This window comes from Natator depressus, chromosome 13, assembly GCF_965152275.1.
Source record: "Natator depressus isolate rNatDep1 chromosome 13, rNatDep2.hap1, whole genome shotgun sequence".
NCBI classification, from domain to species: domain Eukaryota; kingdom Metazoa; phylum Chordata; order Testudines; family Cheloniidae; genus Natator; species Natator depressus.
The window spans coordinates 41286800-41358888 of NC_134246.1; the positions used below are offsets into that span (position 1 = coordinate 41286800).

General features: G+C 46.3%; 2 pseudogenes; one reads left to right on the plus strand and one right to left on the minus strand.

Moving 5' to 3' along the window:
* The first annotated feature begins 9062 nt into the window (after positions 1–9062).
* On the plus strand, positions 9063–10029 carry LOC141997570 (olfactory receptor 4E1-like; annotated as a pseudogene).
* A 5010-nt stretch (positions 10030–15039) lies between these two features.
* LOC141997571 (olfactory receptor 4E2-like) lies at positions 15040–16028 on the minus strand (annotated as a pseudogene).
* Positions 16029–72089: the final 56061 nt, after the last annotated feature.

Consider the following 72089-nt stretch of genomic DNA (forward strand, 5'->3'; position numbering starts at 1 on the left):
AAGGAATTGGTCCAGATTTTTTCCAGAGTAGGGATACCTAAAGAGATCCTGATGGACCAAGGGACCCCCTTTGTATCTAAGTTAATGAAGAACCTATGTACAGTGCTCCATATACAGACCCTCAGGACGTCAGTCTATCACCCCCAGACCAACGGTCTTGTCGAACGCTTCAATAGAACATTGAAGAACATGCTACATAAAGTGGTTAGTCACGACGGGAAAGACTGGGATGCCCTGCTGCCTTACTTGCTGTTTGCTGTACTGGAGGTTCCCCAAGCTTCCACTGGATTCTCCCCATTCAAGCTGTTATATGGTCGCCACCCCAGGGGCATATTGGACATGGCCAAAGAGGGCTGGGAAGAACAGCCGAACCCCGGGAGAAACATCTTTGAACATGTATTGCAAATGAAAGACAGGATAGCCCAAGTCAGCCCCCTTGTGCGCAAACACCTGGAGAAGGCCCAAGGGGCCCAACGGGCATACTACAATCGCCAAGCAACGACCCGGAAGTTCCAGGTGGGAGACCGGGTAATGGTGCTCATACCCACGGCAGAGAGCAAGCTCCTGGCCAGGTGGCAGGGGCCATATGAGATAACAGAAGCCATAGGAGAAGTCGACTATAAGATCCGACAGCCGAGTCACCGGAAGCTGGAGCAGATCTACCGTATAAACCTGCTGAAGCCATGGTAGGATAGAGAAGCACATGTGGTTGCGCTAGGGACACCATCCCCTAAAAGCGACCAGCCCGACCAAGTGGGAATATCCCCGGAGGTGACTCCGGAGCAACGATCTGAAGTGATCAGCCTGATTAAATGCAACCAGGATGTGTTCTCAGAAAAGCCAGGCAGGATGACTGAGGTTCACCATCACATCCTCACAAGGCCTGGAGTGAAGGTGAATGTCAAGCCATACCAGATCCCGGAGGCCAAAAGAGAGGAGATCAGGACAGAGGTCAGGAAAATGCCGGCCTTAGGAGTCATTGAAGAATCTCAGAGCCAATGGTCAAGCCCAGTGGTTTCAGTGCCTAAGCCGGATGGCAGCGTGAGGTTCTGCAACGACTTCCGAAAGCTGAATGAGGTGTCCCAGTTTGATGCATACCCTATACCCCGGATAGATGAGCTAATTGACAGATTAGGAAAAGCACGGTTTATGTCTACCCTTGACCTGACCAAGGGCTATTGGCAGATCCCCCTGGCCAAGGCCGACAAAGAGAAGACAGCCTTTGCAACTCCAGAGGGACTATATCAGTACACTGTCCTCCCCTTTGGGTTGCATGGGGCGCCCGCTACTTTCCAAAGGCTCATGGACAAACTGTTGCGACCACATGGCAAGTACACAGCAGCCAATCTCGACGACGTTATCATATATAGCCCCGACTGGGAGACACACTTGGAGAAGGTGGAGGCAGTGCTGGATACCCTGAGGAAGGTGGGGCTGACGGCAAACCCCTCCAAGTGTTCGCTCGGGCTAGCTGAAGCCAAATACCTCGGGTATATAGTGGGGAGGGGCATGGTGAGGCCCCAACTCAACAAGTTAGAAGCTATACAGAAGTGGCCCCGACTGCTCTGAAAAAAACAGATCAGGGCATTCCTGGGACTAGTGGGGTACTATAGACAGTTCATTCCCCACTTTGCCACCAGTGCATGCCCATTAACGGACCTAGTGAAAGCTCAGGGCCCCGATATAGTAAGATGGGCGACCGCAGCTGAAGAAGCTTTTTCAGATCTACGGACGGCCCTCTGCACTGAGCCCATACTCGTGGCCCCAGACTGGGGGAAGGAGTTTATCCTACAAACCGACACCTCTGATGTAGGGTTGGGGGTGGTACTTTCACAAATGGTTGGGGTCGACGAACACCCCGTCCTCTTCCTCAGTAGGAAGCTCCTGCCTAGGGAACGGAAATACGCCATTGTCGAAAAAGAATGCCTGGTGGTAAAAGGGGCCATAGAAAGCCTCCTCTACTATCTACTGGGGCGGAGGTTTACCCTTGTCACGGACCATGCCCCTCTGCAGTGGATGCATCAAAATAAAGACAAAAATGCCAGAGTGATGAGATGGTTCCTGTCGCTTCAACCCTTCCACTTCAGAGTACAACGTAGGTCTGGAATCCAACATGGCAATGCGGATGGCCTGTCGAGAGTGCACAGTTTGCCGACCCAAGTAGCCCAACCCCGTAGTGTTGAGCGGGGGGGGGGGGGAATATGTGGTAAACCCAGGACAAACAGCTACAAAAGGGGGGTAGTAATTAGTCCCAGGGGATTAAAAGGCCCCTCCCTATCCACTGAGGAGAGAGAGCCAGGGGGCAACAAGGTTCAGCTGGAAAAGGGGTTGCTAGGGAACCAATTAGGTTCAGCTGACTCCCACTACTTGGGACCTTTTTAAACCCTCCCCTGGGTGGTAGGAGGGGGAGAGTGAGGGAGGGAGAGGAGCAGGGAAGTTGCCAGTAGGCTGTTTGCAGCCGGACACCAGACCTTCCCAGTAGGGAGGCTGCGCTCGCTCCCCAGAAGGGAAGGAAAACAAGCCCAAGGGACTGACTGAGGAGAGGGGTAGCAGGACCCTGTGCCACCTCTAAGGATTCGCCTTGCCCCAGACCCGAGTCTCCAAGGCTAAAAAGGACCAAGCCTACGGAGGTGAACAAGGTATTTTGCCGCACTAGCTATTTGCAGTGTTGTTGTAGCCGTGTTGGTCCCACAACATTAGAGACACAAAGTGAGGGAGGTCATATCTTTTATTGGGCCAACTTCTGTTGGTGAAAAAGACAAGCTTTTGAGCCACACAGAGCTCTTCTTCAGGTCTGGGAAAGGCACCCTCTCTCTCTCTCTTTGTCCCTGTCTCTCTGTCTCTCCCCCTAGCCTTCCATTCCATGCATGGGTCTGTCTGTCTGCCTGTCTAATCGTTTCTCTCCCCAGAGGGAAGGTCCTGTCAGAACTCCGGGAGGGGATACTGTGGAATACAAAAGAGACAACCAACCTCTGCAGAGCAGCAGACCTTTCCCCTGGCTTTGGAAAGTAGCAGCCCTGGGTCCCCGTTTCCCTCCCCAGCCAGCCACGAGGGTGCAGGAGAGACTGACACACTGTGAGTTTGGGTGAGTGCTTGGAAGAACTTGGACATCTTCATGATGTCCTCTATGCTTCAGTTGCACAGCTGCAGATCCCCACAGCCCCCAGTGCAGGGTGAGCTGATGTCACAGCAGGTTGTGCTGAGGCTGACTGAAGAGGTTATATATTTGGAGAAGAACAACAGAGCTCAGCAGCTGTGGAAGGGCTGGACCGGGCAAGGCATTTACCTGGAGTTCCTCATGTTGCTGTCTCCCTGAAAGTCATTCTTTATTACTTAGGAGGGAGAGCATCACGGTGCATTCACTACCAAGTTACTCCTGTTTCACACCATATTAGATTTACGCCAGCTGAGGATCTGGCCCGATATCTTTGTTCTATTAACCTCAATACCAGATTGACAGCTGCATTACTCCAGTTTTACACCAGCATAATTGCACTGAAATCATTTCTCGTCTGCAAGGAGGACCCTTTGCAGGGCTTCAACAGGTTAAAAAGGTTTAAGTGTAATTTACAACTTATGTAAGGTCACTTGGGATACCAGATGTGTCTAAAGGGGCTCAGACGTAAATGAGAATGAGGCCCATTGATTGAAGTAGAATTACACCTGCATAAAAACTGGAGTAATGTAGCTGTGATGCAAACTATCTATTTCTGAGATTATCAGGACAAAGATCTTGGGAAAGAAACTGAGTTGAATTTGCCACCACAGAGCAGTGGCCTGTTTACACCAGTTGCGGGGCTGGTTGCATTGACTCCGATGGTACTATGGCCAATTTACACCAGCTGGGAATTTGCCCATTGACTCAGACTCAACTGGAACTTTGGACAATTGACACCAGTGGGGGCTCCGTCCCTTTAAAATTAGAGATTGATTAGAATAAAAAGAACTGTTGTCCTGAGATTCATGTTTTCTCTTTTTTGGAATTAGTGAACATATTGGGCCAGATTCTCAGCTGGTACAAATCAGGACTGCTCCCTGGACTCTGAAGGAGCAACACTGATTTACTCCAGCTGGCCCAAAGACTTTGAATGCAAAAACATTCTTCCAAAAATGAGATGAAGTGGGTAGATTAAACTCCCAGCTGACGTCTTTTACTATGTCGGCTTGGCAGAATTTGATTTTTATTTTTTTTATAATTTTGATGGACAATATTGATATTGATTTTTAAGGTTTTTTTCTATTTTTATCAATTTAAATTTTCATAGTTGCACAGAATTATGGGGTTTAAGATTTTTTTCAGTTTTTATCAATTTAAATATTCACAGTTACAGGAAATTATGGAGGGCTCAGACAACTGGGGGGTGAGACAACAATTATTTAATGACAGTAGACATTGAGATTCAAAAAATTAAAACTTCATAACTGTTAAAATGCTTTGTCAACATCACATGCCAAAATATACAAAGGAAATATCCTTAAATGAAACTCTAAGGAGTTCTCATGCAGCATTTTGCTTCCTTATGGAGGTCAAAAAGAAAGAGACCCTCTGGGCAGGGTATCCCAGCAGTGTCTAGTTGGGAGACAGAGCTGGACTGAGCTTGGACTGATGAATGCCTTGCATGTGACAAAGGTAAATATCTTCCCTTCACATCTAACACCCTAACCATCCCTCATACCAGGCAGCTTCCATGCTGGATAAAGAATCAGGCTGTTTAACTGCAGTTCAGTCCCTACCACTAAGAAATATGTTTCATGATAATGTTGCTCTTAAGAATCTTGGGCCAGATTTGTAAAGGTATTTAGGTGTCTAAAGAGGTAAATAGCTACTTAGTGTTTTTCACTAAGTGCCTAACTCCCATTGACACCAATAGGCGTTAGGCACCTATCTGCTTACTGAGGTGCCTAAATACCTTTGACATTCTGGCCCATATAGATGCAAATAGCCCTTTCCCAAATCAGCACCAGGGACAGAATCCGCCACTGCTTCACATTCCTATAGCTTCCACTAACATATCTACATGCTGGAGTCATGATATTCTATATTCTTTCAAAAGCAGAGGACATGGGACCAGGTTTACAAAGATATTCAGGCCCCTAAAGATGCAGATAGGCAACGACTGGGATTCAAACACATACCTAAGTGAGTTAGGTGCCTACCTCCCATTGAATTCCAACAGGATCTGTGTGCCCCTTTGTGCCTTTGAAAATCTCCCTCAAAGTGATCAGATATAGTGGGGACAGGCCCCAACACCAGAACTAGATAGATAGATAGATACTGTGGAGAGAAGTAGCAGGCAGGCAGGCAGACAGGTCTAGAATAAGAGCGACACCTGTTTACACCATTTGAGGATTTGGCCCTTTGTGGTTGAAGTGGTGGAGCAGGAGAAGCTAGCCCTGGGCTGTTAAGAGGAGAAGTGAAATGGGGAAGCAGCTGGTTCTATTGGCTGGGACTCAGAAAACCTGGGTTCTGTTCCTGATTCTGCCACTGATCTCGGGCAAGTCACGTCTCTTCTCTGTGCCTCAGTTTCACACCACCACCTCTTTTTGCTTATTTAGACTGTGAGCTCTTCAGGAAAAGTACTACCCGTGACTGTCTAGCTGTGCAGTGCCCAGCACCATGGGGTCTCCAGAGGCTACTGTAGCCTTAACCGCAGTGAAGGCCTCGCAAGACAACTCTTGCATCTTTGCTCTCGGTTAGTGAGGAGTGAATAACCGATCTGTCAGTTTGGTGGCCAAAAGGAAAAATCCAAAATACTTTCATTTTGGGTTGACCTAAAATGGATTTTTTCCAGTTTTTCCCACTGAAGCAAAAACCTGAAAAAATTCATATTTCTTAAAAATATGAACTATATTAGCAATTCTCCAGTCATAGGAGAATTCTCCAGTCATAGACACCCCTGAGTTTATGGGTTCATTAAAGATCCTTGCTATTGGCCTTGCAATGTCATGTGCCAGTTCCCTTAGTATCTTGGATGGAGATGATCCGGGCCCCCTGAGTTAGTCCCATTAAGCTGTCTGAGTTTGACTTCCACCTCGGATGTGGTAATTTCTACCTCCATATCCTCATTCCCATTAGCCACCCTGCGACTACCTCTAAGCTTTTCATTCGCCTTATTAAAAACTCGGGCAAAGTATTTGTTTAGGCGTTGGGCCACGCCTAGATTACCTTTACTCTCCACCCCATTCTCAATGTCAGTGCTGCACCTCCATTGTCTCTCTGCTAGTGCTCTGGTGATGTATGCCAATATAACTATGTTATGGGCCAAATTCTGCTCTCCGTTACACTGGTGTATATCCGCCACACAGTTAACTTGCAACACAATTAAAAAGGCAGAACTGGGCATGAGAAATGAGTTAAACAGATGCTCTCCGTCCTAAAGGCCATTTCACAAACACATTTCCAGTGTCCAGATCCTCAGCTGCCCCAGTAAATCAATGCTGCTTTATTGACCCCGTTGGAGCCAACTGTTATTCTTGGCGTCTAATTTGTTCTGACACAAATCTGATTTGTTCTGACACAAATCAGATGTCAAGAATTATAACATTCAAATACCAGTCGGAGAACACTTCAGCCTCACTGGTCACTCAATTACAGACCTAAAAGTCACAATTATTCAACAAAAAAACTTCAAAAACAGACTCCAATGAGAAACTGCAGAATTGGAATTAATTTGCAAACTGGACGCCATTAAATTAGGCTTCAATAAAGACTGGGAGTGGATGGGTCATTACACAAAGTAAAAACTATTTCCCCTTGCTAATTTTTCCCCTACTGTTACTCACACCTTCTTGTCAACAGTTGGAAATGGGCCATTCTGATTATCACTACAAACGTTTTTTTTCCTCCTGCTAATAGTCCACCTTAATTGACTAGTCTCATCATAGTTGGTATGGCAACACCCATTGTTTCATGTTCCCTGTGTATATATATCTTCCTACTGTATTTTCCAGTCCATGCATCCGATGAAGTGGGTTTTAGTCCACGAAAGCTTATGCTCAAATAAATTGGTTAGTCTCTAAGGTGCCACAAGTACTCCTCGTTCTTTTTGCTGATACAGACTAACACGGCTACCACTCTGAAATCTGTAATATCTGTCTGTCTGCTGCCTCTGCTGAAAGGAGTGCATGTCTGTGTGTGTGTTGGCTGCTATCTCCTGGCTTACGGCCCTGAATCCCCTTCTTCCATTTCCTCTCATTATAACCGTGTCTCTCTGCTCCCTCCACGCTCAGGACGTGTCTACGTCAGATAGATATACCTACATGTGAAAAAGTTTTCTGGCAGCAGACAGCTCTGAAATTGAGCAGCAAAGGCATGAGTTCCAATTGACCAAAACTGAAGCTACCAAAAAATCAGACTAGATACAAGGCACAAAGTCTGAACAGTGAATGGAACTAAACCATTGGAGCAATTTACACAGAGACGTGGCAGATTCTCCATCACTTCTCCATCAAGGCTAGAGGACTTTCCTACAGATTCCCTCTAGCTCAAACAGGGGTTATGGTCGTAATGCAGAAATTATTGGGTGACGTTCTCTGGGCCATGTGACGGAGAAGGTTAGGTTAGACTACCATAATGGTCCGTTCTGGCCTAAAAGTCTAGGAAAAAGGATTACGTGGAAAATTTCAAACACTTCTGATTTATTTTATCAAAAAATTCATGAAAAAAATGTCACTTTCAATGAAAAGTTATCAGTGTTTTCTCTTCTATCCTAATTTCCTCTGTTATATTATAATTTTCTCTGTTCTCTTCTGTTCTATGCAAGTTATATCTGGCTCTCGTTATCGTAACTGAACTTCTTCCAGATCTGCATTAACTGACACAACTAACATCTGTCACCTGTTACTGGCCTTTGACATTTTCCTACTAAAAAATGCAGGGAATGGGGGGGAAATAGGGGGGAAATATTTTTTGTAAAATTTAAAAAATCAGAAAATTAAAAAACAAAAACTGAACAAAGTTTTCTGAACAAAAGCTAATTGTTCATTTAAAACTCTTTGCACAGGGAAATGCTTGAACAGCCCTTATTATTTGCAGTAGGCTGGTGCCTTATATGCCCCCGCTGAGCCCCATATGCAGGGGATATGGGTCTGTGCCAGTGGCAGTGAGCGAAGCCTGGCTTGCTCAAGGTGCAGCATGCTTTTAACCATGAAGGCCCACAGGTCAATCCCTGGTTAGCTAGCCAAGACGGTGGCCATCACTTAGGCCCCTACAGGGCCCAACCAAGCAAGGATAGGGGCTAGAATGCTGCCGTGCACTTGTAGAAGGTTTCTGCCCCCTAGAGCATGTGTGAGGGAGCAGGGGAAGAACTGTGACTCTGCTCAAGCAGCCCAACAGGCCTGGAACAGAGCCTGATCTATTTACCAGTCTGCACAGCTCTCCAGCTGCACACATTTCACACAGTTTTCCTGCTTCGCACGTTTTGCACTGCTGTCCTGTTCCAAACGTTTTCCACATCTCTTCTCTTGCACGCATTTTCAAAAGTTCTCTTGTGGCATGGATTTTTGCATGGCTTTCCCATCGCATGTGCTCTGCAGGGCTCTCCTTTGCATGCGTTGTGCAGGGCTCTCTTGTTACATATATTTTTGTTCTTCTCTCCTCTTGAACAGATTTTAAAGCTGGAATCAGGGGCAGAGTCTTGAGTCTCCCAGAATCAGCGAGAGCCCAGGGAGACCACAGGAGTCAGGGCAGCATATGAAATCCCTGGGAGTCAGGGCAGCCAGATGCTCCATTTCATCTTTAAAAAAAGTAAAACGGAAACAGTTTGATTTTTCCGAAATGTAAAATTTCACAATTTCGTTTCTGCAGGAAATTTTGAATTTTCAAGTTTTTATTCCAAATCACAAGGAGAACATTTTTTTTTAAACCCTGGAATTTTCCTGTGGGACAGAAATTCCCAAGCTGTGAGCAGCTCGACAGGGGTTGCGGGTTCTCCTCTTGAGTGTGCATTTTGCACATTTTCCCCGGCTCTCCTCTTGCACAGGGCTCCAGAATGTTGGCACCAAATACCTGCCATCACTTCTTGCAACATGTACCCCTCAGCTACCCACCTGCCTCTCCCACCATGTCCATTCTTACAGGGGCAATACACCCAAGACGGAACATGGTGGCACAGAATGAGAGCAGAGTGAATCAGTTCGTCCTTTCTGGCCTAAGCACCAACCATGCCCTGGAGCTGGTCCTGTTCGGCTTCTTCGCAGTCATCTACATGTTGATCCTGCAGGAGAACATGCTCATCGTCTTCACCATCACCTACGACCAATGCCTGCCCACCCCCATGTACTTTTTCCTCAGCAACCTCTCTTTCATTGACGTCTGCCACTCCTCAGTGGTGATGCCCAAGATGCTGGCTGACTTCCTAGTGGAGAGGAAGACCATCTCCTTTGGTGAATGCATTGCCCAGATGTTCTTCCTCCACCTCTTCGCCTGCACTGAGATCCTCCTCCTCACCGCCATGGCCTACGACCGCTAGGCAGCCATCTGCAACCCCATGCACTAGGGCACCATCATGAGCCGCAGGTTCTGCCTGAAGCTGGCAGTGGCCATGTGGCTGGGTGGGCTGGTTCACTCCATGACCCTGACCCTTAACCTCCCATACTGTGGCCCCAATGCCATTGACAACTTCTTCTGCAACGTCCCGTTGGTCCTCCAGCTGGCCTGCACTGACACCTATGTCTTTGAGGTGCTCATCGTCTCCAACTCGGGGCTCCAACTCCGTGGTCTGCTTTGTGGTGCTGGTGGTATCCTACACAGTCATCCTCATCTCCCTGAGGAACCACTTCTCCGAGGGGCGTCACTAAGCACTCTCCACCTGCGTCACCCACCTGACGGTGGTGACGCTCTTCCTGGGCCACTGCATCTTCATCTACCTCAGGCCAGCCAAGAGCCTGGCCGTAGACAAGGTGGTCTCGGTGTTCTTCATGGCCGCCACCCCGCTGCTTAACTCCGTCATCAACACCCTGAAGAACGAGGACATGCAGCAGGCACTGCGCAAACTGCAGGCGAGGCAGGTCAATTCCAGAGACAAATGACCCTGAGTTCCAAGGAATCGTTTTTGGGGCAGTTCTCTGGCCTGTGTCACACAGGAGGCCAGAATAGATGATCACAGTGGTTTCTTCTGGCATTTGTATCTATGACTCTATGAATATTTATCGCTTCTCCACCACCCATCACTGTTTTATCTGGGTATCTGTCCATCTTTAGGGATTTCTTCACTGCCATGATCACTCATGGTGTAACTTGAGTATCGCCCCCTAACCCAGCTCCCATACACACGCACCAATTTCTAGCTCAAGTTAAGTGGTGGTTTATGGTCAAGCTAACTGGCCCATTGGGGGATGGGGAGATGGGGGTTAAGCTTGAGTGCTGCTTACCAGAGCTAATAGAATAAATTATTTTTTGGTTCTCTGGCAGTCCCAAAAAATTATGTAGGGGGGAAGGGGAGGGATAATTTTGGGTAGAATGAAATGTCTCCTTCAATCTGAAACTGAATTTTTGTTTCATTTTTTTAACTTTAAAAAAAAACTTAATAAAATCAAAGTAAACTTTGACACAAAAACTTATCTCACATCAAAAAATCAAAACATTTTATTTTTAAAATGTCAAAATGAAACATTTTTATATTTTCAGAATGTTTTTTCCCTATCAGAACAATTCAGCAAAATAAACACGAATGCATGGTGAATGTTCATGGTGGAGTTCACGGCAGATAGGTCCATCAAAGGCTATTAGCCAAGATGGCTAAGCCTGAGACTGCCAGATGCTGGGACTGGACAACAGAAGATGGATCACCTAATAATTACCCTGTTCTGTTCATTCCTCCTGAAGCACCTGGCCCTGGCCACTGTCTGAAGACAGGCTACTGGGCTAGATGGGCCTTTGGTCTGACCCAGTCTGGACGTTCTTATTGTTAGGATATAGATATTCAGGCCTGTCTGCAAAGGCCTGTACTTTAAGAATTTAGGTGTATTCTTATCACTTGGCTAGTTAGAGGTATAAAAGAAAGAATCAAAATCACTGTCTGCCAGTGTAAGGTCTTTCTCTTACTGTGACAGTCTGAGGCCCTGTTCTTAGGCTAAGGCCTTTGGCTAAGCGACAGAGGCAGCCATAAGCTGGGAAGCGACCGGTCACATCCTCACATTCCAAACTAGTCACATTGAAAGAAGGTGCTATTGGGCTGTTAGGAATACAATCCTGTCCTGATAGTGCCTATCACCTCCAGAGAAAGGGAAGTGCCTAGAAGATGTAAAAGGAAATTGAGGTTGATAGTTTTCTGTCTGGTAAGAACTCACTTATCAATAGACACAGCTGGGAAACTCTTATGTCTTTAGAGATGTAGTTGTGAAATCCCCACTTCTGTATTGTTTTGTCATTATAGTTCCCAATTTGCTGTTGTTTATTGGCATGGTCTCTGTCTGGTTCTGTGATTGTTTCTGTCTGCTGTATAATTAATTTTGCTGGGTGTAAACTAATTAAGGTGGTGGGATATAATTGGTTAGCTAATCATGTTACAATATGTTAGGATTGGTTAGTTAAATTTCAGTAGAATGATTGGTTAAGGTATAGCTAAGAATATTACTATATAAATTAGGGGCAAACAGGATGTAAGTTGGGATTCGAAAATAAGGAAAAAGGAACTTGTATTTAAGCTTGCTGGAAGTTCACCCCAATAAACATCGAATTGTTTGCACCTTCGGACTTCGGGTATTGTTGCTCTCTGTTCATGCGAGAAGGACCAGGGAAGTGGGAGAGTGAAGGAATAAGCTCTCTAACACTTATGTTTCTTATTCTTATGTGTGAAATGTTTCCGTCAATCCAAATCTGCATTTTTCAGCAAAAATATTCAGGTGCTAGCCTGTCTCCGCCTGTTATCACAAGAAATATTTAGCCACTGGAGCTCAATACCTCATGGTACCACTGAGCGTTCGCAATGCAGCAAGTAAAACATTCTCCACCTGAACATTTTCTGTCAAAAAGGGACATTTTGTTGAATTTGAAATTTTCTATGGGAATGTGTCTATTTTGATGGGCAGGAGTGGGGAGGAGAAAGCATTTTGAGAAAGTCAAAATATTTCATTCTGACCTTGTCGGAATGAAACCTTTCGATGTTTCATTTTATTTCAAAATTTACTTCATTGTACATTACAGTATCAATTACAATTTACAATATTTTTTAAAACTGAAATCAGAACAGAACATTTTTATTGACCTGAAAGTGGGAAAGCTTGAACTTTTGTTGTTGTTTTTCGTTCTGATTTCAGAACGAAAACAAATTTCAAAATGTCCAGTTTTCCCGTGGCATGGAAATCCTGAGTATTGCCCAGCTCCACTGAGCAGGGCTTCATACAGTGCCACGTTGATATCATTATCCCTTTTGACATAGCGGCTAGTCCAAGTTTGGGGAGCTGGGGGTGTTCTGGTTGGGAGTCAGGGCAGCATAAGAAATCCCTGGGAGTCAGGGCAGCCAGATGCCAGGGAAATCAACAAGGGAGTCTGGTATTTTCGCTGATGGACTCGTGTTTATTGACAAGGAATGTACATTCCTGCTTCTCCAGACAAGGAGAGAAGCAAAAAACAGGGATAGCTTCTTTGCTCCTGACACCAAACTCTTTCAGCCAGCTGGTTCAGGCTGCATAGTTGGCTCTCCTTCTCTCTTGCTGCTGTCCCTTTCTAGCCTTGTGTCCCTTTGCTTGTGTTGTACCACAGACCTACAACAACAAATCCCTTTGGTGCTCTCTGCTCTCTGCTGGGTGGGCTCAAATACCCCATTTGTCTTCAGTGGGTTGGTTTAGCTGTCTCTTAAGGCTCATCTAATCTGTTCCGACCTCCGCCTCTGGTTTAACACATCTCACTTAACAAGATAGCTAAGGAGAACATCCAGAGTTGCATTAGATAGTTTGGAAGGGTCATTAACTCTCCGGGTTCTGAGCATAAACCCAACACTAACAGACAGAGGATAGGGGAAACTTTCCTCTAGGCGGTTTCCATCGCTGGTACCGGGCACTGTCAAGACAGAAATCTGGGCTGGATGGGCCCCAGTCTGATCTGGCCTGGCCATTCCTAGGTTGACAGGTCTAAACCCTAGGTGCATGAATGAGTGGGTAACTTAGAGCAGCTGGGAATCTGTCCCATTGACTCTAATGGAGCTATGGGTGATTTACACTACCTGGGGACCTGGTCCCCATTGACTCCAGTGGAGTTATGGCCAATTTGCACCAGTGTGGAATCTGGCCCCACTGACTCCAGTGGAGTTATGCCTGACTTACACCCATTGGGGATCTGGCCCCTTATCTCTGGTCCATGCCATTGCAAAGTCTCCAGCACAAGTCTGCATCCTTCTAATCAATTCCTCTGGGTCCCATTACAAGTTTTCGAAGGAAGTCCAGCTGGGCTGATGCTGCCTCCGGAACGAGTTGTTCAGGATCTAATTAAAAGTAGCAGCAGGAGTGTGATGAGGCACATGGAAGAGACAGAAGCAGAATCAGCTCTCAGGAGAGACTGCACCAGCCTGCTGGCGTAAGAAGTGACACAACGGTCCCAGCACGTCGCATTTGGGCTGTTCCACTGTCCAACTCTCCCTGCATTCCCACCAGTCATCGATGGACTGGAGTGACCCCTAGGGAACTAGTAATGTCCCACCTGCCCATAAACTCATCACCTATTCGAGCTTCTCACCCCCACCCAGACAAAGCCCCCAAAACTTGGGGATGGGGGTGAAATCTAAGAGGTCAAGCAAGGGCTGGGAGCCAGGACTCCTGGGTTCTATCCTCAGCTCTGGGTGGGGAGTGGGGTCTAGTGGGTTAGAGCAGTGGTTCTCAACCAGGGGTACGGATACCCCATGGAAGACCTCTGCATTCCCCCAGGAGGGGTTAGAAGGGGGTACACAGAGATCTTCCAGGAGGTCCATCAACTCATCTAGATATTGGCCTAGTTTTACAACAGGCTACAGAAAAAGCACTAGCAAAACCAGTACAAACTAAAATTTCAAACAGACAATGGCTTGCTTATGCTGCTCTATACACACCATACAGTGAAATGTCAATACAATATTTCTATTCCAGTTGATTTATTTTATAATGATATGGTACAAATGAGAAAGTCAGCCATTGTTCAGTTTGAGTGTGTTGTGACATGTCTGTATTTTTAGGTCTGATTTTGTAAGCGAGTCGTTTTTAAGTGAGGTGAAACTTGGCAGTACGCAAGACAAATCAGACCCCTGAAAGGGGAACAGTCATCTGGAAAGGTTGAGAACCACTGGGATAGAGCAGCAGGGCTGGGCGATAGGACTCCCAGGTCCTATTGCAAAATATTCCACTGAGTGACCCTTGGTAAACTCAGACATCTATGGTCACATGTGACTAGTTCTGAGACCCCACTCACTCAGCTCTGCTGGTGCCCCTCTATCCCAACCCACAGCCTCCCTGCACTCCCCACACCCTCCAGCTCAGTTAGTGTCCCTCAATCCCAACCCATAGTCCCCTGCTAGGCCAGCCCTGGGCTCCCCACGTGCTCTATTGAGCAGCACCTGACCTAATGGTGTGACAGATTCCAAAGTAAAATCTCTTCTAACTCCTGGTGAAATATGGCGGGGAACAGAGAATGCGCGGAAGAGAATTCCACAGCTGGAGTTTCCTGGCGCTTCTGGCTCCACAGAACTTTAAAGAAGAAGTACAGAGAAAAAAGGACTCTTGCAAAGTAACTTTAATCATGCGAGCTTGGGCCTTTGGATCAGTTAAGCCCAGGGATAATATCAGCCGATAGCATGTGCTCAGTTCATCGGACTCTGTGTCCAGGACCCAGAAAAGCTTTCTTTCCCTTCCTGCTTTGTTGTTACGTTCCCTTGGACTTACATCCGCTCAGCTTTATTGTTGTTGGTAACCACAGTAAAGAAAAAATGTGTTAATATTTGTGTATTTGTGTGTGTGTGTGTGTTTTTGTGTGTCTTCCAATCCATCCCTCTGGACCCCATTTCCCCATGCACTGGTCCATTCCTACCTTGGACGGTTCTCCTCCATATGGACCCCATCTGTCTGGACATTACCCTATTTCCCCCTGGAGAAGACCTGTCTCTCCCTCAGCTTCCTCATGGCCCCCTTCACCTCCTGGTTCCTCAGGGTGTAGATCACCGGGCTGAGCACTGGTGTCACCACTGTGTAGAAAACTGACACGACCTTGTCCAGCGAGAAGCTGGTAGCAGGGCGGATGTAGATGAAGATGCAGGGCCCAAAGAACAACCCCACCACCGCCAAGTGGGAAGCGCAGGTGGAGAGCGCTTTGTGCCGTCCTTCAGCGCTCTAGCTCCACAGAGAGACCAGGATCACCAGGTCAGAGCCTAGCAGGGCCAGGAAGCAGGTGAGAGAGATCATGCTGCTGTTCGAGACGATCAGCACCCCCTCAGGTAGGTGTCAGTGCAGGCCAGTTTGATGACAGGCGGCACGTCGCAGAAGAAGCTATTGATGATGTTGGGGCCACAGTAGGGCAGCCGGACGGTGAGCACTGTCTGCACCACGGAGTGGACAGTGGCTCCAGACCACAGCCCCCCACCAGCCAGGTGCAGGCTCACATGCTCATGAGCGTGGGGTACTGCAGCGGGTGACAGATGGCCACGTAGCAGTCGTAGGCCATGACGGTCAGGAGGAAGATCTCGGCGCAGGTGCAGAGGTGGAGGAAGAAAAGCTGGGCCACGCAGCCCCCGAAGGAGATGGTCTTCTCCACGGAGAGGAGATCAGCCAACATCTTGGGGGCCGAGAGTGAGGCGTGGCAGAGGTCAATGAAGGAGAGGTTCCCCAGGAAAAAGTACATGGGGGTGTGGAGGCGCCAGTCTTTGTCATCATCACCATGATGAGGACGTTCCCCACCAGGATGAGCAGGTAAGTGATGGAGAAGAGGGCAAAGAGGGCCAGCGGCAGCTCCCGGCTCTCGGAGAGGCTGAGCAATACAAAGTGCATCACCATGGTGACATTCTCCCCATCCATGCAGCAGGCTCTGCGGGGGAGATCCACGCACTGTCCCAGGCAGGGAATCACGGGGACGTGTGCCGAGCAGAGCTCTTCGCTGGGATCTGGGGGCAAGACGTTCAGAGCCTGGGCACGGGGGAGGTTCAAAGCCTGCTAAGGGATCTGGGGACTCATAATGAGTGGATGGGGGGATCCGATTCCCTGGGGGGGATTTGAAACACTTCAAGGCGGGTTTTTTTGAAACACTCTACAGGCGGTTTTTTAAAAAAGAGAGTGCCCAACTCCCATTTACGTTTGCAGTGCCTCACTCCCTTGGGCTCCCTTGGAAATCCCAGCCTGCTTGTGGAGGAGAAAGAAGGAAAGAAATATGCTGCGGTTATCACAAGAAAAATGTAGCGGGATGAGTTGCCCAACTCTGTTGACCTCCTTTGAAACGCCCGGCCAGAACTCCTGAAAGAATTGTTTTAAATTATTTTCGTCTTTCCTCTGCTGCCTGTGCCGACAGCCCGAGTTAAAGGGAAAATCTATAGATTTTTATAGAAGGGTTTCCAAGGGTTTCCTGAGCTTATATTTCCCAGCCGCTGATGGCGATGCTTTGTCACGTTACCCTTCTCGGCTCTCAACACATATTCTTGGGGAAAGTAACTTGCAATTAAATAGTTTCCTAACAAATCAACCCAAAATGCAAATGTCTCGACAACAGGAGTATTGATGTGACTCTGGGAGAGTTGGTACCTGCAGCTTTACCCCACCACTCAAAACAGGGTATTTCTAACTATTTCCCTTGTATCTTAACTCGCGTATTTTACCCCCATTTCACCATAAATGAGCAATTTACCAGTATATTGTCCATGTGAAAAGGGATTTTTTTCATTCGCATGTAATCTCAATTTGTATTTTCAACAATACTTCACTTCGCCTACATTTGTACTCACCTTTAACACTTATTTTACTGCAAATGAGTTTTCCTCCACACTACACCGATACAGGTCGTCTCGTAAGCTAAGAAAAGCGGCATTAATAGTTTCCTAATTAAAGATCATGCCCATAGCCAAGGGTGATGTTTAAATTAGCTCTTTAAATAAACCTGTAACTGTCAAGGGGAGTTGTATCGTTAAGCAGTGTCAGGACTCCGCCTGTTTCAAGCCGCTGCTGCCCCTTTTAATGTCTGTACCTTGCCCTGTAGCAGGGCTGGGCGGGAGGGGGCAGGGTTTGTACAGCTCTGCTGGGTGGCTCTGTCACTGTGCCAGACTCAGGGCGCAGAGATACACCGCCGTGTCTGCCAGCTCCAGGGCTGCGATGTTCAGAACTGTGGAGCTGCCATCAGCCTGGGAAGAAAACCTCTCCTGGGCGAAACCTGCTGTATCGCAGCTACTCTTCCCTTTTGCTCCTCTCAGGAGGAAGTACTGCGGGGCTCGGTGCGGATACTGCCGGTACCAGTAGAGATAGACATTACCAGAGCTGGTATCATAAGAACAGCTGAGTGACAGAGTGTCTCCTTCTGATCTAGAAACTTCAGGCTCCGTGGACTGGACCGAGTCACCCAGAGCAGCACCTGCGGAAAGACAGTCAAATTCAAGGGCAACATTTCAACTGCAGTTGACCCATAGAACTGGCTCTAGGTGCATTGCAATGTAAGGTTTGGAATTTCAAACAAGACAGAGGGGCTTAGATGCCTTACACCAGAAGATTTAAAGTAATAGAGTAGGTTAGAGTTAAGTGAGAGTTAGAGAAATTGTTTGGGGATAGGTTTAGGTTTAGGTAGGAGACGTGCATACAAATTTGCTAGGCGCCTTTGAAAACGAGCCCCTTTACCTAGGTGATTAAATATCCAAATACTGAGAATCAAACACTTGTCCATGATGTCTCCTATAGCGACCAAGTTTGACTCTTTCAGCTGTTGCTTCGAAGAGGCTTTTAAGCTTCTGGTCTCTGAAAGCAGCTACAAGGAGGCCAGGTTAATCAGAAACAAGCCTAAAGGAAGAGGGAGGAGTTTGGGAAACTGACCTGACCCCGGAAACACCACTGGCTCCCTATTACTCCGCAGTTGACATCGTGCGAAGATTGAGTGAAGAAGGATTGATTTGTGGGTAAGGATCTGGTCTGGGGACTCAGGATACCTGCCTGGCTTCTGTTCTCAGTTTTGCGACAGACTCCCGGCGTGACCCGTGCAAACTAGTTAACTTCTCTTTGCCTCCGTTTTTCTATCTGTAAACACGACTTCTGGCTGCAAACCGGAAATATCCCGGCCTCCTGTACAGAGGAGTGATAATATCTCTCTGCCTGAGGATAAATCCTTAGGGATTCTGGGGATAAATCCTTTTCAATCACTCAGATATTAAAGTGATGGGGATCGTGTAGTATTGACTAATAATATAGACTGGGATTTATTCGGGCTCCTAACACGCCTCCTAACTCTCTCCGGCTTTCATGAAAATCCCAGGAGAGATTCGTGGGAGGAATTGTTTAAAATTATTAGTGTGTTTCTTCCACAGCCTTTACTGGCATTCCGGCTGCAATGGGAGAACATTCAAATTCTGTAGGACAGTGAAAGGGGTTTCGCCTCGCAACACGTATTTATTCCATTCACCAGCAGATGGCGCTGCTCTGCCATTAGTTCGCCACACCCCACTCCTAGGAAGCATCGCTGTTACCGGTGGGAATTGTGCTTTTTAAAAAACAGTAATACAAAGGCATGTCAGTTACCGAACCAATCAGCCCATCGTATGAGTGTTTCTTCCCTTTGACTACTCAGGTCCCTTTGGCGGCGTGGTGCGCTGTAGCTTCCCCCCATCACGCGCTGCCCAACATATGGAAAAACAGCGAGGAGTCAAGTAGCGCCTTAAAGACTAACCTATTTATTTAGGCATAAACTTTCGTTGGTTTTGTGCATACAGACTAACATGGCTACCCCTCTGATACTGGCCAGCATACGTATTTTCACCTAATTTTTAAAATATTTCACCCACATTTTTTCCACAAATGGGATTTTAAACAGTATTTTTTTTCATATTTGATTCACTCATTTTCACCCTAATTTTACCAGAAATAAGGATTTCGATTTTATTTGTTATCTGGATTTTTATCCGCACATTTGCACGCCGCAGTTTAGTACAAATGAGCTTTTTTTTTTTTTTTTTTTTTGGTCCCACACTACACACAGAGAAGCCCGCTGGAGAAATGTGGAGGAAAATGTCTAAGATGATTCATGATTTAAGCTCGTGCCCTTTACATTCTCCAGGCGTGAGAGATGCATATAGCTCTTTAAATACTTAAGTCTTGGAGGGAGCTAGAACAAATAAATTGAGGTCCCCTCGTCATCCCAAAATATGCGGTTGTACAGAGTGGAAGGAGTCCCCTCCAGAGATCTGCAAACAGGATTAATCTCTGAAAGTCTAGTGCAGCAGGGCTGGGAGGGTTTTTGTACGGCTCTCCTATGTGGCTCTGTCACTGTGCCAGACTCAGGGCGCAGAGATACACCGCGGTGTCTGCCAGCTCCAGGGCTGTGATGCTCAGAACTGTGGAGCTGTCATCAGCCTGGGAAGAAAACCTCTCCTGGGCGAAACCTGCGGTATCACTCCGACCTCTGGCCTGCTTCACTCCTTTCCAGAGAATGTACTGCGGGGCTTGGTTGGGAAACTGGCGGTACCAGTAGAGATAGACGTAGCCGGTAGAGCTGGTCTCATAAGAACAAGTGAGGGTCACAGAGTCTCCTTCTCTTCCAGAGAGGTGGGGTTCCCTGGACTGGACCGAGTCCCCCAGCACAGCACCTGCAACAAAACAATCGAATTTAAGGGCATCATTTCACCTGTACCTGACCCGCATAGGTGCGTTGCGGTGTAAGACTGGCCATTTAGAAGAATCCTAAGGGGTTTATGCGCCCGATGGCGTTTAAAATAAGGTTAGGGCTAGAGTAAAGGCAGGTATTTAGCACTGCCGTCCGATGTCGGGTTCGGTTAGGGTTTAAGGGTCGGGGGAGAGTCAGGTTCCAGATAGGGTTGAAGGGTAAGTCGGACTTTTAACTTCCTTTGACTACCTCAGAAACCCCAGCCTGTTTACCTAGGTGATTAAATAGCCAAATGCTGAATATATAAAACGTCTCCATGATTTTTTTCCTATTGAGACGAAGTGGGACGCTCCAGATACCGCTGCTAAGAGGAATCTAAACTTCACCGCTCTTCAGGCAGCTACAACTAACTGGGTAGGAGGGAGGTTCATGAGAAACCGGCACGGTGAAGGAGGGAGGGTTTTGGGGGGAAACTCTTAACAGACACAGGAAACGCCGTGAGTTGTGCTCAGTCTGCAGCTGACAAAGGGGTGACAGTGAGGTAAGAAGAGTGAGCTGGTGGCTAAGGCTCTGAGCTGGGATACAGGAAACCTGGTTTCGATTCCCAGCTCTGCTACAACCCCCCTCTCTGACCTTGGGCAAGCCAGTTGATATCTTTCTGTGGCTCCCTTTCCCTTCCTGTACAAGACAGGAATAGGACCATCTTTCCTTCAGGGGCTGCATCATGAGGCTGGATAATCTGAGGCGCTCGGATATCATTCAGAAGAACCCCATGGAAATAAGTAGATTTTTTTTTTAACAATGAAGTCTGGAGTGTTCAAAGAGAAATTAAGAATTAGGTGCTTAATTCTCCTGGGTTCCTTTGAACTTCCTCGCCGTATTTTTAGAACAATTCTCTGTGTGTGTGTGTGTCCCCGTCCGTCCTCCTGGTTAAAATACTTTTTGCCAAATAGTTTTCGATCATCAAACCTCTGTTTGCTTGCAACATACATACGAAGCATTGCTTTAATCTAGGTTATTATTTAAAAGTAATGCAAGGAAACACTAGTACTCTAACAAACCACGCCAACATACACATTTTCTTTTATGTTACCTAGCAAAACTAAGGCTGACAGAGGATGGGTGAGCCTGTTGTCCCTGGAGCCTGTTGGTCAGACGCTGGAAATGGGCAACAGGGGATGGATCACTTGATGATTACCTGTTCTGTTCATTCCCTCTGGAGCACCTGGCATTGGCCACTGGGCTAGGAACAGACCATTGGTCTGACCCAGTATGGCCCTTCTTATGTTTGCACAGGGATTTGCTTTTGGGAGGAATAGGAAGATATATCTTGACACCACCAAAAGTACTCCAAAAGATGAGTTTCTTCACAGTATAACAAATCTGTCAAGGGCCCCTGCTTCCATCCTCAATATGTCTAAATCCAATTGCAGAAAGGAAAGAGGGTTTTTGCACAGCTCTGCTATGTGGCTCTGTCACTGTGCCCTCTGCAGGGCGCAGTAATACATCGCTGAATCTGTCGGCTCCAGGACTGCTATGGTTAAACCGGTGGAGCTGTCATCAGCCTGGGAAGAAAATCTCTCTTGGGCGAAATCTGCAGTATGATCATACGTGTTTCCCTTGGCGCCTCTCTGCAGAAGGTACTGTGGGGCTCGGTTGGGATACTGGCGGTACCAGTAGAGAGAGAGGGAACCGGTGTAGCTGGTAGCGTAGGAGCAATTGATGGTTACAGAGCCTCCTTCTATTCCAGACATTTGGGGGTCCTTAGACTGGACCGAGTCTCCCAGCACCACACCTGCGACACAAAGATTAACCTAATGGCATCAATTCCATTGCACTCGGCACACGGAAAGAGTTTAGGGTGTTGAACTTTCGGAGGGCACTTCAAACGCGTTGAAGGGGTTTCGGCGCCCGACACCAGTGAATTGAGGATAGGGTGAGGGGTAGAGTTGAGGGTTAGGGTAAAGGTTTAGAGTTAACGTTTGGGTTAGGAAAAGTTTTAGAATTAGAGTTAAGTGAACGCTGGGTACCTGGTTTCCTTAGGATACTCCAAAGAGCCCTAGACACCTTACCTAGGTGAATAAACAGCCAAAGGCTGATAAGGAAACATGCCTCCATGATTTCTCTTCTAGCGACCGAATCTGAGGTTCTCAGCCGTTGCTGCTCACAGGAAAATTAACTTCACGCCTCTGAAAACAGCTGCAGGTGGGGAAGGTTCATCATAAACCAGCCCAAAGGAAGAGGGAGTTGTTCGGGACTTGAAACACGCTGGGTTCAGGTTGATCTGTAGCTGACAGCGAGCTAGAGAGGGAAGGCTGGGTTTGTGGTTAGAACACCGGCTGGAGACCTGGTTTCTAGCTATGATACAGACTCTCTGCATGACCTTGGACAAGTTTCTTAAGAGCTCTGTGCTTCATTTTCCCTCTATGGTGAGCATCATATATCTTTAGCTCATTTTGGCATTGTGAGTATAAATATCTCGAGTTACTCCAATTCTATTTTTTTAAAAAAAGGAGGAGCCCTTGTGGCACCTTAGAGACTAACAAATTTATTTGAGCATAAGGTTTCCCGGGCTAAAACCTATTTCATCGGATGCATGCAGTGGAAAATACAGTAGGAGGATATATATATACACACAGAGAACATGAAAAAATGTGTGTTGCCATACACTCTATAACCAGAGTGATCAGTTATGTTGAGCTATTATCAACAGGAGAAAAAAAACCTTCTGTAGTGATAATCAGGATGGCCCATTTCCAACAGTTGACAAGAAGGTGAGTAACAGTAGGGGGGAAAATTAGCATGGGGAAATAGTTTTACTTTGTGTAATGACACATCCACTCCCAGTCTTTATTCAAGCCTAATTTGATGGTGTCCAGTTTGCAAATTAATTCCGATTCAACAGTCTCTCGTTGGAGTATGTTTTTGAAGTTTTTTTGTTGAAGAATTTCCACTTTTAGGTTTGTAATCTAGTGACCAAAGAGACTGAAGTGTTCTCCGGCTGGTTTTTGAATGTTATAATTCTTGACGTCTGATTTGTGTCCATTTATTCTTTTACGTAGAGACTGTCCGGTTTGGCCAATGTACATGGCAGAGGGGCATTGCTGGCACATGATGGCATATATCACATTGGTATATGTGCAGGTGAAAGGGCCTCTGATAGTGTGGCTGATGTGATTAGGTCCTATGATGGTGTCCCCTGAATAGATATGTGGACAGAGTTGGCAAGGATTGTAACTCGGGGTCACATTAGCACACATAGATCTAGTAGGAATGAAGTCTGGGGTTCTCAAAGGAGAAATTTAATGGGATTTTCGTGCCTAACTCCCTTAGCCTCCTTTGAGATTCCCAGCCAAAATTCTTGGAAGAATTGTTTTAAATTGCTTTTGTCGACTTCCGATTTAAAACTGAAAATAAGAGTGTATGGAAGGATTTCACATTACAATGCGTATTTATACTTCTCACCGCTAGATGGCGGAGAGACAAAAGCTTGCCTTAATCATATTTTTCAACATTGAGGGCAATTAGCCAGTGGAACAATTTACAAAGTGTTGTAACTCTTCAATCGAGGTTGGATTTCCCCCCCCCCCCCCCGAAAAGATGCTTTGTTAAACAGACAGGAATTAATTCATGGAAGTACCATGGCCTGTGTTGTGACAGATATGGTGAATTCTTTCAATACCCTTGAAAAATATTACTGAATTCAGTTTAAGTATCTTCGGGGGTCCAATGTATTAAATGCAAATTTTACGAATTATTGTGGACGAGGGTTGTATGTAACCTCTCTAGGGGAGAGATGTGATGTGGGAACCGAGTGTTCAAAGGTCTCTATGGAACAAAATGCCAGACCAAAAAGGACTTTGGGAACAAAAAATGTCGAGTGTTTGCCTGGGAAACATCTAAGGGGAGGGGAATGCAAATTCCCCAGCAGAAACCCAGCCTGAGGAGTCCGCCTGTGTCAGATGAGCTATGAGCCAGGCTGGGCAGGGATGGTGTCCCCAGCTGCTGTTGGCCAGAAGCTGGGAATGGGGGACAGGGGACAGATCACTTGCTGATTCCCTGTTCTGTTCATTCCCTCTGGGGCACCGGGCATTGACCACTGTTGGCAGACAGGACACTGGGCTAGAAGCACCTTTGTTCTGACCCAGTCTGGCCGTTCTTATGTTCTCATTACATGCAGGTAAGATTAAAGGCGCAAGCTATATAAAGGAAAGAGTAAATTATTTGTTCTGGAACTGTGGCAGTTATGACCCATCTGGAGAAACCCAGTGGTTGTGGGTTTAGAAGGACTGACATTTAGGCTGGAATCAGGGGCTGCTCGTGAGAAGCCTTTTAGCATCTGTGTGGGTTGTTTGTTCTAATGTGTTTTTGCTTGTTTTTCCTGTAATGCTTTCACCCTAGAAATACATCCGCTGTTTTAGAACCAGCTGCCTGGTAACTTGTAACTGTGGGAATTACGCTGCTCGTTACCTCTGGAGAGAAAGCAAGGTACAGGAGACTGGCCTCTTGGGCTGTCTGGCTTGCTGGGGGTAACACGGTCTAGGCAGGGAACTGAACCTCTCGATCAGGCAGAGAAGACAGAGACGGATCTAGGTGATCAGTGTGGTCCCTTCTGGCTTTATAATCTATGGTTTAGGATTTCTGTTTGCGGGTTCTATGGAAGGAGTCACACCAAACCAACACAATGCCCCCGTCCTCCAAAAACAAGTCTGCTGAAACGTTGTGACGTCGTGAGGGCAGCTGCTTTGCGCTTCGGGGCGCGCCTAACCTGCATTGCGGCTGCGCCTGGGGAAGGTTCGTCAGAAACCCGCCGAGCGGGAGAGGGAGGAGTTTGGGGGCCTCTTAACAGACGCAGGAAACAAGCTGTGTTCGGGTGAGTGTGCAGCTGAAATCGCGGGTGGTGCAGGGAAGAAAACTGGGTTTGTAATAAGTCGGTTTCTGCTCGGGGACTGAAGATACGAGGGTTCGCTTCTTAACTCTCTTTAATTCACCGACTTCCAGTTTGCTCTGGGACAAGCCAGGAAATGGTTCTGTGCCTCAATTTTCTTATATGTGAAATAACATTTCTCCTTCTTCCAGGGGGAATAGGAGGATAAATAGGTTCGGGCGCTCAGTAGTGACTGGGAAGGGGGTTACATAGCTACAGAGGTTGTTTTTAATTGATGAAACCTGAAATTGTCCAAGGAGCAGTGTGAGCAGCTAAAGTCTCCTTTCAAAGTTTCAGACTATATTCTTGAAATAATTATTTCCCTTTGTTTGGCCTTTTCTTCTACAACCGTTGTTGTCTCCCTCGCTAGACATTAAAAGGAAGAGTAGCTAGAAGGATTTCAGATTATAATAAACCTTCATACTTTTTCAGCAGTCCATGCAGCTGCGTTCACAGTCCTTTCCCCCATACACGTGGAAGGCATCGTGTTAATCCTATAGGGACTGTTGAGATTTCTTCACGCACCCATGTATCGTTGGGATGGGGCATGAACATGTTTATCAGCAATCAATGTCTGGGGCTATCATAAAAAATGTAACGGGATGAGGAGCCCAACTCCGTCACCATCCTTTGAAACGCCCGGCCAGAACTCCTGAAAGAATTATTGCAAATTATTTTCGTCTTTCATCTGCTGCCTTTGCCCTCAGCCTCAGTTAAAGTGGAGATCTGTAGAGCAGGGACCCAAGTATCAGAGGGGTAGCCTATTAGTCTGTATCTATGATTGTGTAGACCTCTATCATATCGCCCTTAGTCTTCTCTTTTCCAAGCTGAAAAGTCCCGGTTTTATTCATCTCTCCTCATATGGAAGCCACTGTTTTAATGCAGGCGCTTTGGAGAGATTAGGAAGTATTAATCTGACAACACCACATCCGAGCCAGAATGTGTGTTTTTTAACAGCAAAACTCCCGAGGAGCTCCGCTTCCAACCCCAATGTGCACAGCATTATCTGCAGCTGGGAAGGGAGGGTTTTTGTTCGGCTCTCCTGTGCGGCTCTGTCACTGTGCTCTCTGCAGGGCGCAGTAACACACCGCGCTGTCCGCCAGCTCCAGGGCTGTGATGCTCAGAGCTGTGGCCCTGTCATTAGCCTGGGAAGAAAACCTCTTGTGGGCGAAATCTGCGGTGTGGCTTTGGCCGCTGGCGGACTTCGCTCCTCTCCGGAGAATGTACTGCGGGGGCCTGGTTCGGATACTGACGGTACCAGTGGAGATAGGTAGAGCTATCGCTGGTGGTGTAAGAACAGCTGAGTGTCACAGAACCTCCAGCTGATCCAGACACTTCGGGTTCCTTGGACTGGACAGAGTCGCCCAGCGCAGCACCTGCGAGAAGACGAACACATTCGAGGTCATTTCACCTGTAGCTGAGCCTTGGAAACGATTCCACCTGCACTGCAATTTAAGGGAATTTCAAAGGCGTCAGAGGGATTTAGGCATCTAACTCCATAGGAATTAATGTTATGAGTGGGAGAAGGGTTAGGGTTTAACGTTAAGATTAAGGCAAGGGTATGAATAAGGGTTTGTTTGGGGTAGGGTTTAGGGGTAAGGTGAGAGCGAACTGTTGAATTGTAGCATTCACGTTTTGGTTACAGTCTAGGATAAGGCTTAATTATAGGGTTAGGTTTACGGTTCAATGGGAATTGAGTGTCTAGTTTCCTTAGGCTTCTTTGAAATCCCAGACCAGTTGCCTAGGAGATTAAATATCCAAATGCTGAGAAGAAAACACGTCTCCATAGTATCTGCTCTAGCGACCAAGTTTCAAACGCCCAGCTACTGCCGCTGCCTGAGAGGAATATAAACGATCCGTCTGTGAGGGCAGCAACAACAGTGGAAGATTCATTAGAAACCAGCGCAGGGGAAGAGGGAGGAGTTTGAGGAACGCATCGGAGCAGCTGACGTATCAGCGTGCTGGGGTGGGGGGCAGGGGTTGTGGGCAAGGGTCTGCTCTGGAACTGAGAGACCTGCTTCACCCGCCACAGACTCTGTGTGTGACGATGGGTAATCCTCTGTGCCTCCGTTTTCCTAGTTGCAAAAAAAGCTGGGGAAGGTTCCCAGCTCCTATAGGGACTGTGGAGATTTCTCGACGCATTCATGTATCATTGTGATGGGGCATGAGCATGTTTATCCGCAATCAATGTCTGGGGCTATCATAAAAAACGTAACGGGATGAGGAGCCCAACTCCGTTACCCTCCTTTGAAATGCCCAGTCAGGACTCCTGAAAGAATTATTTTCAATAATTTTCGTATTTCATTTGCTGCCTTTGCCATCAGCCTCAGTTTAAGCGGAGACCTATAGAGCACAGAAGGGTTTCAAAAGACAACCCGTGTTTATATTTTCCTCCAGCAAATGGCGACGCTTTGTCATGTTAAGAGTTCATGGTTCTCCGCATATAGTCTCGGGAATAGTGTCTTGCAATTAAATAGTTTCCAAGCAAATCTACCCCAAAAGGCAACTGTCTATGCAGTAGGAGCATTGATTTGACTCTGGGAGAGTTGGTAACTGCAGCTTTACACCACCACTCAAAAATGGGTATTTCCAACAATTTCCCCCTCATTTTAACTCGCCTATTTGACCCCATTTTCACCATAAATGAGCAATTTAACAGTATATTGTCCAAGTGTAAAGGAAATTTTTCATTCCAATTTTATCTCAATTTGTATTTTCAACAATAGGTCACTTTGCCTACATTTGTACTCACCTCTAACCCTTGTTTTACTACAAATGATTCTCACACACACCCACCCACCCCCGGTATAGGTAATCCCTTAGTCCAGGAAAAGAGGTGTTAATAGCGTCCTAATTAAAGATATCCCATTATCTTATCCAAGGGCGATGTTTAAATTAGCTCTTTAAATAAACATTTAACGTTTAAGGGGAGTTGTATATTTAAGCACAGCACATATTCTCTTTCAAGGCGCTGCTGCCCGTTTTAATGCCTGTACCATCCCCTGCAGCAGGGCTGGGAGGGTTTTTGTACAGCTCTGTTATGTGGCTCTGTCACTGTGCCAGACTCAGGGCGCAGAGATACACCGCCGTGTCTGCCAGCTCCAGGGCTGTGATGTTCAGAGCTGTGGCGCTGTCATTAGCCTGGGAAGAAAACCTCTGCTGGGCGAAACCTGCGGTATCACTGAACGTGCTCCCTTTTGCTCCCCTCCGCAGGATGTACTGCGGGGCTCGGTTCGGATACTGACGGTACCAGTAGAGAGAGACACCAGCAGTGTAGCTGGTTTCATAAGAACAGGTGAGAGTCACGGAGCCGCCTTCTGACTTGGACACCTCGGGTTCATTGGACCGGACCGAGTCACCCAGCACCGCACCTGCAACAAGACACTCACGTTCAAGGACATCCAGGTGCACTGGCAGGTCTAGGCTGAGAATTTTTAAAGAGCCCAAGGGGTTTATCAGCCTAACTTCAAACAAATTAAGGTTAGCGCAAAAATTAAGGTTAAGGATAGCCTGGACTTTCTGATCTGGGTCAGGGTTGGGATCAGGGTTCGGGTTCTGAGTAGAACGGGAGTTGGGAACCGAATTCCATGAAGCTTCCTCCAAAAACCCAGAGCCCGGTTACCTAGTTGGTTAAAGACCCAAAGGCTGAGAATGAAACGCGTCTCCATGGTGGCTAAGGCAGCGGCAGCCGGACAAGCTGAGAAGTCGCGGCGAGAAGAATCTTAAAGGCAACTTCTCGGAACAAGGGCTGGGAGCGGTTACTGCGAGACCAGCTGAGCAGAAGAGGGCCGGCTTCGGGAAATGCGTAACAGACACAGGAAACGTGCTGGGTTCAGATTAGTCGGCAATTGAAGCGCAGATGAGAACCCGTGGGACAAATTCCTTCCACTGCATTTCCTGGAAGATCGGTTTCTGACTTTCTGTCATTTTTTCTTATTCATTTTCCTTTTCATTGTCCTTCTTGTTGCTATTTGGTGAGAACTGAATTAAAGACATTGTGGGAAGACTTAAGTTCTGTGTTGTGTGTGCTGGTTTTGTGGGTGTGGGTGTCTTTCTATCTGTCTCTATGTTTGTGTTTGCACGTGCGTGTGTGTCTGCATGCTTCTGTGTGTTGTGCCTTTGTGTATCTATCCCACTGGCCCCATGCTGGTTTACTCCAGATAGGGGAATCCAGCCCCAATGGGAGTACAGCTGATTGATACCTGTGGCAGACCTGGCCCAGTTGACTCCATCTGGCCCACAGTGATTCACCTTAGTTGAGGAGCAGACCCAATGTGGGTAAACTGAGGTTAATATGGGGTAACACAATGGTGAATGAGGCCCAGAAGGCTTCATAGCTGTCAGGTCATGTCCTCATACCAGACCTACCACCTTGTTTAACCATCTGTCTGGGCCTGGGGATTCTACTCTGAAGTTCTATTTCTCATGGTGAGAAAGCCAAGGGGGTGAACATAAGAATTGCCATACTGGGTCAGACCAAAGATCCATCCAGCCCAGTATCCTGTCTACCGACAGTGGCCAATGCCAGGTGCCCCAGAGGGAGTGAACCTAACAGGTAATGATCAAGTGATCTCTCTCCTGCCATCCATATCCACCCTCTGACAAACAGAGGCTAAGGACACCATTCCTTACCCGTCCTGGCTAATAGCCATTAATGGACTTAGCCTCCATGAATGTATCCAGTTCTCTTTTAAACCCTGTTCTAGTCCTAGCCTTCACAACCTCCTCAGGCAACCTCCACAGGTTGACAGTGCGCTGAGTGAAGAAGAACTTCCTTTTATTTGTTTTAAACCTGCTACCCATTAATTTCATTTGGTGGCCCCTAGTTCTTATATTATGGGAACAAGTAAATAACTTTTCCTTATTCACTTTCTCCACACCACTCATGATTTTATAGACCTCTATTGTATCCACACATAGCCTCCTCTTTTCCAAGCTGAAAAGCCCTAGCCTCTTTAATCTCTCCTCATATGGGACCTGTTCCAAACCCCTAATCATTTTAGTTGCCCTTTTCTGAACCTTTTCTAATGCCAGTATATCTTTTTTGAGATGAGGGGACCACATCTGTACACAGTATTCAAGATGTGGGAGTACCATGGATTTATATAAGGGCAATAAGATATTCTCCATCTTATTCTCTATCCCTTTTTTCATGATTCCTAACATCCCGTTTGCTTTTTTGACTGCCGCTGAGCACTGTGTGGACATCTTCAGAGAACTATCCACGATGACTCCAAGATCTTTCTCCTGATTAGTTGTAGCTAAATTAGCCCCCGTCATATTGTATGTATAGTTGGAGTTATTTTTTCTAATGTGCATTACTTTACATTTATCCACATTAAATTGCATTTGCCATTTTGTTGCCCAATCACTTAGTTTTGTGAGATCTTTTTGAAGTTCTTCACAGTCTGCTTTGGTCTTAACTATCTTGAGCAGTTTAGTATCATCTGCAAACTTTGCCACCTCACTGTTTACCCCTTTCTCCAGATCATTTATAAATAAGTTGAATAGGATTGGTTCTAGGACTGACCCTTGAGGAACACCACTAGTTACCCCTCTGCATTCTGGAAATTTATCATTTATTCCTACCCTTTGTTCCCTGTCTTTTAACCAGTTCTCAATCCATGAAAGAATATTCCCTCTTATCCCATGACAAATTAATTTACATAAGAGCCTTTGGTGAGGGACGTTGTCAAAGGCTTTCTGGAAATCTAAGTGCACTAGGTCCACTGGATCCCCATTGTTCACATCTTTGTTGACCCCTTCAAAGAACTCTATTAGATTAGTAAGACATGATCTCCCTTTAAAGAAACCATGTTGACTTTTGCACAACAATTTATGTTCTTCCATGTGTCTGACAATTTTATTCTTTACTATTGTTTCAACTAATTTGCCCAGCACTGACATTAGACTTACCGGTCTGTAATTGCCAGGATCACCTCTAGATCCTTTCTTAAATATTGGTGTTACATTAGCTATCTTCCAGTCACTGGGTACAGTAGCTGATTTAAAGGACAGGTTAAAAACCATAGTTAATTGTTCCGCAAATTCACATTTGAGTTCTTTCAGAATTCTTGGGTGAATGCCATCTGGTCCCAGTGACTTGTTACTGTTAAGTTTCTCAATTAATTCCAAAACCTCCCCTACTGACACTTCAATCTGTGACAATTCCTCAGATTAGTCACCAACAAAAGATGGCTCAGGTTTGGGAATCTCCCTAACATCCTCAGCCGTGAAGATTGAAGGAAAGAATTCATTTAGTTTCTCCACAATTACTTTGTCACCTTTAAGTGCTCTTTTGGTATCTTGATCTTCCAGGGGCCCCACTTGTTGTTTAGCAGGCTTCCTGCTTCTGATGTACTTAAAAACATTGTATTACCTTTTGTGTTTTTGGCTAGCAGTTCTTCAAACTCCTTTTTGGCTTTCTTATTACATTTTTTCACTTAATTTAGCAGTGTTTATGCGCCTTTCTATTTACCTCACTAGGATTTGACTTCCACTTTTTAAAAGATGCCTTTTTATCTCTCACTGCTTCTTTTACATGGTTGTTAAGCCACAGTGGCTCTTTTTAAGTTCTTTTACTGTGTTTTTTAATTTGGGGTATATATTTAAGTTGGGCCTCTATTATTGTGTCTTTGAAAAGTGTCCAAGAAGCTTGCAGGGATTTCACTCTAGTCACTGTACTTTTTAATTTCTGTTTAACTAACCTCCTCATTTTTCAGGAGTTCCCCTTTCTGAAATTAAATGCCACAGTGTTGGGCTGTTGAGGTGTTCTTCCAACCACAGGAATGTTAAATGTTGTTATATTATGGTCACTATTTCCAATCGGTCCTGTTATAATTACCTCTTGGACCAGATCCTGCGCTCCACTCAGGACTAGATCGAGAGTTGCCTTTGCCGTTGTGGGTTCCTGTACCAGCTGATCCAAGAAGAAGTCATTTAAAGTATCGAGAAATTTTGTCTCGCATTTCATCCTGAGGTGACTTGGTACCCAGTCAATATGGGGATAATTGAAATTCCCCACTATTATTGAGTTCTTTATTTTGACAGCCTCTCTAATCTCCCTTAGCATTTCATCGTCACTATCACTGTCCTGGTCAGGTGGTCGATAATAGATCTCTACTGTTATATTCTTATTAGAGCATGGAATTACTATCCATAGAGATTCTATGGAACACGTGGATTAATTTAAGTTTTTTATTTCATTTGATTCTACATTTTTCTTTCACATATAGTGCCCCACCCCGCATGACCTGTTCTGTCCTTCCGATATATTTTGTACCCCGGAATGATTGTGTCCCATTGATTGTCCTCAGTCCTCCAGGTTTCTGTGATGCCTATTATATCAATATCCTCCTTTACCACGAGGCACTCTAGTTCACCTGTCTTATTACTTAGACTTCTAGCATTTGTGTACAAGCATTTTAAAAACTTGTCACTGTTTATTTATCTGCCCTTTCCTAATGCATCAGACTCTTTTTTATGTGAATGTTTCTCATCTGATCTGGCCCATACTTTATCCTCTTCCATCCTCTCCTCCTGACTAAAACCTACAGAATCTCTATCAATAGACTCTCCTCTAAGAGACGTCTCTGTCCAATGCACATGCGCCTCTGCAGCCATCGGCTCCCCCCCCTTCCCCCCCCCCCAGCCCCATCTCTTAGTTTAAAAACGGCTCTGCAACCTTTTTAATGTTTAGTGCCAGAATCCTGGATCCACTCTGGTTTAGGTGGAGCCCATCCTTCCTGTATAGGCTCCCCCATCCCAAAACCTTCTCCAGTTCCTAATAAATCTAAACCCCTCCTCTCTACACCGTCGTCTCATCCACGCATTTGAGACTCTGAAGCTCTGCCTGCCCACCTGGCCCTGCGCCTGGAACTGGAAACATTTCTGAGAATGCCACCCTAGAGGTCCTGGATTTCAGTCTCTTTCCTAGCAGCCTAAATTTGGCCTCCAGGACGTCTCTCCTACCCTTCCCTACGTCATTGGTACCTACACGTACCACGAGTACCGGCTCCTCCCCAGCACTACACATAAGTCTATCTAGATGCCTCGAGAGATCCTCAAGCTTCACACCAGGCAGGCAAGTCACCATGCAGTTCTCCCAATCAACACAAACCCAGCTATCTATGTTTCTAATAATCGAATCTCCCATTACGAACACCTGCCTTTTCCTAATGACTGGAGTTCCCTCCCCCAGAGAGGTAACCTCAGAGCGAGAGGATACCTCAACATCATCTGGAAGGAGGTTCCCAACTATGGGAAGGTTTCCCTCTGCTCCCATTGATTGCTCTCCTTCCCTGGGCCTTTCATCCTCCTTAACAGCACAGGGGATGTCTGACTGGAGGTGGGACAAATCTACAGTGTCCTGGAAAGCCTCATCAGCATACCTCTCTGCCTTCTTTAGCTCATCCAGTTCTGCCACCCTGGCCTCCAAACCCTGTACACGGTCTCTGAGGGCCAGGAGCTCCTTGCACTGAATGCACACATATGCCACCTGCCCAGAGGGCAGGTAATCATACATGCTACACTGAGTGCAATAAACAGGATAGCCCCCCACTCTGCTGCTGGGCTTCTGCCTGCATTCTCTCCTACAGCTACCTAGGTTAATGTTAGGGTTTTTGTTTAAACCAAGAAGTTTGATTATAGTTTAGTTTAAAGGTTTTAAAGACAGGCAATTATCTTAGAAAACTCATGGCGATCGGGGGAAGTCCCGGACGACTGGAAAAAGGCTAATGTAGTGCCAATCTTTAAAAAAGGGAAGAAGGAGGATCCTGGGAACTACAGGCCAGTCAGCCTCACCTCAGTCCCTGCAAAAATCATGGAGCAGGTCCTCAAGGAATCAATTCTGAAGCACTTAGAGGAGAGGAAAGTGATCAGGAACAGTCAGCATGGATTCACCAAGGGCAAGTCAGGCCTGACTAATTGCCTTCTATGACGAGATAACTGCTTCTGTGGATGAAGGGAAAGCAGTGGACGTGTTGTTCCTTGACTTTAGCAAAGCTTTTAATAATTGTCTCCCACAGTATTCTTGCCAGCAAGTTAAAGAATTATGGGCTGGATGAATGGACTATAAGGTGGATAGAAAGCTGGCTAGATTGTCGGGCTCAACGGGCAGTGATCAATGGCTCCATGTCTAGTTGGCAGTCGGTATCAAGTGGAGTGCCCCAAGGGTCGGTCCTGGGGCCGGTTTTGTTCAATATCTTCATAAATGATCTGGAGGATGGTGTGGATTGCACCCTCAGCAATTTTGCAGATGACACTAAACAGGGAGGAGAGGTAGATACGGTGGAGGGTAGGGATAGGATACAGAGGGCCCTAGACAAATAGGAGGATTGGGCCAAAAGAAATCTGAGGAGGTTCAACAAGGACAAGTGCAGAGTCCTGCACTTAGGACGGAAGAATCCAATGCACCGCTACAGACTAGAGACTGAATGGCTAGGCAGCAGTTCTGCAGAAAAGGACCTAGGGGTTACAGTGGACGAGAAGCTGGATATGAGTCAACAGTGTGCCTTTGTTGCCAAGAAGGCTAATGGCATTTTGGGATATATAAGTAGGGGCACTGCCAGCAGATCGAGGGACGTGATCATTCCCCTCTATTTGACACTGGTGAGGCCTCATCTGGAGTACTGTGTCCAGTTTTGGGCCACACACTACAAGAAGGATGTGGAAAAATTGGAAAGAGTCCAGCGGAGGGCAACAAAAATGATTAGGGGGCTGGAACATATGACTTATGAGGAGAGGCTGAGGGAACTGGGGATGTTTAGTCTAAGGAAGAGAAGAATGAGGGGGGATTTGATAGCTGCTTTCAACTACCTGAAAGGGGGTTCCAAAGAGGTTGGATCTAGACTGTTCTCAGTGGTAGCAGCTGACAGAAGAAGGAGTAATTGTCTCAAGTTGCAGTGGGGGAGATTTAGGTTGGATATTAGGAAAAACTTTTTCACTAGGAGGGTGGTTACTGGAATGCGTTATCTAGGGAGGTGGTGGAATCTCCTTCCTTAGAAGCTTTTAAGGTCAGGCTTGACAAAGCCCTGGCTGGGATGATTTAATAGGGGATCGGTCCTGCTTTGAACAGGGGGTTGGACTAGATGACCTCCTGAGGTCCCTTCCAACCCTGATATTCTATGATTCTAAGTGTACCTCACCCCCTTCACACTCCCATTCCAAACTCCCTCTCGAAACTCCCTGTTAGCAGCCCCTGTTTGCAAAGCTCCCTGGTCGCTTGCTCACTGCTTTATAAAACCCTGGCCTTCATGATAGCCCCGCCCCCTGACTAAGCCTCAGCCAATGAACAGAAGCTTCTAGATTTCAAACCTTGTTTAGAAGCTCACAGTTTCCAAATGCGGGCCACAGCACAGGGTCCAACAAACAAACAAACAGACAGACAGACAGACAGACAGACAAACACAAGCTCAGACACACCCAGTAACCCCTTAACACAAACATACACTACAGACAGGGCTCCCTATTAAATGCCTCACGGTGTCTTCCCACAGTGCACAGAAATACATCGCCGTGTCCATCCGCTCTAGCTCTTTAAACTGAAGAATTTTGAGGATTTCCTGAATTGTGCAGAAAACCGTCTCCTGGCTCCATTCTTTTCAGCATTACTCTCATCTATTCAGAAGAGGAAATCCATCATCCCTGATCGTTGCTGTCTGAACCAAAATAAGTAGTAATTCTGGTCTCCAGTGGAGAAAGTACACTCCAGGGTGACAGTCTGGCCCTCCAACTTTGTCAGCTGCCCTTGTGTTTGCGTGACACTGCCTTGTCCGTGGCCGAAACCTGCAGGGGAGGAAAGAGATGCAGGAAAAGTTCACTCTAGGTAAGCATGTAAACCTGTCGCACATCTACAGCCAGTCTTGTGTGAGGAGAACAAGAGTCCCTTTAGGACTCACGGCCTCCCAGAAATGGAAAGATTGTTATTACGCATCTTGTACAAAGAGAATGACGAAGGCACAGAATGCGGGATGGGTTTGCCCAGCTTCTAGATAAGACAGCAGTGAAGGTGAAAATAGAACCCAGGAGTCCTGAATCCTAATCTTCTATGCTCTATCCACTACAGGATGATCCCCAGTCAGCTCTGGCCATAGGACCCAGGAGTCCTGATTCTCAGTCTAACTGCTCTCAACCACTAGACTCTCCTCCTCTCCCAGAAGTGGGACTAGAAACCAGGAGGCCAGACCCCCTCCTTTAACCTGCTAGACCCCTGCTCCCCTCCGTGAGCTGTGAACAGAACCCAGGGATCTTGGCTTCTAATTCCACCCCCTGCTGAAACCCAATAGATAACAGAAACTCTAATGTTCATTTTCCCCCTTTTAGCAGGCACTTACTCAAAGAGAGGAATGCTGTTGCTGTCCAAATCAGGATTTCTGGAGCACTCATGGTTAAATGTATTGTTTCCAGATCTTCAGGGGCTCCAAGACACAACAATGATGGGTGCAATACAGGGCTGGACAGAACAGAATCTTATGGTGAAGTTGCTCTCACAGAAGCAAATCAGAGACATTAAATCTGTGGCAAAACCTCCATTTAGTCCTCTCCTATAGACCCCAGTTGAAGGCTCTTTCCCTCACCATGTAACAGCTAATACCCTCCGGTAGTGTTTACCCTACTCGCTGTGGCTTTGGCTTGTTCCTGTCACGTGACACCTTTCTGGCCTCCAGTCTCTTTAGCAGCTCAGTAGGAGCAGCTTAGTTCTCCTCTCTTTCATCTTCGGAGACGAGCTCAGCAAGAAACCTGAGATTGAGTGGGTTTTTACGTTTTTCAAAGTCTAACACGCACACACACGGAACTGTACATGGATCCCATTTCCGCAGATCTGGTCAGGACCCTCCCTGATGACAACGAGGAGAAAAATTGTACTCCGGGTTCTTTCTCCAGCGTGAAGCAAAGTTAAGCCCATTGACTCACAACCTGGGGATCTGGGCCATTGACTCCAATGGAGCTAGGGTGATTTACACCACCTGGGGTCTGGCCCATTGAATTCAATGGGCAACCCTGATTTGCACCAGCTGATACTTTGCCCCATTTACACTACTGGAGCGAGGTCTGATTCCTACCTGCTGGGGTCTGACCCCAAAAAATCAGACGGAGCTATTCATGGGAATTGTGGTGTGACAGGTACTGACATCTGGCTCATGAGTTTCTGGGTATTTTGGGAGAGGTGGGGGACAGTTCCTGGAAAAGGGTAACATTTCCACAAAGTTAGTGCCAGTGCGGTTTCAGTCACACCCTGCACCGTTTGATTCAAACCCCCTCTTGTGGCTTGTTGTGTCTCTTTACACAGATTTCTTTTTGCGCCAGTTTTGTCTCAGAGTCAAGATAAAACTGATCACTGGATTTTGTAAAGGCCCCTTGTCAGGTTCCCTCCCCACTCTGAACTCTGGGGTACAGATGTGGGGACCCACATGAAAGACCCCCTAAGCTCATATTCTACCAGCTTAAATTAAAAACTTCCCCAAAGCACAAATTCCTTTCCTTGTCCTTGGACAGTATTGCTGCCACTACCAAGTGATTTAAACAAACATTCAGGGAGGGACTACTTGGAGCCCTATCCCCCCCCAAAATATCCCCCCAAGTCCCTTCACCCCCTTTCCTGGGGAGGCTTGAGAATAATATACCAACCAATAGGTTAACAAAGTGAGCACAGACCAAATCCCGGATTTTTAGGACACTGAAAATCAAACAGTTTCTTAAAAGAAGAATTTTATTTAAAAAAAGTAAAAGAATCACACCTGCAAAATCAGGATGGAAGATAACTTTACAGGGTAAATAAAAAGATTTAAAATACAGAGGATTCCCCTCTGACTCTGCTTTCCAGTTACAAAACAGGAATAAAATTACCTCTTAGCATAGGGAAAATTCACAAGCTAAAATAAAAGATAATCTAACACATTTCCTTGTTATTACTTACAATTTCTGTAATTTTAGATGTATCATTTCAGGATCTTTTTAGGAGCTGGTTTACCTGCTTGGTCTCTCTCTTTGTCCCTAGAGGGAACAAAACAAAGAGAGCACAAATAAAACCTCCCCCAGATTTGAAAGTATCTTCTGTCCCCATTGGTCCTTCTGGTCAGGTACCAACTAGGTTAATTGAACTGATTAACACCTTACAGGTAAGTGATTCTGTACCTCTGGCCAGTAGGGATTTTATATTACTGCATACATAAAGGTTGTTACCCTTCCCTTTATATTTATGACACCCCTCTATTAACCCACCCACATGGTAACCTAAGGTCCTGTCAGGTATAGCACAGAAATACTTCACCAAATGGCTTGGTTCTAACTCTGTAAATTCTCAGACCCTCCTATTGTTCGGCTCGCCTGAAGTCCACTGAGAACCGGCTCCCAGCCCCATTGTGCTTGCTTTGGGAAGACCTTTGGAAGAGGTACTTCGTCTGCCCGCTGCTGTCCTGTTTGTACCAGTATATGTCATAACCTGCATCTTCAGTCGAGAACGTACAGTCCAGTGTGACAGCGTCACTTTGTACCCCAGTCAGCTGTCCTTGTCTTTGGGTGACACTGTTCTTCTCGGTACTTAATCCTGCAAAAAGTAGATGTGAATTCATTCATTATACAAATTAGCGCACCTGTGTCTGCCGTCAACTGAGGATCTCCAGTGCCCAGTCTCAACACAGAGAGAGGGGGGGAGAGTATGGAAGGAAATAAAGCTGAGAGACTGAGATAAAAAGACAGATACACAGAAAAGGAAAGAGTTCTGCAAAGCAAAATGGGGGGTCGGGGGAGAGAGCGGGAGGATAGTTAAAGGCAGTGGTTCCTATTTTAGTTTATTTAGCAATGAGTGGGGCTGCATGAACAAAACCAAAATCACAATTACCTGGGCACAGTGTAACTATATACAAGTTTCAGAGTAGCAGCCATGTTAGTCTGTATCTGCAAAAAGAAAAGGAGGACTTGTGGCACCTTAGAGACTAAGAAATGTATTTGAGCATAAGCTTTCGTGAAGTGAGCTGTAGCACATGAAAGCTTATGCTCAAATATATTTCTTAGTCTCTAAGGTGCCACAAATACTCCTTTTCTATAAAGAAGTTGAGTATCAAACTCTGTGCCCATGATTGAGCAAAGCGATCCCTGTTTCGAGATTCACAAAGGGGCAGTGAAAACACAACAGCGAAGCAACAGGATTATTGGCTGAATGTGTTAACCTGACCTAGATGCCTCCCTGAAAAGTCATGGTGGGGGAGGGGTGAATCTGACCCCAGTGCCCAACCCCAGAGGAAATGAGGGGTGGAGAGGGGTGTTTGCTTCCAATTTCTGTGTGAAACAATCTGTTTCCTGGCTCTCCTACCCACTCCAGTTTTCAAAAGTTTTGTTTGTAGCTGTGACTATGCAACGGATAAAATGACTATACTGATGACATCTTCATCATCTGGACCCATGGAAAAGAAGCCCTTGAGGAATTCCACCATGATTTCAACAATTTCCATCCCACCATCAACCTCAGCCTGGACCAGTCCACACAAGAGATCCACTTCCTGGACACTACAGTGCTAATGAATGATGGTCACATAACCACCCTATACCGGAAACCTACTGACCGATATTCCTACCTACATGCCTCCAGCTTTCACCCTGACCACACCACACGATCCATTGTCTACAGCCAAGCTCTGCAATACAACCGCATTTGCTCCAACCCCTCAGACAGAGACAAACACCTACAAGATCTCTATCAAGCATTCTTACAACTACAATACCCACCTGCAGAAGTGAAGAAACAGATTGACAGAGCCAGAAGAGTTCCCAGAAGTCACCTACTACAGGACAGGCCTAACAAAGAAAATAACAGAACGCCACTAGCCGTCACCTTCAGCCCCCAATTAAAACCCCTCCAACACATTATCAAGGATCTACAACCTATCCTGAAGGATGACCCAACACTCTCACAAATCTTGGGAGACAGGCCAGTCCTTGCCTACAGACAGCCCCCCAACCTGAAGCAAATACTCACCAGCAACCACACACCACACAACAGAACCACTAACCCAGGAACCTATCCTTGCAACAAAGCCCGTTGCCAACTGTGCCCACATATCTATTCAGGGGACACCATCATAGGGCCTAATCACATCAGCCACGCTATCAGAGGCTCGTTCACCTGCACATCCACCAATGTGATATATGCCATCATGTGCCAGCAATGCCCCTCTGCCATGTACATTGGTCAAACTGGACAGTCTCTACGTCAAAGAATAAATGGACACAAATCAGATGTCAAGAATTATAACATTCATAAACCAGTCGGAGAACACTTCAATCTCTCTGGTCATGCGATTTCTGATCTCAAAGTGACTATCCTTCAACAAAAAAACTTCAAAAACAGACTCCAACGAGAGACTGGTGAATTGGAATTAATTTGCAAATTGGATACAATTAACTTAGGTTACTTTTTATAATGAATCAACCATTCCCAGTCTCTATTCAAGCCTATTTCCCCTTGTTTGTTATTTCCCCCCCCCCCCCCCCCCGTTCCTCAGATGTTCTTGTTAAACCCTGGATTTGTGCTGGAAATGGCCCACCTTGATTATCATACACATTGTGAGGAGAGTGATCACTTTGGCTGGGCTATTACCAGCAGGAGAGTAGGGTGGGGGGAGAGAAAACCTTTTGTTATGATAAACACCCATTTTTTCATTGTTTGTATTTATAAAAACATCTTCTGTATTTTCCACAGTATGCATCCGATGAAGTGAGCTGTAGCTCATGAAAGCTTATGCTCAAATAAATTGGTTAGTCTCTAAGGTGCCACAAGTACTCCTTTTCTTTTTTCATGGGGTTATGCAGAGGTCTTCCAGGGGTATGTCAAGTCATCTAGATATTTGCCTAGTTTTACAACAGGCTACCTGAAAAGCACTAGTGAAGTCAGTACAAACTAAAATTTCACAAAAAGAAAAACAAAGTAAAACTATTTCCCCACGTTTATTTCTCCACCCCCCACTGTTCCTCAGAAGTTCCTGTTAACTGCTGGAAATGGCCCACCTTGATTATCACTACAAAAAGTTTTCTCCCCCCACCCTCCTGCTGGTAATGGCTCGTCTTGAGTGATCACTCTCCTTACAGTGTCTATGATAACACCCATTTTTTCAAGTTCTGTGTGTATATAAATCTCCTCACTGTATTTTCCACTGAATGCATCCGATGAAGTGAGCTGTAGCTCATGAAAGCTTATGCTCAAATAAATTGGTTAGTCTCTAAGGTGCCACAAGTCCTCCTTTTCTTTATATGCACATATGCTAACTTTTCCTTAACACTGGTCACTCGATTTCTGATCTCAAAGTGACTATCCTTCAACAAAAATCTTCGCAAACAGACTCCAACGGGAGACTGCTGAGTTGGAATTAATTTGCAAATTGGATACAATTAATTTTGGCTTCAATAGAGACTGGGAGTGGTTGAGTCATTACACTAAGTGAAACTATTTCCCCTTGTTTATTCCCCCACCCCCACCCCCCACTGTTCTTCAGATGTTCTTGTTAACTCCTGGAAATGTGCTGGAAATGGCCCACCTTGATTATCACTTCAAAAGGTTTTCTCTCCCCCCACCCCACTCTCCTGCTGGTAATAGCTCACCTTAAGTGATCAGTCTCTTTACAATGTATATTTTTTCATGGTCTGTGTGTATATATAAAATCTCTTCACTGTACTTTTCACTTTATGCATCGGATGAAGTGAGCTGTAGCTCACGAAAGCTTATGCTCAAATAAATTGGTTAGTCTCTAAGGTGCCACAAGTACTCCTTTTCTTTTTGTCAATACAGACTAACACGGCTGCTACTCTGAAACTAGACATGAAATCGACTTCTTTGCCTCATCAGGAAATCAGAGGGACTTACTTGTATAAGAAGCTGGGGAAACGGAAAGACTGAAGGACAGAAAGAGAGAGCTGGGTGGATGGTTGTTGATTTCAGTGGAGCTGAAACGCTTCACAGCAACTGAGAACCCGGCCAGAAAGAGTTAGACCAGAGTTGCGGTGATGGGACAGAGATCGGAACTCCGCCCGGTGTCTTTTACAGCATGTTTCCAGCTGCAGGAAATCGTGTTACAATTTTCCACATTTTGTGAGCTGATTTATTTTATTGACAACAAATATTTTCATAGAAAGGTTGTAAATTCACATAAATATAACTGAGATAATAATGCATCGGGTTTGGTTTGCACAACATAGTGGCTATAAAACTACAGAGGGGTAGAAATGGAAAGATCCTGCCAGACATGGGAAGAGCAGAAAGAACTGAACTTGGCAGAGAAGTTTTATAAAAAACGGACAGGTAGAAAAACAGTCTCTGTCACCCTCGGTGTGTGTGTGAGCACCTCGGTCACTTCTTGGATCGCTGGAGATGCAGCTCTGCCGCAGTGTGGGTCTCAGAGCACAGTGATACACGGCTCTGTCTTGAAAGGACACAGCCTCGATCTTCAAGGGAACCGTCTTATTATGATCGACCAGAACCGTTGAGAATTTTCCAGTGGTGAACGTGTTCTTCTCAGCAGGCGATTTATAGGCTGTCAGGATATGCTGGGGTGGTTGGTTGGGATACTGGTGGTACCAGAAACGATACGGGTTGCTAGAAACGGTGGTGAAATTACACAGTAATAATACATCGTGTCCCTCTGAGACTGTTACCTCCAGAGGAGACTGAAACACAGAGTCACCTTGAACAAAACCTGTAAAGGGAACAAAAGGTCATTAAAGAACTTTCCTTTTTCTTTCTACTATGTCTGTAATTTCAATAGCTTCTCATATAAAAACTGGTTTCCGTTGTTAAACCAAGTGTTGTGTTGCAAGAGGGCAGATTTCCTACAGAAAAATTGGATGAATTTTGTTGTGCTACTTCAAATATTCTGTTTTTCTTAAATATGTTGTGTGTCCATAAGGAACTGGGTGCCTCACTCTCTTAAGTCTTTTTAAATCCTACACTGTAATAATAGGAATTCTGTAGGTCTTACCTTTTATAAAACCTTAAATATATATACATTCAGTCCAACTAAACATTTCTGACCTGAGTAATCAAGCAGAAGGTAGAGCTGTAGAGCCCAGCAGCAAAGCATTTTGCAGCATAAGGTTATCTTCATTCTTTTTCTGGGAGTCTTTGGTTAATTTGAAGTTCTTCCTCCTTGTTTTATAAAAGGTTAATTCCGGCTTTCAAACTTAGTTCTGCTTTTTCTGTGACCGCCTCCTCTCATCCCCACCTTTCTAATGATGCTGAAGTCACAAGGGAACTACTCAGTTTCTGACTCAAATATTGTTATAGAAAGAAATATCTAATGTAATGTGAAATGTCACCATCTGTAAGCCAGGGGCGCCCACGGGTGGATGTAAGAAATCATGCAAGAAAATATCAAAAGCCAGCAAGAAAGCCACTTCAGAGACCTTTCTGAGACCACAAAGTCTTATATTTAAATGGAATTTCTCAGGTTGCTCAAGTTCAACCGCAAAGGATGGGCTGCAAGTAGGAGTCGTTGGTGACATTCTCTCGCCTGTGTTTTACAAGAGAGGAGACTACAAGGTCACAATGGTCCCGCCTGCCCTTAAAATCTGTATGTTTATCGATGTGGTATTTAGCTGCTTTAGGCATCTGCTTTAAACAGATGATTCCTACCAGCCAGTCCTGATTGCTTTGGGCAAAGTGTTAGTTTATCGCTTCTTTACAAACAATCCCATCACTGTTCCTCTCCACACAGAACGCGCCTGCTGTACCCTCAGCGTTATGATTGATTATTGACAACACACACAGCCCCTGTCCTGGCTCCGGACCCCTTTATGCTACGCATTCTGCGTTATTTAAGTGTATTCTAGGAGGGCTGGGTTTAGAGCAGGACCTCTTTGTGATAGGCACTGTACACTACATGGATTCACGGTGCCCCTAGGAGACCTACTCTTACAGCAGGACTCCATGCTGCTAGGCACTGTGCAAACACAGAATTATAAAAGGATCATCCCAGTCCTAAAGACTTCCCACCCCTCTGAATGAATTATTGTTGCTGTGTTCTTTGGAAGGTAATTGTAATCATCCTTATATAAGTACACGTTGTGCAGTTAATTATCAGTCACCTTCATGCAGGAAGCATTATTATTCCCTCCCCGAGACTTCACCACCATCTTAGGTAATTTCCTTATTATTGGGGCAAAAGGGATTTCCAAGTGTTGTGGTGGGTGCTGATAAATAAGCTATTGTTATAGATCACTATAGCACTTAGACACTCCAATGAAAAGCCGAGGGGAATTAGGCACCTAATATGGTAAAGAAATTTTGAAAATCCCACCAAAGAGCAGATTTTCTTGGTATTTGGATGCCTAGCGATGTAGACAGCAACTGTCTGCCTCTTAACGTGCTTAAATACCTTTTATAAATCTGCCCTAGGTGCTTTCAAAAATCCCCTTGGGGCAGTGGGTCTCAACCAGGCGTCCACAGATACCTTCCAGGGGGTGCATCAACTCATCTAGAGATTTGCCTAGTTTTACAACAGGCTACATCAAAAGCACTAGCCAAGTCAGTAGAAACTAAAACTTCACACAGACAAAACCAGAAAGTGAAACAATTTTTCAGTAATAGTCTGGGTATGACACCTTTGTATTTTTATGTCTGATTTCATAAGCAAGTCATTTTTAAGTGAAGTGCAACTTGGGGGTCCACAAGACGAATCATACTCCTGAAAGGGGTACAGTAGTCTGGAAAGGTTGAGAGACACTGCCCTAGGGGGAAGATCTTAAAGACATTTAGGCATCTAGTGGGATTTTCAAAAGCAAATAGGTATCTCAATCTCATTAATTTCAATGGGTGTTAGCTGCCTAGATCCTTTTGAAAATTCCAGGAGGCACTTAAATACCTTTTTAAAATCCGGCCCTAGGTGCCTCTCTGCATCTTTAGGCAGCTAAAACCTTTAAAATCTCTCCCCTAGTTATTTGCCCAAGTCTCTATGGGTGAAACATAATTTAACCTTAAAAACAACAAGGAGTCCGGTGGCACCTTAAAGACTAACCGATTTATTTGAGCATAAGCTTTCCTGGGTAAAAACCCCACTTCTTCAGATGCATGGAGTGACAATTACAGATGCAGCAGGCAAGAAAAGGGAATACAACTAGGCAGGTAGCTCTGAGGGACACATAAATCAGCAGCTAGACTGAAAAGGAGAAACTGCTGCGAATAAATGGAGAAAGCTGGCGGATTGGTTCTGGCCTGGGGAGGAGAGAGAGGGTTTAATTAGCAGTGGGCTAGGCTGCATGAGCAAAGCTAACAGCTCAATTACCGGAATACAGAGTGAGTATAAAAAGGTTTAGAACAAAGCACATTTCCATTGTTTAGCGGACTCTGCTGAGTCACAAAGAGGCGGTGAAAACACAACAGGGAAGCAAGGGGATTGTTGGCTGAATGCTATAAACCGACGCACATGCCTCCTTGAAAAGTCGAGAGGGGCGGATCTGACCCCAATGCCCGAACCCAGAGGAAATGAGGGGAGTGGAATGGAGTTTGTTAATAATTTCCGTGTGAAACCGTTTCTCTTTGCTGGCTCTTCCACCCACCCCAGAATTCAAAAATGTTTGTTTGTAGCTGTGACCGTCTATATGCTGTAGATAAAATGTTTAGACACGAAGCGGACTTCTTTGCCTCATCAGGGAATCAGAGAGACTTCTTGCGTAAGAAGCTGGGCACACAGAAAGACGGACGGACGGATGGTTGGATGTTGATTTCAGTGGAGCTGAAACGCTTCACAGCAGCTAAGAACCTCGCCCGACAGAGTTAGACCAGAGTCGAGATAATGGGACAAAGATCAGAACTTCACCCGGTGTCTTTTACAGCATGTTTCCAGCTGCAGAATATCCTGTTACAATTTTCCACATTTTGTGAGCTGACTTATTTTATTGACAACAAATATTTTCATAAAAGGTTGTAAATTCACATAAATATAACTGAGATAATAATAGGTTTCAGAGTAGCAGCCGTGTTAGTCTGTATTCGCAAAAAGAAAAGGAGGACTTGTGGCACCTTAGAGACTAACCGATTTATTTGAGCATAAGCATAACATCCGATGAAGTGAGCTGTAGCTCACGAAAGCTCATGCTCAGAAAAATTGGTTAGTCTCTAAGGTGCCACAAGTACTCCTTTTCTTTTATCTAAAGTGATCACTCTCCTTACAATGTGTATGATAATCAAGGTGGGCCATTTCCAGCACAAATGCAGGCTTTAACAAGAACGTCTGAGGAACGGGGGGAGGAAAAAACAAGGGGAAATAGGTTACCTTGCATAATGACTTAGCCACTCCCAGTCTCTATTCAAGCCTAAGTTAATTGTATCCAATTTGCAAATGAATTCCAATTCAGCAGATGGACAGGGCCAGAAGAGTACCCAGAAGTCACCTACTGCAGGACAGGCATAACAAAGAAAATAACAGAACGCCACTAGCCGTCACTTTCAGCCCCCAACTAAAACCCCTCCAACGCATCATCAAGGATCTACAACCTATCCTGAAGGATGACCCATCACTCTCACAAATCTTGGGAGACAGGCCAGTCCTTGCCTACAGACAGGCCCCCTACCTGAAGCAAATACTCACCAGCAACCACACACCACACAACAGAACCACTAACCCAGGAACCTATCCTTGCAACAAAGCCCATTGCCAACTGTGCCCACATATCTATTCAGGGGACACCATCATAGGGCCTAATCACATCAGCCACGCTATCGGAGGCTCGTTCACCTGCACATCTACCAATGTGATATATGCCATCATGTGCCAGCAATGCCCCTCTGCCATGTACATTGGTCAAACTGGACAGTCTCTACGTAAAAGAGTAAATGGACACAAATCAGATGTCAAGAATTATAACATTCATAAACCAGTCGGAGAACACTTCAATCTCTCTGGTCACTGACAGACATGAAAGTTGCGACATTACAACAGAAAAACTTCAAAACCAGACTCCAGCGAGAGACTGCTGAATTGGAATTCATCTGAAAATTGGATACAATTAACTTAGGCTTGAATAGAGACTGGGAGTGGCTAAGGTAACTTATTTCCCCTTGTTTCCCCCCCTCCCCCCCGCCCCCCCCTTCCTCAAACGTTCTTGTTAAACCCTGGATTTGTGCTGGAAATGGCCCACCTTGATTATCATACACATTGTAAGGAGATTGATCACTTTAGATAAGCTATTACCAACAGGAGAGTGTGGTGGGGGGAGAGAAAACCTTTTGAAGTGATAAACACCCATTTTTTCATGGTCTGTGTGTATAAAAACATCCTCACTGCATTTTCCACTTTTATGCATCCGATGAGTTGAGCTGTAGCTCACGAAAGCTTATGCTCAAATAAATTGGTTGGTCTCTAAGGTGCCACAAGTCCTCCTTTTCTTTTTGAGATAATAATGCATCGGGTTTGGTTTGCACAACATAGTGGCTATAAAACTACACAGGGATAGAAAGATCCTCCCAGACATGGGACGAGCAGAAGGAACTGAACTTGGCAGAAAAGTGTTATAAAAAAAGGGTCGGGTAGAAAAACAGTCTCTGAGATCCTCGGTGTGTGTGAATACCGTCGATCACTTCTTGTACCACCGGAGATGAAGCTCTGCCCTACTATGTACCTCGGAGCACGAGTAATACACGGCTCTGTCTTGCAGGGACACAGCCTCAATCTTCAGGGGAACCCTCTTATTATGGTCGACCAAAACTGATGAGAATGTTCCAGAGGTGACCGTGTTCTTCTCAGCAGGAGATTGATTCGCTGCCAATAAATGCTCGGATGGTTGGTTCCGATACTGACGGAACCAGAAAGGATGGGCTGGTGAAAGAGGCAGTGAAATTACGCTGCAATGTTGCGTGTTGCCCCTCTGAGATTTGCATTTCTTCAGGACACTGAAACACAGAATTACTTTGAACAAGAACTGTCAAAAGAAAAAACAGTAACTAAACTATATTTTTTCGATCATAGTTTTACGCAAAAGTCTCTGATGATCTGATGTAGAAAATGGTTTCCCTTTTAAAGCAAAGTATGTCGAAAGGAAAGCAAAGTTCTTTCTATTAAATCATACAGTTCTCTGGTTCAGAGAATGTAGTTTTCTTTAAAAAAATTATATGTGGGATTTTCAAAAGATCTTTCGGAATGTGGGTGCCTAATTCCCCTAGGCTTATTTGAAAATCCTAGACTGTTATAACAGGACTCTTGTAGCTCTTAAACACAATAAATCACATAAAAACCATCATGCAAAAGACCATTTTGCAACTTGAAATTATCCTCCTTTTTGCTAGGCCCTTCATCCAATTATAAAAATAATTCTTCCTCCTGTTTTGTTTATGAAAAGAAAGTGAGTGCTGTAAAAGAGCCCTCTCTGTGACTTCCCCCTCTTCCTTCTCCTCTTTATGGCACGAGAGTCCCGAAAGAGATGCTATCCAGGGGAGAGTTGGATTTAAAATAAAACACAACATAAAATGTAATTCCCAGAACGTCAGGCGGCCCCCTTGTAGACATAATAAATCATGCAAGTAATTTTGACAAAGCAGCTAGAAAACATAAGAATGGTCTGGCCCAGTACGGCCAATGGTCCATCTAGACCAGTGTCCTCTCTTCCAACAATGGCCAGTGCCAAGTGCTTCAGAGGGAATGACCAGAACAGGACAAGTATCGAGTGATCCGTCCCCTGTTGTCCAGTCCCAGCTTCTGGAAGTCAGAGAGGCTTAGGGACATCAAGAGCATGGGGCTGCATCCCTGACCATCTTGGCTACTAGCTGTTGATGGACCTCTCTTCCATGAGCCTTCAGATATTTCTCTAGACGGAGGGAGGTTTATTTTCGCATGGAATTTCTCATGTTTCTCTAGAGGAATCATCAGCTGTTGGTTTGGTGCAGGAGTCATTGAGAGAAATTATCCAGCCCCCTGTTATGGAGGAGGTCAACCTGCATGTGCATAATGCTTCCTTTTGACCTTGAAAATCTGTGTATCTCTGTGTTTCTTGTCTCCAGAAGAGATTATTTTAAAGATTGGATTGTTCCTACAAGCCATTCCTTAGTTACAGGAGTCTGGGGAAAGTGTTTCTTTGCTTCCTAAGGAAAAAAAATCTTCTCACTAGAATTCGCCATTTAAAACCTGCTTAGTGTAAATTACTGTGAGTATTAGTGGTTATAACTCTGCCATAGCCAGTCCCAAACCCGGCTGGAATAGCAGGAGAGTTGGCATCAGGCTGGCAGCCAGCCAGCCATAAAACTTTGCCAAATAAATCCATGATATGAGTCCTCTATAAGATTTATATGTAGGCTTGGAAGGATTAGATTTTTAGCAGTAAAAGTAAAAAAAATGTGGATTTCACCATAAGCCACACAAACCCAGGTACAACTACTTCCCTTGATAATCCTTTGCCTATCTGTAAATATCAGTTAAGAAAAATGCTGCTTGAGAACTTATTTGGAGTTTGGTTTATGGGGTATTTACTTTGCATTTGACATACGAATTGGCAAATTCATGTTTTCATGGTCACATGGCTTTAACTTTTTGGATCTCTGAGTCTTCTGTCATTCAGTAACTGTGTAAATCGCCCAAGTTCTGTGATGAGTGAGGGCATGAGGAGGAGGAGCACTGTGGGTACGTCTAGCCTCAGCTGACGTCAGGGGCTTCATGGTTCTGGGTGCTGCCCAGACACAGATAGAGACAAAAAGAAAGAGGAGTAGTTGTGGCACCTTAGAGACTAACAAATTTATTTGAGCATAAGCTTTTGTGGACTAAAACCCACTTCATCGGATGCATGCAGTGGAAAATACAGTAGGAAGATATATATATACACACAGAGAACATGAAAAAATGGGTGTTGCCATACCCACTATAATGACAGTGATCAGTTAAGGTGAGCGATTATCAGCAGGATTAAAAAAACCTTTTGTAGTGATAATCAGGATGGCCCATTTCCAACAGTTGACAAGAAGGTGTGAGTAACAGTATGGGGGAAATAAACATGGGGAAATAGTTTTACTTTGTGTAATGACCCATCCACTCCCAGTCTTTATTCAAACCAAATTTAATGGTGTCCAGTTTTCAAATTAATTCCAATTCAGCAGTTTCTCTTTGGAGTCATAGAGACAGACCCTGCTGAGTTTAAACATTTGGGCTGGGATTGAAGAGCCGGAGGAAGGAAGGCCTCCATTCAATCACAAGTATTTATGGATGCATGTATCCATTTGTTTTGGTGGGTGGCATTTTCAAGAGGGGGGTGTGTGTGTGTACAGAGAGAGAGAGAGAGAGAGAGAGAGAGATTCGGGAGCAATGGGACGAACTCTATGACCAACTACCTGGATATAGAGTGAAAACAAAAAAGCCGAACATCACACGTTTGCTCATAGTTTTAAGCAAAGTGGCTCCGATTTCAATTCCGAACTGAACCCTTCAGCCCTGAAGAGACAGCGTCCTGCCTCAGTGTGATAGACTCGCCCAATTTCTTCAGCCTCTGGCCTAATAAGGGGCGTATGTGGAACTCAGAGCCCTTCCTAGCCCACAGGAAATGAAGCGTGGTTGGTTTCCCTTCTGAACGGCGTCCTTGCCTTCCTCAGACCTTCTTTAGCATGTCTTGGTTTGCTGGGAAGTTTGACTCTCTTTGCAAGCGGTTACATGAAGTAGGAAGTACAGTGACTGGTTGTACATAGAGTAAATTACATGTCGGAGAAATCTAGGACCCCCACTTCCCAAAGACCAATTTCTCAAGAATTCTTGTTTACTGGTGCACAGTGAGGAGGGAGTCCCACGGATTTTTTCCCCAATAGGAATTGCGCCTCTAGCTTTGGTTTCTCCGAAAATCCCCGCTTCCACAAACATCACATTTAAATATCCAAGTTGAATTACACGCCAAAGACCCCCTCCCCTCCGAGGATAAATTACATCCGAGTGAGCACACGGAGCTCATTCAGGGAAAGTCTGGCTTAATGCACAAAGGCTTCAAAGGATTCCCTGAATATCCGAAGAACCAACGCGGAGTCCTGTGCCACCTTAAAGACTAACATAGAAGCTTATACCCAAATAATTTGTTAGTCTTTAAGGTGCCGCGGGACTCCTCGTTTTTGCTGAAACAGACTAACACGGCGTGTCCCTTTGAAACCTGAATATCCTAGTATTTGAGCTTTTGCAGGAATTCCCCTTCTGAGAGTCATCTAGCTTACTGAGAACCTGCCACCAACCGTCCAGATGTAAACTTTTAGGGTTGTTACAGACAGTGGGATCTGTATTCAACTGTGACTGGGCAGAGAGGGGGAAAGAGAGAAGGGTGGTAGTGGGAAATAATAGAGCAACCTTTTGCCGTTCATTAAAATGGAAAGGACTTCAGTCTTGCTGAGAAAAATGTTCCATTTTCATCTGTTTTGAGCTTTTGTTTCTCTGAATTGGGCTGTGCTGGATTCGACTGGGTTGGGTTTCTCTGGGTTTGTGTTATGGGGTGTATGTTGTGTGTGTTGGCTGGAATGAACCGGGTTTCGTTGTTTTGTATTCGGTTGGTTCGGGCTGTAATCAGGCGAGCTGGGTTTGGGGTTGAATTTCATTGAGTTAGGTTGCGCTGCTTTGGGTTGGGTTTGACTGGATCGTGTTGGGATCGGTTCAGCGGGATATGGGGTTCAGCCAGGTTGGATTGATTGAGGGTTGGCTTGGACTAAACTGGGCTCAGGTGGATTCGGTTTCATGGGGGCGGGGTGTGTGAATGCACGGCCACGTGCCTTGCAGACTGTCGGTTCCACGTGTATTGACAGAGTTCCCTTCTCTAGAAGGGCCAGGCTTGTTCTGATAAACTTGTTCCCTGATATATGTCATAACACGGGAGGGGAGCTCCTGAGTATATGAAATTATGGTAGTGACAAAATATTATTGAAAGTTAAACTAACTTGGTGCCCTTGTTCTAGCACTTGGCATTTATGGTTTACAGTCTTTTCTGTAAGAAATGTATTTTAAGCCAAAGAATCTTCATTAATCATAAAAAATCAGAGGAATATACAGTAGGGCAAAGTCCGGGAACGAAAGTTTGTTAGAGAAGATTAACAGAATATCAGGAAAAAAACCAGTTGCTTTTAAAGAACACATCAGACAAACAAACGCCTGGTCCAGGATGATCCAAGTACATTTGGTCCTGCTTCATCACAGGGGGCTGGACCAGATGCCTCTCGATGCCCCTTCCAGCCCTGTGTTTATGATTCTGTCATGTTGCCATAAACAACCCCCCGCTGACTTCTTGTACGAGTGGAGATGCAGTTCTCCCCCACTGTGGGTCTCAGAGCACAGTAATACACAGCGCTCTCCTGGTGAGAAACAGCCTCAATCTTGAAGGGAACCGTCTTATTACCCATGTACAAAGATGCTGAGAATTTTCCCTGGACAAGCGTCTGATCCGGAGCATCAAACTTCGTTTTAGTCAGTATATGCTGGGGAGGCTGGTTCGGATACTGCCGGTACCAAAACAGATACGGGCTTGTGTCAAGAGTGGTGAAATTACAGTGTAAAGTTACACTTTGTCCCTCTGAGCTTCTCACTTCGGGAGGAGACTGGTCCACGGAGTCACTTTGTGCAAGACCTGTGGCGGGAAAGAGAGACTTTAAATATCTCTGTATGTACGGCTGGAACTTTTAAACTCAGTGGGACTTGGATCCCTCACTCCCTTATGCTCCTGTGAAAAGTTCAGCCGGTATCTTATAGGTCTGAATCACTCCTCAAAAACATCTCTCTCTATTCCCAGCACACTGACGACTTGGTTTGTGATGCTAACCTGGCTGTCTCTTTGCAAAAGAAAACAAAATTCCTCCTACGATTTCTTTGTTCAGAGACCTTTATTTTTGTCTTTGCAAATGCCTTTACTTCAAACGAAAGTTTTTACTCTCACCTGACTGTGGAAGCAGAAGCCAGAGCTGTACAGCCACGAACAAGAGCATTTTGCAGATTCAGGTTACCCTTGTGTTGTTACTACGATCTGCAGCTAGTTAGCGAATATCTCCTCCTCCTTTTGTGTTTTTGAGAATGACCATTCGTGTCCTAAAGATGAAACCTGCTTCCTCCCTGAACTTTCTGTCCTTCCTCTCCGCTGGTGACGCCACACAACGAGCAGACTCACTCAGCTTCTGGCTCCAAGTTTCTTTAATACACGTACACAACGTACTGTAAAACGTGGATGATGTGACGGTGTAGAGCGCCCTCTAGTGGATGTAAAACAATAATGACACAAGCAAGAAAACCATGCGCTCATCTCTTGTGAAAATCTGAGGCCTCCCCTCGGGTATTTCCCCCTGGGGTCTCTCCAGCGGAGTTCTGAGCATGAGGCCATTCTCTGGTGTCTGAATTAGGGGAGAGTTACCGGGTTTTGAAAATTGCCCCCAAAAGATACAAATTAATCTGCCTTGGAATCCATGCTCTGCCACAAATTTCCTGGGTGACTTTGGGCAAGTCATTTAGGGTCTGATTATTATAAGTCCTAAGGTGGCTAATGAGGCAATATAGAGGCTTTCTGGTATTTTAAAATCTCCTAGATGCCTAACTCTCATTGAATCCCTCGAGGCGCCTCTCTCCATCTGAACGCACCTAAGGGCAGATTCACAAAGGGACTTAGGCACCAAAAGTGGCAAGTAGGTGCTTAAATCCCAGAATCAAGCCTTTTGGGGATTCACAAAATTCTCGTTCAGATGCCCCCAAGGCCTGTCGTGGCCTTAAATCTCTCAGTGCCTAAATTTATTCAGTAAAAGTTTGCGCGGGGGGGGGGGGGGCAGTTGTTTTGTGTTTTTTCCTATCAGGATGCACACTGCCATGACAGGACGCGGAGGCCTAAACCCCAGAGTGATTCTCAAGATGGAAGAAGGTGATCCTGCACCTAACTCACCTGCTGGGTCCTGCCCAGTAAGTGTGCCCAGACCTCACCTATCGGATCGGCCACCATAGGCATTTTAAATACAAGCTGGGAGAGAGGAGGAGCCCCTCCTCTTTACTTTTATCCCAGTCTTTAGGTTACTCACCTGGGATGTAGGAGACTCCTGGTTCAAGTCCCCCCTTCCACCTGAGCAGCAGAAGAGATTTGAACAGGGATCTGTAACCTTGTAGGTGAGTATCCCAACTGCTGGGCTTTGGGATATTCGGGGATGGGGGAGATCCCTCAACTGGCCTGAAAGAGCTGTTCCCCAGTGAATAAACACTGAAAGAGTCATGGCCATGGGGGCGGGGGGGAGAATAAGTCTGTAGCCTGGTGATGGGAGCACTTACTGGGGCTGGGAGAGAGACCCAGTCCCTCTGCTCCAATAGACTTTTTCAAATAACTTATTCACAGTGGAACAGCTTCAGTAGAAGACACTGAGGTGTGTCCCCCCCCGGCCCAGAATGTCCCATAGCCCAGTGAGTACCTTAACTATTGGGTTAAAAGTTACAAGGGACCTCCTCCTTCCTCCCCCGCAGCTTAATGGCAAGAGAGGGTTTGCAAATAATAATCTCAGAGAGAGGCATTTCCCTACAGCCCAGATTTAGGCACCTACATATCCCTGAGAGAGGCCGGGCTTAGCACACACACCACTCAGCTTGGTATCTCCCTGTTGGCTAGTTTAGGGGAGGAGCCGCCTAGCCTGCTGTCTCTTGTGGATCCCATTCGGAGGTGTCTGTCTCTCCCAGCTCATGGTATAGAGAGTCTGGACACCAGACTTGGGTTTTGTGAATCCCAAAGGTTTTTGTAGGCACCTGAAAGCATGTTCAGCTTCACCGCACCCAAGTTCCTTTGTGAACTCGCCATACATACCTTCTAGAAACCTCACTCTGTCCCTACGATTCCGTGTATGTATATATATGCTACTCTGAAACCTATAATAAAAGAGGGGGTACTGACACTTCCCAGCATCACAGTAGTGTTTGTGGGATAAATGCAGCAATGTTTGTGCAGTGCTGAGGTTACATTGGGATATGGACCCAGCACAGAGATCCCAGAAGCAGGGAGAGGTAGACAGTACAGTTTAGGACAGTGAAAAAGTAATAAAAACCTGATCTTAATATTAATCTGAACCCATAATATCAGTCATAAACCCTAACTCGGAATCCTAATGCTAGCCCTAACTCCTGACCCTAACCATAACCAACACTCTAATCCTAACTCCAAACCCCAACTTCTTCCTAACCATAACCTAAAGTCTAATCATAAATCTCACCCCGAACATAACCTCAGCCCTAGCCTTCAATCTAACCTAACCTTTAATCAGTAATCCTAAAACTAACCCCTAACTTTAACTTTATTCTAACCCTAATTATAAATTTAACCCTGACCCTAATCTCAAACATAACCCCGGTCCTAACCAAGACACCAAGCAGTAACTCCTATCCCTACTCTAACACTGATTTATCTACACCAACCACAACTCTAACTATTTACAAAACCCTAATTTAATGCTAACACTAATCCCTAACGCTAATCCTAAACCCTAATCTTAAATACTAACCCTTAATCGGTCTAACTGTAATCTCCACACTTCTAGCTCCTGACTGTGCCCCAACCCAAAGTGTTAATCCTAATCCTAATCAACCTCAATAATACAAATAAATTTAACCCTACATTCTAAGCATTTAGGTATAGTCATAGTAACATTTAATCCCTTACTACTAATTGTAACCCAAATGCTACCCAGGGCTAAAATAAAAACGGGGGTGGGGGTGGGGTGCAGAATAAGACAGAGATATTGTAAATACCAAGGAATAGAGATTACACCCTGAGTTCTTGACATCCGAAGTCTCATATTTCAGTCCTTTGTGTTTTGAAGTCAGTGGGGTTTTTGTACAGCTCCCCCGGTGGCTTTGCTCTCTGTGTCTCTCATGGCGCAGTAATAGACAGCAGAGTCGCTCACTTCGCTGGAGTTTTTCTCCAGGTGGAAGGATTTGGAGTTTTTCTCGAGTTTAGCAGAGAACCCTCGACTGCGTCTCTTCTCCTCCTCGTCCGAGGCTTCATATTGTGTCAGCAACAGGCGAGGGGCCTCATGGGGATACTGCTCGTACCAGAAGAGCCCAGGAGTAGACCCAGAGTAATCATAGGTGCAGTGGAGAAGTACATGTCTTCCTTCCTGGATGGGAACGGTGCCTTTTGGTTGCGTTACTGAGTCTGCACAGGTCCTTTCTGCAAAATAAAATAAAATATTATATTGAGCAGGGCTGGAAGACGTTTCATAGTATCTAAGTCATTTGGGGTCCCAAACTGAATTGTAGATCGGGTCCTCGCCTCCTTAAAATCCTTCCAAAATCTCAGCCAAACATAACATGAAACATTTTGTCAAGTGTTCCTCATTTCCGAAGATCTCCTTCAATTTACTACAACAATTACCTACCTCCCCAACCCTTAAAAATGGTGTCCAGATTCCTTTTATTCTTAAACTATTTACATCAGAAATGAAGAACCATTTACACATGAAGGAATCCCATCTCCTTTTCATTTTGTCACTTGAATAATTTTATATGTCCTTCATGTTGTGTCTCTCTCAGCTATCCGTTTCTTATTTAGGCATTGACAGGTTGGAAGGAAAGAAAAATAGAATAGAATGTCTTGGCCATTGCAAAAAACATGATTTATAAAATGCAAAACAATAAAATACTTCAAGTTCCCAAAACAAACTATACTCACTTGAACAAACAATTATCAAAACCATGAAGGGGAAAGAGAGCGGCATGGCCGTTTTAATAATTTTTGTTTAATAGTCCTGCAAAATCTGCCCTTTTCCACGTCCACAGCTGTGTCCTTTTCTTTCCCTGGTGCACAGAAGAGCAAAGACAAAAGTTTGCTTTGGGTGTGATGCCTTTGAAAATGATCATATCTCTGCTTTTGCAAAAGTTTAGCAGCTGTGCTAGCGGTATGCTTGTCCCCTTTCTGTCTGCAAGAGCCCTTGAACTTCTTTTTGGCAATGCCCGAGGAGAAGAGTTACAGGAGGAGACTGCAGAGGCCAGAAAAGGAAAAACACTTTGTGTCACAGACAAATGGACTAGGTCTCACAGGTGTAACAGCGACCCCCTGCGTGCTAATCTGTTAACCAGTGGGGAATATTTCTCAGGACAGCTGGAATACTTTCCCCCTCTCTGGACTCCACATTGGAAGTAGTAAAGAGGGGTTTTTATAGGGTCACTTAGTTTTACCCACAATAAAAACTGAGGGGGTCAATTAAAATATGATCTGAGTGAGTAAAGGAAGTAAACTTCCTGCTCCTGGGTATAAAATAATGTCGTATGAGTGGGGTGGGGTGTAGAAAGAAATTTCCCCTAAGGGCAGGTTTCCCCATATCGATTAGGGGTAGCTGGTTCCCTGGAGGGGAGGCACTGGCAAAGGGCAGTAACCCGGGGAAGGGAGCTCTAGTCTGGGAGAGACATGGGCCCTAACGTGGTGGAAACTTCGAAAGAGCAGGTACCGGCAGGGGAGACACTGCCAGAAGAGGGTGCTCCTGGACTGTGAGAACTAATTCCCTAGGACGGCCAGCAGGAGGCACCACCTCTGTGAATCTGAACCTCTGTCACACTCTTCTACCTAGTCCCATGTGTAATAGCTGCAAAACCTGGCTCATGTTATGGAAAGGGATTTATGTGGCCAGTTCTTTGGCTAGAGGCCTCTGTCGTTAAATGCCTTAAGTCTTCCCACCCCCCACCCCCACCCCCCAAGTAGTTTCAAAAGAAGAATGATATTGGTCAGTTATTTTTACTTGTTCTTTCATGCGTGCTCCTGCTTCATTATTCACTCATGTCCCAGACACTTCCATCTTTTCTGGGTATCTTAGGAGATAAGAACATGTTCAGCTTCCTTACCATTCTCACCGTTTATTACAAATCGTACCTAGTAGTTCCCTGAGGAATGGCCTTTTCGAGGCATCTAGATGTCTGTCTAACTGCGGTAGATTTTCAGGTTTCAGAATTATATGTTAAGGTGGAAATAACATTTGAGTAGAAAGTGCATAGTTTGGCCCTTAAATTGTAGCTTTCCAATGAACAAACCTTGTTTAAACTGGTAAATGGTTCATGGAAATTCATTGTCATGTTAGCCAATGACCCTTTGGAACTCATTGGCATAAAATATATAAGTGATGTCAACAGTTTACCAGACCTTATTTAAAAAAAAAAAATGGGATGATTATATGGATAAATTCCAGAGTTTCCCTAATGAGGACTTAAAAATTGAAAGATGGATAAACTTTCCAATCTCAGACAAACTGATATTTGTCCAGGTTTAGGGGAGAAACTCCCCTATCAAAGATAATCCCATAACAACTACCCATTGCAAGGTGTCTTATCCCTTCCTCTGAAACAGCTGGTAGTAGAGAGTCAAAGAGTGAACACTGAACTGGATGGCCCTCTGTTCTGATCCAGTGTGGTAAATCCAATATTCCTATCTTCCCAATTTCTACCTCATTCCATTTCTAAAGCCTTCACATAGGAGACACCAGGGGTGTTGCAGGAGGAACGAATTGCTGGAAAAATTTAATGACAGGATTTGTATTTTTAGGTATCCTGTTGGGAAAAGGTGACACCCTGAATTTTTAGTCTCACAATGTCACATATTTTAATGGGTCAGATCCTCCGCTGTTGTAAACTGGAGTAGCTCAACTGTTTCCTCTGAAGTGCACTGCTTCACAACAAATGAGAAACTGGACCATTTTTCAATGGAGCTGTGGCCAGTTAACACCACCTTGGACTCTGCCCCATTCACTCCAGGGGAGACAGGCAGGCAGATTTCCACCACTAGGAATCTGGCCCATTCACTCCATAGTTGCCATACAAATGTATATCATTTGAGCAGCTAGGCCACAAAAATCTGTGTCCCGTCATCTTCCCCCAGCGGGTTTTTGTGCAGTGACCCTGCTGGGTGCAGTCACTGTGTCGCTCATGGCGCAGTAGAAGACAGCAGAGTCGCTCAGTTCACTGGAGTTTTTCTTTAGGTGGAAGCTCCCCTGTTTGTCAGGTGTGGCGGAGAACCCTCGCCTGCTCTTTCTCTCCTCCTCATCCAATGCTTCATATTGTGTCAGCAAGAGGTAAGGGGCTTCATTTGGGCACTGCTTGTACCACCAGAGTGTCGGAATCGGGGTGTTGTCAAAGAAGCATTTCAGAAGCACCGGTTCCCCTTGGGATACTGTCACTCTGTCATCAGGTTGTGTCACTGACAATCCATTCACCCCTTGTGGAAAAAAATAAAAGTTTATATAGACACACAGATGGCTCTTGGCTTGAACCTGCAGTGTTTATCTACCTCCCAAGCATCCAGAGACTGGAGGGAGGGAAAAGTTTATAAACAAATGGTTACAAAAAGAAATTAGGGCTAACTGCGCATCGCCTGGAACCGGATGCAGCTGCATTTCAGTTGTGGCCATTTCCACCCGATGACCGTCTGGCCCCATACAGAGCTGAAATGGTGCAGATACGCTACTCACCCAGAATCCGAAGCAGTGTAAGAACAGACACCAAGGGGAAGAACATATTTCAGGGATGAAGTGGGATGGAACCTCCTCCCCAGTCCCCACAGCCCAAGAAGGAAGCTTCTTCCTCGCCTTCCCCAGCTGTGAAGAGGAGCTGGGAGGGAGAGGTTTTACTCAGGGGGGTGATGCCTTAAATACATTGGCAGCTCCTTTCCTACTCGCGCTGGTCTCCTCCGCTGAGTGACTGTGGTGCTAACCACTCAGGCAGCCCGGCGCTGCCCCTGCACTCGGCTCTTTGGCTGCGGCACGGAGCTGGAGACTCGAGGAAGGGGGAGGAGAAATTGCGGCGGGATCCGAGACCAGGTTAAACAGCGGGGCTCTGAACGGCCAGCCCGAGACAGCTCTGCCGGAGAGGCGAGTCGGTGAGAAAACAGCGGCCCTTTGTGGGGAGCGTGGAGGAAGTTTTGCTAAACAACTGGTCTACACTACGAATTAACCCTGCACCCGTCCACACAACGAAGCCATTTTTTGGACATAAAGGGCTCTTAAAAGAGGGGATTAGCGCTGAAATCGACATCGCCATTTCGAATTAGGGATAGTGTGGACGCAATTCGAAGGTATTGGCCTCAGGGACCTATCCCACAGTGCACCATTGGACCTCTCTGGACAGCACTCTGAACTCGGATGCACTGGCCAGGTGTACAGGAAAAGCCCCGAACTTTTGAATCTCATTTCCTGTTTGGCCAGATGAGCTCATCAGCACAGGTGACCATGCAGAGCTCATCAGCCCAGGTAACCATGCAGTCCCAGGATAGAAAAAGAGCTCCAGCATGGACGGAACGGGAGGTACTGGATCTGATCGCTCTATGGGGAGAGGAATCTGTGCTATCAGAAATATGTCCCAAAAGACGAAATGTCAAAACATTTCAAAAAATCTCAGAGGCCATGAGAGACAGAGGCTACATCAGGGACGCAACACAGTGACGCGTGAAACTTAAGGAGCTCAGACAAGCCAAAGAATCAAACGGACGCTCTGGGACAGAGCCCCAGACATGACGCTTCTATGCTGAGCTACATGCAATTCTTGGGGGGGCTGCCACCACTACCCCACCCCTGTCCGTAGGCTCTGATGTTGGGATACTCTCTACCATGCCTGATGATTTTGCAGATGGGGAAGATGAGGAGGAGGAGGAGGACAAGCTTGGGGAGAGCACACAGCACACCATTCTCCCCGACAGTCAGGATCTTTTTATCACCCTGACTGAAATACCCTCCCAACCCAATGAAGCCAGAGAAGGGACCTCTGGAGAGTGTACCTTTGTAAATATAATATGTTATAAAAGCAAGCATTTTTAATGATTAAGTAGCCCTGAGGACTTGGGATGCATTCATGACCAGTACTACTGGAAAAGTCTGTTAATGTGTCTGGGAATGGAGCGGAAATCCTCCAGGGACATCTCCATGAAGCTTTCCTGGAGGTACTCTGAAAGCCTTTGCAGAAGGTTTCTGGGGCAGCGGCCTTATTCCGTCCTCCATGGTAGGACACTTTACCATGCCACGCTAGTAGCAGGTAATCTGGTATCACTGCATGACAAAGCCTGGCAGCTTATGGTTCCAGTGTTTGCTGGCATTCAAGCAACATGCACTCTTTATCTCTCTGTGTTATCCTCAGGAGAGTGATATCATTCCTGGTAACCTGGTTTAAATAGGTAAATTTAATTAAGGGGACATTCAGAGGTGCCCGTTCCTACTGGGCTGTTTGCCTGTGGCTGAAAAGAAATCCTCCCTGCAGTTAGCCACGTGGGGCGGGGCGGGGGGGGGTGGGGAGAGCGAGAGAGAATTGGCGCTGAGATGTTCACGTTTGGCTAGCAGAGATCTTCCCTGATACCAGCCAGGTGGGGGGCGGGGGGAGAGGTAAAGTGATCATCCCAGAGAATTGGATGCGAGGAGGGGGTTAGTTTGGTTTCTGCTGCTGCACGTTAACAGGAAACCGCAGCACTAAATGGCCAACTCAACGGGCTTTCCTTGGTATGGGAAAGGAGGGTGCTGCTGTTATGAAGGTTGCAGAAGCCGAAAGACTATGGCTTACCATGGCCGCCTGCAAGCCAAAATCTGTTGCCCGGCACTGCGTGTGTGATCTGTAACACCAAAGCTGCAGGTACTCAATATAAGATGCAAAATGCGACCTTGTACCAAAATCACATGTGCTATGTAATGTGAATAGTGTTCACCATGAAAGAGTATAGCCATTGTTCTGTAAAATGTATCTTTTTAAATACTTCACTCCCTTTTTTTCCTCCAGCAGCTGCAAATGTTTCAAGCCTCCCTCCTCCGTCCCAAAGGCTATCTCAGATAAGGCGGCAAAGAAAACGCACGTGCGATGACATGTTCTCTGAGCTCATGCAGTCGTCCGGCACTGACAGAGCTGTGTGGAGGGACACAATCGCAGAGGACAGGAAAGTGGCCGATGAACATGAGGAGAGGTGGCGGCAGGAAGATCAGGGGAGGCAGGAGGCAATGCTGGGGCTACTGCGGGATCAAACAGACATGCTCCGGCGTCTGGTGGAGGTTCATGAACGGCAGCAGGATCACAGACTGCCACTGCCGCCCCTGCTTAACCGCCCTCCGTCCTCCCCAAGTTCCATAGCCTCCTCACCCAGACGCCCAAGAAAGCAGGGGGAGGGGAGGCTCCAGGCACCCAACCACTCCACCCCAGTGGACAGCCCAAGCAACAGAAGGCTGGCATTCAACAAGTTTTAAAGTAGCCTTTTCCTTCCATCCTACCCTCTTCCCACACCCCACCCGGGCTACCTTGTGAGTTATCTCCCTATTTTTATAACCAATTAATAAAGAATACATGTTTTTTAAATGTTAGTGATTTTATTTCCTTTGCAAGCAAGCTGTGATCGAAGGGGGGAGGGCGGGTGGATTACAGAGAATTTAGAGGCAACCAAGGAGGCTGGTTTTCATCAAGGAGAAACAAACAGAAGTGTCACACAGTACCCTGGCCAGTCATGAAACTGGTTTTCAAAGCTTCTCTGAAGCGCAGCGCTTCCTGCTGTGCTCCTCTAACCACCCTGGCGTCTGGCTGCTCGTATTCAGTGGCCAGGCAATTTGCATCAACATCCCACCCCACCATAAACGTCTCCCCCTTACTTTCACAGAGACTGTGGAGCACAAAGCAAGCAGCAATAACAGTGGGAATATTGGTTTCGCTGAGTTCTGAGCGAGTCAGTAAACTGAGACAGCGCGCTTTTAAACATCCAAATGCACATTCTACCACCATTCTGTCTTGCTCAGCCTGTAGTTGAACAGCTCCTGACTACTGTCCAGGCTGCCTGTGTATGGCTTCATTAAGGGGTAGGCTGGGGCCCCAAGGATAACTATAGGCATTTCAACATCCCCAACAGTTATTTTCTGGTCTGGGAAGTAAATCACTTCCTGCAGCCATCTAAACAGACCAGAGCTCCTGAAGATGCGAGCGTCATGAACCTTTCCCGGCCATCCCACGTTGATGTTGGTGAAACACCCCTTGTGATCCACCAGTGCTTGCAGCACTATTGAAAAGTACCCCTTGCGGTTTATGTACTGGCTGCCCTGGTGCTCCGGTGCCAAGATAGGGATATGGGTTCCGTCTATGGCCCCACCACAGTTAGGGAATCCCATTGCAGCAAAGCCATCTAGTATGACCTGCACATTTCCCAGAGTCACTACCTTTGATAGCAGCAGCTCAATGATTGTGTTGGCTACTTGCATCATAGCAACCCCCACAGTAGATTTTCCCACTCCAAATTGATTACCGACTGACCGGTAGCCGTCTGGCATTGCAAGCTTCCACAGGGCTATCGCCACTCGCCTGTGAACTGTGAGGGCTGCTCTCATCTTGGTATTCTTGTGCTTCAGGGCAGGGGAAAGCAAGTCACAAAGTTCCATGAAAGTGCCCTTATGCATGCGAAAGTTTCGGAGCCACTGGGAATCATCGCAGACCTGCAACACTGTGTGGTCCCACCAGTCTGTGCTTGTTTCCCGGGCCCAGAATCGGCGTTCCACAGCATGAGCCTGCCCCATTAACACCATGATCTCCAAATTGTGGGCGAATGCGGTTTTAGAGAAAAGTGTGTTCACATCCTCATCACCACACTTCCATTGCCTCCTCGCCTGGTTTTTCAGGTGCTGGTTCTGCATAAACTGCAAGATAATGAGTGAGGTGTTTACAATGGTCATAACTGCTGCAGTGAGCTGAATGGGCTCCATGCTTGCTGTGCTATGGCGTCTGCTCCTGTTTGGGCAATCCAGGGAAAAGGGCGCGAAACGATTGTTTGCCGTTGCTCTGACGGAGGGAGGGGCGACCAACAACATGGCTTACACGGTTGGCTTACAGGGAATTAAAATCAACAAAAGGCGTGGCTTTGCGAAAAACAGAATGGCCCCCTCAAGGATAGAACTCAAAACCTCAAGGATAGAACTCAAAACTGGGTTTAGCATGCCATTGATTTCACAGAGGGAGGGAGAAAGGGAGGAGAAAATGAATAAACAACAAACCTAATCTATTTCTTGTTTTGATCCACTTCATCTATCTTTAAACATCTTGCTGTCAGCAGACTGTGCAGTACGACCACTAGCCATCGTCATCTCCTGGGTGCTCGGCAGAAGACGGTGCAGTAGGACTGCCAGCAGGACTGAATCGCCATGAGACAAAACTTAAAAGGGTAATGACCTGGCTGAGTCACTCCCATGTTTGCCCAGGCACCCCGATCTCACTGAGGTCGGATAAAAGAGCACCCAGGAATACATCGACGACGGCTACCAGTCATACTGCACTGTCTGCTGCCAAAAGGCAATGAGCTGCTGCTGTGTAGCAATGCCATACCGCGTCTGCCAGCACCCAGGAGACGTACGGTGACGGTGAGCTGAGCGGGCTCCATGCTTGCCATAGTATGGCATCTGCATGGGTAACCCAGGAAAAAAGGCGTGAAACAATTGTCTGCTGTTGCTTTCACGGAGGGAGGGAGGGAACGGGGGCCTGACGATATGTACCCAGAACCACCCACGACAACATTTTAACCCCATCAGGCATTGTGATTTTTACCTAGAATTCAAATGGGTGGTGGAGACTGCGGGAACTGTGGGATAGCTACCCACAGTGCAACGCTCCAGAAGTCGACGGTTTCCTATGTACTATGGACGCACTCCACCGACTACATGCACTTAGATCGTTTGTGTGGGGACACACACAATCGACTGTATAAAAACGCTTTCCACAAAACCAACTTCTATAAATTTCACTTAATTTCATAGTGTGGACAAGGCCTCAGTGTTTCCCTTACTTTTACTCCAGTCGGACTATCCCATGTTCAATTACTGCAAAATCTGCCTGATGTCATGGAAAATCCTGCAGCTGGAGTAAATCAGTGTAGTTCCTGGAAAGAAGATGCAAAATGATTCTTTGCCATTGCTTTCGAAGAGGGAGGAAGGGAAGATTGACACATATACCCAAAACCACCCGTGACAAGGTTTTTGCCCCATCAGGCATTGGGAGCATAACCCAGAATTCCAATGGGCAGCAGGGACTGTGGGATATCTACCCATAGTGCACCACTCCGTGAGTCGATGCTTCCCATGGTATTAAGGACGCACTCTGCCGACCTAATGCACTTAGTGGGGACATGCACGATCGACTGTATAAAATCAGTTGCTAAAGATCGACTTCTATAAAATTGACCTAATTTCATAGTGTAGACATGTAGTGTAGATATAAGTGAGCGTGCCAGGATAAATAGACCTTGGGATGTTAATAGAGATTTTAAACATAAACTTTCAGAATTTACTTTAAAAGGACTCTAAAAATTGGAAGGTGAAGGAAATCCTTCTTCAAGACATAAATCTATATACAATTGCACAAGGAGAGGGGAAAACCTCCTATAAGGGAAGTTACCTCATAACTACCCACTCCAGAGTTCCTTTCACCTTCCTCTGAAGGTGTTGGTGGTAACTACAGTCAGAGAGAAATACTGTGCTAGACGGCTGTCGGGTCTACTCCACACCTGTAATTCCAGTATTTCTATCTTTCCTGACTTCACTTCAATTTCTGGATCACTGCATTTCTGAAACCAGCAAAACCTTCACACAATAGACACAAGCGCAGTTATGGGAGGCAGAAATTGTTGAAAAATACACAAGATTTATATTCTGTTTCCTCTAGGAATGTGGAACATTTCAATTTTGTTGAGACCCCCAAAGTCCTATTTTAATGGCTCCGATCCTCAGCTGATATGAACCAATGCAGCTCAGCTGACTCAGCAATTCCTCACTGATTTTAAAACATTTTGAGGAACTGGATCATTTCCTTTCGCAGAGCTCCACCCAGTCCCAACTGTCTGGGATCTGGCCCGTTGACTCCAGTGAAGCGAGGCACATTTACACCCTGGGGATGGGATTCACTGATTCCAATGGCGCTGTGCAAAGTCTGTTCTTCTGGGGATCGAACCCACACATCTTCAGTGCTGCCTCCTCTTCCCCCAGAGGGTTTTTGTGCAGCGACCCTGCTGGATGCGATCACTGTGTCGCTCATGGCGCAGTAGTAGACGGCGGAGTCGCGAAGTTCACTGGCGCTTTTCTTCAGGTGAAAAGTCTTCCCCTGTTTGTCGGGTGTGGCGGAGAACCCTCGCCGGCTCCTGCTCTCCTCCTCATCCGATGCTTCATATTGTGTCAGCAGGAGGCGAGGGGCTTCATCTGGGTACTGCTCGTACCACCAGAGTGTCGGAATCAAGGTGGCATTATAGATGCATTTCAGCAGCGCTGGTTCCCCTTGGGATACTGTCAGTCTGTCCTCAGGCTGTGTCACTGACTCTCCGTTAGCCCCTTCTGGAAAAAAACAAAAGTTTATATAGACACACAGACAGTTCTTGGCTTGAACCTGCAGTGTTTATCTACCTCCCAAACATCCAGAGACTGGAGGGAGGGAAAAGTTTATAAACAAATGGTTACAAAAAGAAATTAGGGCTAACTGCGCATCGCCTGGAACCGGATGCAGCTGCATTTCAGTTGTGGCCATTTCCACCCGATGACCGTCTGGCCCCATACAGAGCTGAAATGGTGCAGATACGCTACTCACCCAGAATCCGAAGCAGTGTAAGAACAGACACCCAGGGGAAGAACATATTTCAGGGATGAAGTGGGATGGAACCTCCTCCCCAGTCCCCACAGCCCAAGAAGGAAGCTTCTTCCTCGCCTTCCCCAGCTGTGAAGAGGAGCTGGGAGGGAGAGGTTTTACTCAGGGGGGTGATGCCTTAAGTACATTGGCAGCTCCTTTCCTACTGGCGCTGGTCTCCTCCGCTGAGTGACTGTGGTGCTAACCACGCAGGCAGCCCGGCGCTGCCCCTGCACTCGGCTCTTTGGCTGCGGCACGGAGCTGGAGACTCGAGGAAAGGGGAGGAGAAATTGCGGCGGGATCCGAGACCAGGTTAAACAGCGGGGCTCTGAACGGCCAGCCCGAGACAGCTCTGCCGGAGAGGCGAGTCGGTGAGAAAACAGCGGCCCCTTGTGGGGAGCGTGGAGGACTTTTCCCCTAAACCGCTCAGTGTTTTTCTTACTTTTACTCCAGTCGGACTATCCCGTGTTCAACAGCTGCACAATCTACCTGATGTCAAGGGAAAGGAATTAGGGTCAATCCCGCAGCTGGAGGAAATCAGTGTAGTTCCCCTGGGATCATTTGAGCTACACCAAATCTCTGTATAGCTCGCTAAAAGGTACTGAAGAATTGGGAAGAAAAGATTATAGTCTGAAAGTGCAGGAAGCATTCACAAGTAAATGTCACACAGGGCACAGACGTGGCTCCGCTATTCCTTTCTGTTCTAGGCCAGTTTTAACACGTTTTATATGCTGCTAAATCCCACACACTTTCTCTCTCTATCATCTAGCCCCGTTTAGAACTGCCCAAAGGTATGTGTCCATTGGCGGATGTTTTGGCTTCATCCTTCATACCTGTCCCAGCTATTTCCATCTTATTCCCAAATTTATCCAGAAAATAAGGCGTTGTTCAGCTGTCTGGTAAATCTCACCATTTGTTGTAAATCCATACCCAATAATTTCCCTCTTTATTGCCTTTGAAAGAATTTCATGTCCGTTTGTAACTGTGTGGATTTCCGGCTTTCACACTGACAGGTTTAAGTGGAAATAACATTTGAGTTGAAGGTTGGTAGCTTGGTCTATAAGTGGTAGATGTTTGTTGAACATCTGGTCTACACTATGACGGCTGGTCTACACTATGATGTTAGGTCGAATTTAGCCGCGTTATGTCGATTTTATAAGCAAAGCGGCTACACAACCAACCTCCTCCCGTCGACCTAAAGGGCTCTTAAAATCGACTGCTGTACTTCTCCCCGACGAGGGGAGTGGCGCTAAAATTTACCTTCTTGGGTGGAATGTGGGGTAGTGCAGACGCAGCATTGTGCAATTCGATGGTATTGGCCTCTGGGAGCTGTCCCCGAGTGCTCTGTGACGGCTCTGGACAGCACTTTCAACTCCGCTGCACTAGCCAGGCACACAGGAAAAGCACCGGGAACTTTTGAATTTCATTTCCTGTTTGGTCAGCGTGGCGAGCTCAGCAGCACAGGTGACCATGCAGTCCCGGAATCGCAAACGAGCTCCAGCATGGAGCGAACTGGAAACACTGGATCTGATTGCTGTATGCGGAGAAGAATCTGTGCAGGCAGAGCTCTGAACGAGCAGAAGAAATGCTGATATATTTGCCAAAATCGCACAGGGCGTGGTTGAGAGAGGCTACACCAGGGACACACAGCAGTGCCCCATGACAATTAAGAAGCTAAGACAAGCCTACCAAAAGACTAAGGAGGCAAACAGTCACTCCGGGTCAGAACCCCATACATGCCGCTTCTGTTATCAGCTGCATGCCTTTCTAGGGGGGGACCCTACCACTACCCCACCACTGTCCGTGGACACCTGCAAGGTGGGAGTCTCACGCAACATGGAGGAGGATTTTGTGGATGAGGAAGAGGAGGAGGAGGAGGAGAATGTGCAGCAGGCAAGCAGAGAATCCGTTCTCACCAGCAGCCAGGACCTTGTCATCACCCTGTAGTCAATACCCTCCCAAGGCGGGTTCCCGGAACCTGAAGGTGGAGAAGGCACCTCTGGTGAGTGCACATTTGTAATGACACTACAAGGGTTAAAAACAATTCTGTTTAATATTTGATTTGCCCTGAAGAATTGGGCTTTCGCAGCCAGTACATCTGCTGGAAAAGTCTGTTAACGTATCTGGGGATGGAGCAGGAATCCTCCAGGGACATCTCCATGCACCTCTCCTGGAGGTACTCTGAAAGCCTTTGCAGAAGGTTTCTGGGGAGGGCTGCCTTATTCCGTCCTCCACGGTTGGACACTTTACCACGCCAGGCCAGTAGCAAGTAGGCTGGAATCATTGCAGCACAAAGGCAGTGAATAGTCCTGGGTTTTGGTCGCATTCAAGCAACATTCAGTCTTTATCTTTCTGAGTCAGCCTCAAGACAGTGATATCATTCATGGTCACCTGGTTGAAACAGGGGAATTTTGTAAGGGAACAGTAAAAGGACCCCGTTCATGCTGGGCTGTTTGCATTTGGCTAAAATGAATCATCCCGGAGAATAGCCAGTGGTGGGGTGGGAGGAGGGGTGTGCTGCTCATTCACTCCAAAACCTCAGCCCCTCCTTTTAAACGGCAAACACAACCAGCATTGGTTGCTCTGGGAAAAGAGGGCGCTGCAGTTTGAAACCATTCCCACACGTTATGAAGGTGGAAGAAGCCAACCCCGCGTACCCTTTGGCTTACCATGGCTGCCTGCAAACCGAATTCTGTTGCCCAGCCATGTGTGATGTGTCACCATACCAGCAGGCGCTCAATATAAAAGGCAAAATGCGACCTTGTATCTAAACACATGTGCTGTCTGCTGTGAATCACTTGATTCACCATGAAAGAGTGTCCCTTTTCTTCTCAGAAATGTATCTTCTGTAAAGTCTGCTCTCCCTTTTTATTCCCCCTTCAGCTTCAAATGTTTCCATGCTCCCTGCATCAACTCCAGCCCTGAGGTTATCACAGAACGCCCAGAGAAATGGTGTTTACCCCTCCTCCCCCATTCACCACAGGTGCATTTCAGAAGCACTGGTTCCCCTTGGGATACTGTCACTTGGTCATCAGGTTGAGTCACTGGCTCTCCATTAGCCCCTTCTGGAAAAAAATATATTGCATGCATACAGATGGCTCTTAGTTTGAACCTGGGATGTTTATCTACATTCCAAACTTGCAAAGACTAGGGGAATGAGGACAAAGGTTTATAAACTGGTGGTTTTAAAAAAAGAAATTAGGGTTAACTCCGAATCTCATGGGATTTTTTGTAACTCCACTGCCTTCCGTGGTGTTGTGACAATTCACACCAGCCGAGGATCTGGCCCAATAGACCTAAAATCTTACTCACAGAGAGTGAAAAATGTTGCAGCCACTGAGGCCCAGGTGAGGAACATCTTCAGCGGATGAGGAGGACCAGAACCTTGTCCCTCACATGCAAGAGTGAAGCTCTTTCCTTGCCTTCCTCCAACTGTGAGGAGGAGTTGGGAAAAGAGGTCTTTAAAAATATAAATCCACCCACTTTCTTTGCGGTGCAGCTCTCCTCTGCTGAGTGACTGTGGTGCTAAGCACACAGCAGCCTGCTGTGTCGACACAGCCTTGTTGCTAAAAGTCGGCATGTGTAAACGCTCTTTGTCGGCACTTTTGCCAACAAAATACTTCCACCTGCCATGAGCGGCATTTGCTTTGTCGGCAGGAGAGCGCGCCTGCCCACAAAGCAGCATTCACACTGCCACTTGCCACGGCAAAACTTTTGCCTTTCGGGGGGGGCTTTTTAAAGCACCTATGAATGACAAAAGTTTTGTGGATCAATTGGCAATGTAGACAAAAGGGGGAAGGAGAAATCACAGGGGAATCCGAGACCACAGAAAGCAACAGGCTGTGAAATGACAGCTCTGCATTTGGATAAGTGGCTGGTAAAACAGGGCCCTCTTATGGTACATCTGCGAGGGAACCAGCCGCTAAACCAGTTTCTTTTATAACACTCCAGTCATAATAGCCAGCTGCAAAACCTGGCTGACTGACGCGGTTCACTGGTGCTGAGCCGGATTAGGCAGCTGTTGTGCTGAGACCATAGCCTGTCGTGTCACCCAATATCCTTTCATTGTTTTCTTGTATTCCTCCCTCTGTTTATCTGCGCCCAGATGTCTCCTCTTCCACTTGGATTGTAAGTGGATTTAGTGAAGACTGCTTTTTTTGTTCTGTATTTGGACAGTGCCTAGCACAACAGGGCTCCTACCTATTATCATCATCACAGCTGGACCTTCGGTTCCCTCCAGAATTGCCATCATTATGGGCTAAATCCTCAGTTAAATGTGGATTGTTGGAGATCTGTTAACTCTACCATGCACATTTAAACCAGCTAGTCCCATTCCCTAATTTTATTTAAAATATGTGGGAGGGGGGTGACATTATCTGATTATAATATGATCATAAAGATCATTATTGCTACGACTGTTACATAATTGCAACAAATCTTATACCAAGAGTGACAGGTTCAGTCACAGAGACCCCCTTGAGATTGTCACTTGATGTGCTGGGGTACCACTGAGAACAGCTCTCCTGTCGGAATGGGCACCCCTGAACTCTGTCTTGCTGAGCTAGTCATTCCCGGTCAGCTCCAGCACAGACTCAGAGATTGTGGAACACTCCTCTGCAGTTCCTCAGACACTGAGATTATCTCAGGACTGGGGCGTCTCAGTTAACAGGGACTTTTCCAGCAACCAGTGTATGGCCTTTCTGGGATCCTGAACCCCAAATAAATCCGTTTTACTCTGTATAAAGCTTATACAGGATAAACTCATAAGTGTTCACCCTTATATCACTGAAAGAGATATGCACCCAGGAGCGGAGTCGTACTGGAAAACCAGGGAGGTGGGCGGGTGCAAGCCCACCCACTGCTAAAGGCCCCTCCCCCAGCCTAGCGGGAGGGACCACTGGACCCAGGGACCAACTGATTACGGGGGACAACTAATGAAAAACAGGGATCGGAGTGAAGGTCAGAGGTTCAAAATGAGGATACCAGATGGGAACACCGAGCAGAGAACCCCGGACAGAGCCCACTGTTCCTCAAAGCTGTCAAGGGAGCCAGCGGACGCTGCCCAGGGGAACTCTGCCCGGATGCGTGAACCTAGGGAGGAACGGAAATAGGCCCAGCAGTCGCAGAGCACCCCCTCGTCCAAAATCCTCCTCCTGGTATTATAGATGGAGACTTTGGCCAGAGCAAGGAGGAGGTCTTGCGACTTCGTGGGGCCACGGATAGGGTGTGCAAAGAGGAACAAGGGTGGGGAGAAGTGCAGCCAGAACCTCAACAAGAGGTTCTGGAGGAGCCGGAATAGGGGCTGCAACCTGGCACATTCGAGATAGGCGTGCGCCACGTTCTCCCTCATGCCGCAAAAGGGGCAGGCCTCAGACATAGGGGTGAACCATGCTAGGTGCACACCCGTGCTCACGGCTCCATGAAGGAGCCACCAACTAATGTCCCCGGCGGGCCGTGGAATCAAAGTGGAATAAAGGCTGGCCCACCGGGGCTCCTCACCCTCTTTAGGTGAAAGATAGTCCCGCCATTTGGTGTTGGGGCAGGACATGAGGGTGAGGAAATGTAACGTATGGAGCACGAGCATGTACAGATGGTTTCTGGGCGTGGTTCAAAACTGGACCAGCTGCAGAGTATGCAGCTGGCTCAGATCATGGGAGTGGGGAGGCTGGGGGGGGCTCATGCAACAGGGGCCCAAGAAAAATGTCCGGAGGGCCAGGGGTGAGGGGTGGGCGGGGAACACCCTCTCACAGGACTTGCTGCAGGAAAGCGAGAGAATTGGGCAACAAACCTCCTGGAGTACGCGCCTAGGGGTCAGAAGGGTGGAAAGCCCCATGCGTCATCCGAGCACGCGGGGCTCCACCCAATCCCCCCGTCATAGTCCAGGAGGTCTCCGACTCTGGTC